This window comes from Buteo buteo, chromosome 3 (genome assembly GCF_964188355.1).
Source record: "Buteo buteo chromosome 3, bButBut1.hap1.1, whole genome shotgun sequence".
NCBI classification, from domain to species: Eukaryota; Metazoa; Chordata; class Aves; order Accipitriformes; family Accipitridae; genus Buteo; species Buteo buteo.
Genome location: NC_134173.1, coordinates 63,888,795 through 63,960,883, shown reverse-complemented (window position 1 = coordinate 63,960,883; position 72,089 = coordinate 63,888,795). Strand labels below are relative to the sequence as shown.

Below are 72,089 nucleotides of genomic sequence, written 5' to 3'. Positions count from 1 at the left end.
GAGTCTGTGCAGAGGCTCCAGCCATGCTGTTGCATCCACATTCCTGGGCTTGGATTCGTGCCCTTCTTGCCCACAGTCAGTGCGTGCGCACGATCACTTGGCTGCCCACCCTAGTGCCCATGCAGTAGGATGGCACAGTGCCTGCTCACAGAGGTGGGAAGCCAATTTCACATGGGTACAGATGAGCACTGGAAGTAGATTTAGACTGGCATCCTGCTCAATGCTGCCTACGCCAGTTCCCCAGCTGGAACTGGCCTCTTTTCAATGATAACTTTTTTTTTTTTTTTTTCATTTCTAGACTGAATTGATCTGAAAGTGAATTACTGCCTGTTAGCACTAGGAAGAGATTCGCAGACAGCACGTGTTTTCCTTTAAGGAGGATCTGTGGCGGGGAATGAGTCAGTAACTGCAAGTCTTTCCCTGTGTGCAGATGCCAGTGTGTCCTCAGTGCCGACTCCCTCAGATGTGATGACTGTACCCACTGTCATGCTATGCCATATGGACAGACGCGTGTTCAGCAAGTGTCTGTCCATGCTGTGGTGGGGAGGGCGATGGAGGCACAAACTGAATGCTGAGCTGCCTTTTTTCAAGGAGGCAAAGGGCAAGAGCTGAGATTTATTGACTAGAGCCCCTAAACATCACGGCAAACATGATGCCTTTATACCTCCAAAGATTTGCATCAATCAGCACTTAAATAGTAAGTAATGGGGACACACAGTAACAGAGCAAGGAAACAAAGGAATTGAGCCATCTTAAAAAAGAAAGGAAGGATGAGGAAATGAGAATTTATGATTTATCTGTTATTCTAATTAGATTAGAATCTGGATTAGAACCAGACTAGAAACATCTGCTGCTCTGATTTTGCTGCTCCTGGGATTCCTCAGCCCTTTCTTCCTAAGTGGAACATTTCAAGTGAGCAGAATCTGGCCTGAAGAAATCCATAAAGCTGTATTCATTACTTAGGTTTTCTGTTTGTGCTGATTTAAAGATTTGGCCGTTTTGATTTTCTTTGGATTAGCTGAGCTCAAGGGAACTCTCCAAAGGAATGTGCCATTGGTTTTCTGTTGGTGGTTTTGTATGTGATGCGATGCATTAAAACTTCCATGCAGGCAGTCATTAATTGTCAAAACCAAAAATACCCATACACTCCTGTCTGCAATTATCCATAGTGTGCTATATTTGGGACATATTATGGTTTCTATCATTAAGAAGGCCTCCTGGTAATGCCCCATCATGGATAAAACATAGCCACAAAAATGATGCATATGGACAAAATATAAAGTGAAATTACGGGTTTCTATACTGAAATGGAACTACTGATGATGCATATGCCAGACACAAGTGACACACAGAACAGAACTGTTAGTAAACAGAGGGAAAACTATAAATATGCTTAAGACGAGACATCACGCATTGTTTCAAGCAACAAACTTTGTACTAAAAGAAAGAAAAAAGATCACAAATCTAGACAGACAGCACTGCTAAAAGTTATATAGCTGCATGATTCATTCCCCAAAGAAATCAATGTCAGGATGACATTTTTCTTCAGGCAGTACTGGCAACTGCTCGTAATTTGGGTAAACTTTCTCTGCCCTATAAAAACAAACCATCAAACCAAAAGGTAACCACTGAAACAGCTACCACTCAACCAAAAAAACACAGTATTTTAAACAGAGCACAACATAAAACTGCATGAGTCAATCTACCGTAAACTTTCGGCAAATACGATGTGTCATAGAGATCAACTTCGGTGTTTCCAAAGAGCATAGGCTTATGCAGCAGGCTTTTTAGAAACAGACTTCGCTCCAAATAGTAATTCCCTGCTTTCAATAAACCCTGACTGGCTGCAACTAGTTATTTCTCCTGATACAGACAGCCAAAATAACTGACTCGTAAACAGAAGCCTATGGAGCTAGATTAATTACAGGGATTACATATGGTATTCAGAACTTTTAAAACCAGAAGGGATCATTACGATGATTCCGACTGGCCTCCTACGTAACATAAGCCTTGGAATTTCACTGAACGATTCCTGCTCATAGCTACTGGTGGTGATGGGAAGATGTATCATCTCTATTTAACTACTTCAAGTGAGTGAAAACACTAGTACCCCATTCCAGTGGCTAGTTACCCTTGTTTTGTAAGCTGCTGCATCTTCTGCAATCTTTCTTTACTAAAAATAAAGTATATTTAATATGTGTGCCTGTTTAAATAAACAATTGCATTTGAAGTATTTACAACTTTTTATCAATTTTAGGCCCAAATGCCAACTAGTTATGCATCCTGTATACTAAAAGCCAATTTATGATATTGTGTATTGCAGTTAGAGAGCACCTTTCATCCTGAAGTGTTACACTTCTTACCAGTGAAATTTTTCAGCACACAGCAATACATGTTTCTTGGTTTGCTTTCCGTTAGATAACAGTCCTGAGGTCCACTGTTTTAGCTTGTTGCAGCATATAGTGTTCTTGACAAACTCCACAGCTATTTAAGTTGGAGGCTTTAGTCTTACCACTGTCTTTCATGTAGGGAGGTGGCTGAGATGTTGCCTGGCAGTCCTTAGTGACTTTGATTGTTCTCATTTGATGCTCCTTAATGTCTCTCTTGAGAAAAAACTGAGTTCAGATATTTGCAACAAAACCTCAACACTTTGCCTTTTAGATGAGACAGCCAGTTTGCTTGATAAAGCAGAGTCATCTCTCCATTATGCATGGGAAGATGATTTGGTTTGCAGATCAACCAGTGCAGTGGTTACAGAGAGTGCTAAGTTGATCCCATGTGAGTCAGTTTAGGTCCAGCAAAGCTAAGGAGTTTAGGCACAATACCACAGTATTGTTTATGCAGTTGTTCCGAAGAACAGTTCAAGTCCAGAAGAAGTTGTGCCTGTATTTTTCCTTTGGCTGTGGTATCTCATAACTCTGGAGAGTTGATTCTAATAGATTTCTGCAAAGCATTTGACTTTGTACCTATATGTGTGGGAAACAAATGCCACCATGAATGAGAATAAGAAAGCCAGGCAGCTCTTTTAGTCCCACCTTGTTATACCGGAGAGGCATGTGGCAAGAGTTTGAGAAGGATGCATAATGCAGTTGGGAAAGAGATAGGAGCAACAGAGAATATCCCAAGCTACCTTTCTGTGGAAAGGAGGAAATAGGGTAAAGAGAAAAATATAGGGAAGCTACAGAACTGGAGTGAGCTTCTCCAGTGGGTCTTTGAATGCAAATGAATGAAAAAGCATGACTCCAAGGAAGCAGTTTTGCAGGTGAGCATTCAGAAAGACAATGAAGAGTTAAAGATCTGTGATGGAGAAATAGAAAAACTCACATTAACTTCCCTGAGTTTTGTACCAAATACTTTGTGAATTATATAGCATGGAAAATCAGGTGTTTAAATATGAAGAGCCCAGCCCACCTCTTCACCAGGTTCACTTCAACAGAATGACATAAACTCACAATGGGAACAGGTATATGTAGAAGAACAGAAGAATGGACATATCAAAGGTCCTTCCATTCCCAGTGACTGTTTTCACTTACTTTGGAAAGCAGAAAAAATACAGGGTGAATTCACATGACAAATAATGTGATAAAGACAGTGAGACTTATGCAGAAAGGTTTCAATTGAAGACAATTCTGTGCATTTGCCCAACAATACAATTTTGTGTCCATGAGTGCTTTCATTTTGGCATGGCTCATCAATCTGTATTAAGTTTCATTCAGAAGTTTCTGAGGTTTGCAAAAAGGAGAAATCACAAAGAAGGGTTGTTACATTTAATGTTGATGAACAGCTTATCTATTATCAACATGCCAACGAGGAAGCAAGGTATAATTTATTCCACCACTGCTGGAGCAAGGCTACATATTGGATTATTCAGTGAATCATGCTGGAGAGCAATAAAATGGGCCATCATTCTCAGTATTTAGTCAAGTACACAGAATTTTACTATGACTTGATTGTTTCTTAAGACAGAAAATCTAATAAAAAAGAAAAATAGTCTAAATGTCAGATCCTAACTACGGAATACATCTGAGTGTCACAAGATCAGAAATTTGGTACTGTTTCTTCAATTGAAAGAATTTTTTTTGAGTCATAGCTGTATTTGCTTACCTAAGGGCTTTTCAGGTCTGATGGAAAATTTCTCACTACCTCACTACAACTATTACAGCTGGTGTCTGTCGGAGAATATGATGAATGTTACCAATAATTCACAGAATCACCTAAAAATCAATTGTTCATATGCCTTTATAGATCCAAATTTTAAAAATTATTATCTTCTCTGCAATTTCCCAGAGCTGGGCTGTGTCTTCCCTTAGCTTCCTGAGAAAATCTACTATTATCTTCATCAGAGACTGAAACTGCATGCTGTTGATAGTCACTTGGGAACTATTAGCATAACCTCTGTTTTTCTGTCCTTTATTTTTGTAATGCTCACTGACTGGAAAAGTGAATAAACATGTAACTGTAAATGGCCAGTTGGAAAATCCAGAACTTTCACAGAAGAGTCATGTGGACGATCACTTGTTCTCCATGTCTCAACTTTGTGGTGGTCTGGGAGGCAAAAAAGACCTTCCTCTGGCAACCTCCAAAGATGAACAAGTTAGAAAAATAGCTGTACTTGGGTATTTTGTTTCCTGACATCAAAGCTTCTTGAGAGAGAAATGTGCTATTACGTGACATTATTCTTTTTTTCTTGCTGTAATAGCTGTGGCAGACACTCAGCATTTGCTTTGCGCCTTTAAAATGCTGATTCATTCAGGGAGACCAGATAAGAAACCTGCTGAGGGTTCTGCTCATCCTGAAGTCAGTGGTAGCACTTTTATTGGGATAACCTGGACCAGCAACAGACACCCCATATGTGTGTGTACACTGGAGGGAAGGAGGAAATGTAGGAGGAAATTTTTCTCCAGCCTGATGCTCTGTGGTAGCCTGTATTTCATATCGCTTTAATCTTTGGGGTGGTAGCTGGCCTACCTGCACGCCTGGGAGCCTTGACCCATTTCAGCATAAAAGGTTCTTGTTACTTCATCCTAAGAATTTTCAACATCTTTGGTGCTTCCAACAGGGCTATGAAATATGGCTGTGTAGGAGTGTGCACATACATATGTGGCAGGTCAAAAAGGAGAGAGCTCTTAGTGTAGAAAAAAAATACATTTCTTTTGTATCACAAAACTGTTTTTCCAGAGATGTTTCCCACCTCTCCCTACCAGAGCTCAGGGAAGTTGTGGCATCTTGCCGGCACCACAAGCCAACGCTGGTGTGCCGGTAGCTCCACTGCAGCCAGCACAGCAGGAGAGATTACAGGGATGCTGGAGCTGCTCTCTGAGGAAAGGGGGCTGGGAGAAGCTCCCTCCTTTGCCCCGCTCTAGAAGCCCTCTCCACCCCCTCTTCCACCAGTTCTCTCCACTGGCAATAAGGTGGCTGGTAGCTGAGAAAGTTCATCTGGTTTCTCCAGCAGCTGGCTTCTGTGTAGCTATCACATGCAGACAGTATCAATGTCCCACTGATGATGAAGAGGTGGCTGCATGTGAACAGAGTAGGCTTTCTTTAAAAAATAAATTGGCAACACATGCTTGAAACTCATACTTTTTTTTTTAGGTGGAAAATCAAGTCCTCTGAAGTTGAGAAATGCCAGATATATGTCTGTCTGACCAACCCAAATTCAGCCTGGTGTTTGTGTGTTCTGCTACGATCTTCAGTTGCCTTCATCATGGGCTCTTTCTTTCCCAAGGCCCTGATTCATATGAATTTAGATCTGGTTACAAAATCAACACTTTGAAATTAGGAAGTACCAAGCCTGGGGTTTCCCAATTATCCTTCATTCTGCAACATTGCAGGCCTGCCCTTCTCCATTTCATGCCTAGCCTGAACACAAAGTGTCAAAATTTAGGCTATCTGGGCAAATGCAAATGTGTTATTTCTTAACTTCTGAAAGTTTTATTTTGCCAGTGTTGCAATCTCTTAATGTTCTTTCTTTGGTAAGTAATAAACAGTGTAGAAAAACTCCTGTTGAATCCAATAATCTGAAAGGATCAGTGATGTGAAAGGACTGTGGGCTACCAATACAGCACTACTGCACTTAATGGATCAGTTCATCCATTCATATGCACCTGTCACTTTTCACGTATATAAGTCAAAGGCTAGTATAAACTCCAAGGCATAGGATGGAGAAAAGCAAATAATGTGTGGGCTGTAAGCAGAAATTCAGCCTTTGTACCTAACAGTAGAGCAGAATTGTAAGAAAACTGGCAGAAATTTTAAAATCAATAGGAAGATAAAATCTCCAGCCCCAAAACAAATTATGAAGAGGTTTTAAAAAACAACTTCAGCCATAAAGAAGACTAAATATTATAGACACTTTTTTTATTTTCAGTCTTGCACCAGGCTGCTGACCTGAGGCTTGGCAAACCTACCTCTTGGTTTTGGTTTTGTCACTGACCTGCTGCATAACATAAGGAGACCCAGAAATTCAGTGTTTTGCTTAGTTACCAAGTAGGTTTTTATGGCACATTGTCCATTTCCTATGAATTTTCCTTCATGTGGATGTCTACCCCTAAGATTAATCTAATAATAACAATATATTACAACTTTTCAGCCCTAATTTATTTTTCTTTTCTGCAAAGAATCTTCTTCTGACATTTTGTGTATTGCGGTGCCAGTGGAGGTGAACAGATGCAGTTGAACAGTTAAGATAGAGCCCTTCCCCAAGACGTAGTTGAATTGTTAAGACAGAGCCCTTCCCAAATGGCTCTTGTTCATTGTAACATGCTGACTAAATATGACAAAGTTTTCTGCATTGGCAGTGCTTTGCTGCGTCTGAGCGTGTTGACCCCTTCTCAGTAAAAGCTTTTTGACGCAAGTGCCCAAAGGCATGTGAGATACTGTTGTTTGTAACTATAAGCCACTGGTTAAAAGTGACTTGAGTTTTGAGAAGATATTACTGTAAAATATTTCTTTGTCTGAAGCAGTATGGCACTTGACAACCTGACAACTAAATGTGCCTAAGAATTTTGATATATTTGAGTATTAAAGAAACAGCATAGTGCCGCCATAGGGAAAATTGTTAGGAGTTTTTTTGTTCACTAGACTATCCTCAGCTGGTTTGTTTGTTATTTCAGCAAAATGAGTGCACCCCTGTGTTATTTTGGGGATACATCCACTCCTGGAGCTGGGTGCAGAACACGCACAAAGCACTTAGGCTATTGCACTTATGCTGTGTAAAAGAGATGAGGCTTTACCCAGATTCTTGCCTGATGCTTCAAAGCAACTCTTCCAAATTGTGTCTTTAGTCCCTTCAGCGGGCATGTTTGGCACAAGATGAAAGTGGGTAGTTTCCTTACTTGGAGAAACATATACCGTGGCAAGAGAGGGAGCACTGCTTCCAGTGCATGTAATAGGTACCACATGCATAAAATCTCTGCGTGACTTTTACTAAGCCAGCATTTAAAGTGAAGTTGGTTCTGAAGTGAAATCCCCTTAGGAAGTGCAGGTGGAAAGCCTGTGACACCTTTATTCTGCCTAATTGAGGGAAATAAAACCTTTTAATCGTCAGTCCAGTATCACAGCTGGCTGATTTCACAGACTGTCAAGGGTGGATTGCTGTGTTCAGCCTTGAACAACCCTTGCTTGTCAGCTTTATTATCTATTTTGCTCTTACTTTCAGTTTTCCCTTAGCTAAAAAGAAGATGAGTGGAAAAAATTGATTAGTTATTAAGGTGTCTCTTTCTATCTTGGAGAGGTCGTATAAAAATTTCTCAAGTGATTCCACTTCCCTGAATACCTCTAGTAGACTGTCCAGTGAACTAGGAGTCCAACAGGAAACAAGAGCAGGTTTAGATAAATTTGTTTTCAGTTTGATACTCTTCAGCCTCTCAAGCTTATATGTTAAACAAAAAGTATGGGTCAATCCTGATACAGTTAAAACACAGCAGCATAGTCTGGGCACCCGGCCAGCTTCTTCATACCCTGTCCTCAACAGTTTTACCTGTGGTGCTACCTCTGTTATTTGCAGCATATTCTTTTATTTTTTTTTTTAAACACTACGCATATTTTATAAATTTATTGAAAATTATTTGCCAGTAACTACTACCACTAACTTTTGTGGTAATTCAAACCTTGCAGGCCAAACATATGAAAAAGATTGTGTCAGTAAGGTCTCTGTAAGTTTGATCAAAGCCTGCTAAAAGTGAACTTGTAGAGCAGTTTGGTCAGGAGCTGAGTTGGAGAAAACACTGTACTTTTTCCAGCAGGATTTTTTTTTAAGATATGATTGGTATTGTTTATCAGTACTTACAGCTCAATAGGAGAGGAGATGATAAAATGTTGGTATACTTGCTTGTCAAACCCCCTTTTTCTTTCATTTCCACAGGCATATGCTTTTGGCCTACAACTCATTAAATCTGTTGGGTATGACAGTTTCTTTGAATATTTGATGTGGGTTTGTGGTAACTGCAGTAGAGAATTTAATTAAGAGGCATAAACTCTACAAATATGTTCAAAATGTCTATGGATCTTTCTTCATTGGCTTCCCTTTGCTTTACTATCAATTTCTCTTGATCTCTACTTCTTGCAAGGTCTCTAGTTATGATGTTAAAATTCAGGAGATATTTTTTTACTATCCGTTCTGTATTCCATCACTCAGTTTCATTTTGAAGTAATAGTGTGCATCTGTTGTGCTTAAATTTTTGTAGTATGTCTTACACAATTTTTGTAGGTACAGTAGACAAAATCAATGTTTTATTATATCAATTGGATATATAATTAAGATCGCAACTATCCTCTTAATAAGTAAGAGTTTCAGCTCTTCCTTTAACATACTATAATCACAGTAAAATTTGTGCTAGTAAGTAGCTCTATGTATCAGAAGACAATAGTTTCAGGCTTTATTTTAAGTCTGCCTCTACCTGCATCGCAGGATCATGCAGATGTGGTTCTGTTAGATTTGTGCAGGGAAATACTTTTGACAAAAGAGATACCATTTTCTGAGCATGTTAATGAGAGAAGGAACAATTTCTACTGCTGAAATTCTGGATTAGAGTTCTAGACGCAGCAGAAGGATTGGTTATTGACAGAAACATCATTCCTTTGTCACACATTAGTCTTCTTCCAATAACTGTAATATATATTAATTTTTCCTATTGTATCTATGTAAGAAAGATATTATGAGCAGGTAGAAGGAAGATGCATAAGACTTACTGCATTATCAAACCTAACTCCTTCAGAGGGTAGGAGACAATTGTCTTTCTTAACAGCTTGAGTTTCTTATAGTTAAACTGAACAAGAGCTGAGGGTACAAAGCACACCTAAAATTCATTACACAACTGAGATGGCAGTATTTTCTGTATTAGGATCGTGATCTTCATCCTTTCTTCTGTGGGCAGATGTGGCTCTTGCATGAATGCTAGGCATATGTATGGTGTCTATTTATTTATTTATTTTGCTTATTAATTGGTTTTAACAACTATTAATTACTCTGGTCCATGTGCTTGCTTCTTAAAAATGTAAACAAAGCTCTGGAACTCAATGAAATTCCTCAGGTGCTTAAAACCAAGCATTCGGCATTCTTTTCAGAATCAGGTTCCTTAGTCCTTTTTGTTGTGTCCTGCTCTGGTATAGCAATTTTTGACACTTAAACTCACTTTCTTTCATCATAAAATTTGCGCAGAGAGTATATTTATGCCCTAAGAACATGTTTTTATTGCAATGATAAATCCCTGAAAGAGGAGTTTGTAATGGAAACACTGTCTGCTCCTTAAATGACTATGGAACAGGAAGGCTAAGCAACGCTTAACAAAAACAAGGGCATATTTTAAAATTAGACCTACCATTCCTACCTTTATAAGGACTAGAGAAAATTAATGGGGGCAAAGCCAGCAATGCTGACTGTATTGCACCAGGCACAAACGTGGTCCGAGACCTTAGATGTATTCAGCTTTCCCAAGATCTTACAACCTACCTAGTATCAGGCAGGCAGGGGAATCCTGGAAGGAAAAACAAAGTGCCACAGGAAGTGGCACTGTGATTCAGAAGATGACATTCTTCACCCTGAGTCACTCATGCCCTGCTGGGGTGCTCTCCTGCAGGTAAATCCCAGCACTGAGGCTCCGAGTCCTGACTGCTCTGTGCTGTAAAATATTGGATGACACTTGTCATAAGAATAGCAGCATCTATCCTGGCTTTTGGCTATATTACAAACTGGGTAATTACCTTAAAGTTCTGGTTGCTTTAATTGCCTATGGTTCTTTCTTCTGTACTTCCTTCCCCTTGGTCTGTGTCATGTTGCTGGCACTGTTATAATAGCTGCTGTGTTTCTAGGGGTGACTGGCTTTGCTTGATCCCCAAGGGGACCTGGCTAGGTTTCAGTGGTTTCTGAGTTGCTGCTTCTGTGTCGTGCCTTTTAGCTTGTGGCACCGCTGAAACAAAAGCTGAACTGCCTTTCCTGTTTGGAAAGTGCCCAACCTACTGGGGTTCGTATCCAAATAAGAATACTGCTAGCCTGAGGAACACTGGAAATTTGTGCTATGCCAATAAATAAAAATAATCTTTACATAGCATCACAGGCAGCAAAAAGCACGAAGTACAATAGGCAGAAGATGCCATTCCCACATAGAAGACATACTTGGCTTGAGTCAGATATATTTTATTCTAGTGCATATTTTAACACTACCAGCAAATTTTCAGCCACATGTATCTACATCAGGAGCACTTATCACATACTCATAAAGAATGAGCAATTACTCTACTCCTTTGCAGGTTATTTTTAAAATAAGGAAGTTCTTTCATACAGTTATGGAATAACAAGCATTGCAATTAATGTTAAGGACTAAAGTTTGCTAGGTAATAAAAGCACAAATAAACTTAATTCTCCAAAACTTCAGTTGAATTTTTATCTAGAATGGCAGAATAATAACTGATTTGATTTCTTTTCAGTGGAAACTACTTAATCAAATGCAAATTTTAGAATGACTCTGAGGCTCAGAAACCACACACCAAATATCTGCTTTCCATAGATTTTTATGGTGGCTTATAATGGAAAAGCTGATAGAACTTCAGCCATTGCCTTTCTATCAAATGCTGCTGTAATTCCAAATTAACATGACTCACATTATCTGCTAGCTCAGCTGCTTGCTTTGCATTCATTACAATATGAGAAATGCTGGTTCCTTGGTAATGTTATTAGTTTTGATGTCTGAGAGTGGGTGTTTTGAGTTTCTTCTTCTATTCAAAGCCTATAGCAGAAAACACTCTTGTACTGATTTTGTAGAAACCTGATCTCAGTAAGTACTAAGTATCTTTTGACTTGGTTCTGTTGATTTCAAAGTGCTAAGAGTACACAGTGACTCACAAGACATGTTGGCACCTGGTAGAATCATGTCCTAATCGATCTGTGTGGTTCTTGGTGGTTTCAGTTGGCAAAGAGCCATGCAGACTATTGCCTTTTATTGTATTAGACATGTTTTTTATTGTATTATACATTCCAACCTAAGTGGTTTTGCAAGACTTGAAGTTTGCTTTGAGCTCCAGATTCAAGTGTTTCTGAAGCATTAATGTAAAAATCCTTCAAGGTACTATACTTCCCAACTTTCATAATGAAAACATGCCAACTGTAAATTTCATAAAATTTTGGTGAAGGAGAATGAAGCAGTGTTATTAAGGTTGCAACTCAGAGCAGGTTCAAAAGTTCTGTGAGTCTTAATGGACCTTTTGATACAGGTGCTGTGAGTTAGGGGTCTCTTTCTAAGCCCCAAACAAAACACACTTCACGTAAAACCTGAAAGAAACACACAGCTGATATTGCCATAATCAGGAATTATTTCACTCAGTTCTATTTAGTAAGGGGCCAGCCTGCCTTTAGGTTTTGCCAAAACTTCCACTAAAGTCAACAGACTAAGCACTCCACAAGCATATCCTCTTACTTTATTTCCTTGGTTATTCTTGAACATTTACAGTCTTCTAATGCATGTACCTATGCGCTCGTATGTGTCCTTTTAATACCTTAATCTGAACTGGTTTTCTGCTGTCCTTTGGCAACTATAGGACAGCTGTCTAGTTGCTCATTTTGTGCAAAGATTACAAAGGATGCAGATGAAACTAGATCTTAAAGCAAAAACTGAAGAAAAGCCTTAAGAACATCTTAAGAAATGCCAAACTTTAAAATGGAACCTGAGTTCCCATTTCAGGGAGAGATGGGGCTTGCCCACATTGCAGAGCTGATTTCAGTTATCCTTTTATAGTTGACTTTAGACCCAAATCTATATTATATACCTACATTATGCATGAGGGTGCTTTTAACTTGAGATATTGATCTGCCAGAGGGGTTAATCTAAGCTTCAGCTAACACAGCTCTTCAGTTATTAACAACACACAAGCTGCCTCCTCTTCTGTGCTGCTAGTCTTTTAAAGTCTGCCCCAAACTTCTCCCTTGCACCAAAAAGGCCTGGAAGTTCCTTCTCAATTCACACAGGAGCATTTCAGACCCACAGTTCATCTATCTGAAGACCAAGGACAAGTACCGCAGCCCCAAAGGGCTTCACGCCATGCACAGGTGACTCCAGTCCAAACTAAGCAGTTCAGGTGTCACTTCACAGTGCGTCACACCTCCATTAGCATGAGGCTAAGTTGAGCTTAGATAACTAACACTGAAGTCAAGTTGTTCTCCCTTATTCTTCAAAGTGTCACTGAAAAGTCAGTGAGACTTACATCCTTCCATGCTTTTTGGCACCTATAAAAACCAGACCACAGCTCATTCTGTGCATTCATTTGTGCTGGATCAAAATTCAATGTTTTTCAATAGCAACTTCCAAGTGAGGAATGAACACAGGAAAGTATGTATGCCAGGGCCTCATCTACAGGTTGCATATTAAACAGTTTATAAATGAAAAGGTGGTTTGCTGTGCTGTAAAATAAAGTCATCTTTCTGCAGACCTACAGCCCACTAGGATGAGGGGACAGGATGGAGTGTGCCTTTTCCAGTATTCCACACCCACTGACCCAGAGCATGAAACCCACAGAGTTCTTGGAACTGCAAACAGTGTTTGAATTCAGACTAAAACTGGAAAACAGAAACTGGCCTTTTTTTTTTTTTTTTTTTTTTTGAGTCACATCAGTCAATGCTATTTACAAAATCGGTTTATGGAGACCACAGGTGGACACTCTGACTCATTACACATGAATACTAAATATATCCAAGACAATCTTGGAAAATCCCATAAAGAAACAGGGAATAGCCGTCTGATTTTTATATTTATAACGTTGGGTTTTGGATGCCAGTAATGGAAATTATATTGTTTTCACAAAAAGCAGGTGAGGGACAGTAAGGGACTGAATGATTGCCAGGCTGCATGTGGCTGGAAGGAGTAGAAGGCTCTAAGCTAGACACGGAGGAAGGTTTGTCATGCTGCCGTAGGTTGCCGTTCGCATTTGTGGCAGGCTGTGGTGAGGTTAGCAATGCATTCCACAATTGTCAGGAGTTAAGCAAATGTTATGTCCTTTAGCCAGGGTGAAAAGCACACCTGCGCAGGAAGCTGGCATAAAATTCGGTACTGCCTCAGCCCTACTTCATTGCTACATGGAGAATTTGAGTAGTACTTACGGCCTCATATCCTGCCACATATTTTAGTCTCTCTGATCTTGAAAACCAGGGAGGTCCAAGGTCTGTAATATATACAGGAAAGCAGGTAATGGATCCCTTTATGTTTGTCATCACTGAATTCTGTTTTGATGGATGTTTTGGTGCCAAGGCTTCTCTTATTCTCACCGCTGAAGGAGAGCTATTGCTGGACTCCTGCAGTCCCTAGCTTAGCCCTGAGAAATGTAACAGGGAGAAACTAAACCAAGACGTATCAGTTCTAGCCTGAAAGTTTATTTTATACATAAGCTGAGAAACAACAGCTTCTGTTAAGAGGAACTAACTGAGGAATGAGTTAGTGATTCTAATCTATACCCTTTCCTGAATGACCAGTAAGGTGAATAAACTAGAAGACAAAATGCAAATTTTTTACTTACAGATCACCCAAACCTGTATTGTGGGTTTATGATATTTCTCCTTGCCAAGATCCCAAGCCAAATTCTGTCTAGGCAGTGCAGATCAGTTCCTCGCTACTCCAGTCTTTGAAAACAGCCCCAAGACTAGAAAGAACTTCTCTGTCGCTACTGTCTTGTTGGAGGTAGCAATGTGTGAGTGGCTGTGAACATAGACACAATGAGAAACTACTGATGCAAAGTCAATTAGGTAGTCATAATTGTTCTGGTCGAAGCTGTATAGCAGAAGTGGTGTCACTTCTTTGTAAAGGCAGTTTGTATCAAGTGCTTTGTTGGTTGAGCGGATGTAATGGGGATTTGCTTGTGGACTTTCTTCCTACTAAGATCTGCTAATTTGGCTCAGCTTGCTGATCCTTTAGCAAAATAGAAGCAACTTCAGAAAAGTCACCCTTCTGGTACCCTGAATGACTAAAGATCAAGAGCTGGAGCTAGAAATACCCAGCCAGCCTATCTGCTTGGCTCACTGCACTCAGCCTCTAATGAATGAGCTCTCCATTTGTTCTGTGTGTCTCTGTAATGCTCCTTCCAGCCTGCTACTAAAGTACTTCTAATGGCAATTTCTGTTTCTTCACTGCTTTCAAAGGAGTTGATTCTTCAGCATATTGAGCTCGTTTCCATCCATTCACCTTTAATACTATCTACTTCAATAGACTTAAGCCAAAATAAAATATTGCTTGAAATGTTCAGGATGTTGTTGTTGTTGTCTGTTGAATTTAACTCATCACCAGTGCAGAAGCGCAAACAGCACAGCACAAATGGAAAAGTTTATTGCAAAACCAGAGGGATGGCAAAGCAGTATCATGTTTTTTTCTCCTAGAAGAATGAGCGTCTTTGTTTCAACCTTAGGTCCAGCAATTTCTACCAGCTCACTGTCTGCAAATCTTGGTTCTGCATTGATCATCATAGTCATATGAAATTATTTAACAGGTATTTTGTTGCCAAGGTCACATGAAATTAGTTAACAAAAACTTAAAAGTGAATTCGCCGGCTTATGTCTCATTGAAACACTCTTTTGGCTTAAAAGAACCTGCTGAGTTGTAAGAATGAGCAGGATTGGGCATTTTCCCAATAATAAGACAGCAATAACAGGGAGGAATGCTTGGCAATGTTGTATGGTAAGTGAACAATGCATCCACAAATTTTAAATGTTTACATTCTTAGACACTTCATGATGACTTCGATATGTGGCTAGTTTTAAATTATCCAGTGCAGGAAAATCACATAGGTGGTCTGCAGCTGTCACTAAGACTTTTGTCTACAAAAGTAAAGGGAAATGGAAATCTTTTTTTTTTTTGGGGGGGGGTAGAAAGGAAACTTTTGGGGGGTAAAGGATAATTTTATGAGCCTAACTATGTTACATTTAACGCTTTGCAATGGCTCTTCACTTCAATCCAGTTCCAGTCAGTGCACACTTTGGTCTCTGTTACAAAGCAGCAGCACTATGGGAAGATTTGCTCTCTTTCATGAGGTAGAAGGGTCAAAAGACAAAAAAAGTTGAATGTTTTGATACTGAACACCTGAAAGGTAAGCCCTGCTTCAGAAGCAGAGCTCCCTCACTGCTGAGTTACTGACTGTAGGTCTCCTCATTGATCTCTCTCTGGACTCATGGATCTCAAATTCAGGTTGCAGAGTGTCCCAATTTCAACGAGAAGGGATAGTGTCCTCCTTACTCAGAGTGTCCTGTGACTTGATGGTTAGGCTCTCTCCTGTGAAGCAAGAGCTGTGGACTCGGGGTCTGTCATCCTAGAAGGTCCACAAACCAACTCTCCTTCTTGAGCAAGTACCATAACCTCCGGGTTACTGTGTAGCTCGCCTCTTCCCACTATCTTTAAATGAAGGTGGCTGTGGCTGCAGGTCGTGGTGCACTCCACTCGTGAGCACACCCAATGAATCAGCAATTTATGGCTGCAGTTTCCTTTTGTATGAATCCCAAACAGCTCTAGGCAGGAGAACGGCTTCTGAATACCAAGCTCAGCCACGGTAGTGGTTCTTGTGAGTAGAAGTAATAACTGGAGGTGCCCATCCAGCCACAGGTGCATATATGGGTTAAATGCAGCTTTCCTGCATCACTTGGAGTCAAAATAATGTATTTAATTGCATTTTAGGAGTTTTTTTCATTGCAAATGAGGTTTGTTACTGAATGTGTGAATTGTTGTATTCATTCACCTTGTTTAGATATTAAACCAAAAAGCTATTTACAGGACTTCTGAGGCCCAGAGTTCTTCTAAGTGAGTAAGAAATGTTCTGTATTTCCATAAACGAGGGATGAGGCCTTTCAAGAAAGAATCAAGCCTGTTCTTGTCTTAAAGGCAATTGCTTTTTGACTGCTCTGGCTGGTCTGCATCCTCAAAGGAGACCACACTGCATCAGCTAAATGATTGAAAAAATAGATTTTTTACCAGACAGTGTAAACTTGGACTCTCCAAAGTGTTTTAAACAAAGTTGAGACACCACAAAACTTCAATTCAGTACGAATTGTTCTTTGTGCTGCTTCCACTAAGGAAAAACGCACAAAGTATTTCCTTTGCTGAACACAAAAATTCTTCTCACTTTTGCTGCAAGACATTTGGGTTTAGTTCAAAGGCTTTACTTTTTAAACCATAAGAATTTCTTACTAGACACTATGTGTGTGAGCTTGTGTATACCTTTATGATTTTAAAATAAATATATTACAATTTTAACATTTTAAAATCCCCCACAACAGCATTCTACCTTAATTCCATTCCCAAACCAGGCCAACCAGAAGTCTTTCTTGACCTGAAAAGAACCTGAATAAAGTCCTCCTTTGCCTAATTTCATTAAATCTGGGAGAAGGAAGGTTTGGATTTGTATTTGGTTTTTTCCCAAATAGTAATAAAAGAGTTATTTTGTGACTCAGCACTTTCTTACATTCCTCAAGGTCATACAGACAAAATGTTGCAGCAACAAACCTTTGAGTCCTGGTCCCATAATATAGCCATTGTATCACTGGAAGGGAAAAGGGAAAAAACTAACAGTTCTTCTAACAGAAGAAGAACCTTGGGGCATCTGAGGATCTGCCAATACCACTGACTCCATTATGATAAACAATGTAGACAAGAGAGCACTTGTAACGTACCTTCTGGTTGCCTGCTCTTCTAAGCAAAGGTTTAGCCACAAAAATTAGGAGGGAAGGGGAAAGGGTGAACATCTGTATGAGAACCTGACTCTTCACAGAAGAACATTTTAGGTAACTGTCTTTAAAATCTCAAGGGAGTTTGAGAATCGAACTAACAGAAACCAGAAACCATTTCCTTTGACTTAGGAGATTCATTTCTCCTACTGGAGAAAACTCCAGCTGCAAGGAAGTCCGTGGCTGCCTTCCTGCAGTGCCCTTATCATAAATAACAAATGCTTAAAGCAGTTGCTGCTGCAAATATCCTCATGGCACTCCTGCGGTGAATAATCTTCCCAAGCAGTGCTTCCAGTCCATAGGACCATGGCACGCTGCCGATGTCTGAATGAATGGCATGGCCGTCAAAGGCTTCCAGGCTGCACTCTGACCACTTGCGTGGCCTCAGCCAGGTGGGCTGCTCTGCACAGAAGCAGGGTATGGCAGAGCAAAGCAGTGCCTCTGCAGTCCTGCCAGTGATGTCCAGTGGGCTGGATCGCCATCATCTTCTCCAAAGCCAGAACATGCTCATCTGTGAGAGGAATACAGTTGGAGCTGGGAGCGCTTGCCTTGCTGTGTTTGTACGCTGCAGCAGCTCCTGCTGAGGCTGGAATGACAACCTCCTTTTTTTCCTCTCTCTACTTAGACCACTGGTCTCAAGCCACGAATCAAGAAAAGGACATGCTACTGAAAATCAAAGAGACTGTGTATGTAACTCATGAACACTGAATTCCAGACATTTCCCTCAGCTCAAATCCTAGCTCCAGTGGTGACAAGAAACTCGCACAGCCAAAAACAGAACCTAAGGACCAGGAAATGAGCTGATCAGATCTGCAGTGTCTGTTGTCCCCCACAGGCAGCTATAAAATATCGTTAGGCTGAAATTCCCAGGGACAGGGCCTGATTAACCTTTTTCCAGAATATACAGGTATCTCCTAAGTGGAATATAATAATGTAATGCCGTTCGTTCTCACAGAACCTAGTGAACACTAGCTTCTTGACTATACTGTACACCAGGAGTTATTTACTCAACTTTCTTGGTTACATTGGAGAAATGCCGCACCTTTTTTTTAATCTGATGCAAAGCAGTGTTTTTACATTTTTGCATGTGCTGTAGTCAGCAATGATTAACAGCTTACGTGTCTCAGCAGTTTCTTTTTTCTTCCTTACATTTTAAGTAAAATGCAATGGAAATTCAATACTCTGATCCATATTCTCCCCTCTACTCACATAATTTCTCAGAGCTGTCAGATCTTATTAGCAAGCCTCCCTTCTTCTGTCATCAGAAAATTATGTCAATATTCCACACCACCTGATGCATTCTCTTGCCACTTTATCTAAAGATCAGAGAAAACATATGTAAAGTACTAAGCAAAGTGTGAACAATTATAACTGTTGGGCCTGGAAACAATGCAGTTTGCAAAATATGTTGTCTTTATTATAACTTAAATGAATAGCCTCAAAGTGAAAAGGCTGGGTGTGTGCAATGATCTCACACACCAGTTATTAACTCTAAAATATAAATATTGAAGGAGCTTTGGAAATGTGTTATTTCCCCTACATATTGGAAAGAGGACAAGCATTAAAAAGTCTGAATCCAAGACCACACTTAGGGTTTTCCTGTAAGGAATGTATTATGGAGAACACTGGGAAAGCTGAGAACTTGTATCAAAGCTGCTATCTGCACTGATTTTAAAAAAACCCAAACAAACAAAAAGAAAAAAAGTCTTAAAATGGAGAGGAATGCTTTGTTTGTATTTGTCTCTCCGGTTCCATGGAATGCAGCTCTAAGTTGATTCACAATTAAGAGAGTCTTCAGCTGGCAAGATTGAAGGTCCATTGAGTTTCTTTACTGGAAAACCCTGTCATCAGTCAAAACTTTGCCCAGGAAAGGAGAAGGCTCTTGTGGTTCCAGTGTTAATTCCACTGTTTAATGAATTTAAATCCCCGCCAGTTACTGGTGAAGTTTAACCTTGGAATACCTTGTTCAATATTTTTCTTGTAGATAATGAATGCCTGAAGAGAAACATTTGATATGGTGCAGTCTTAATATCTTTAGTACCAAATTCACTGCGGTGTGATATACCTGTGGTGAATGTAGGAAACCAGAAAAAAGGGGTCACAATTACCCATCCACTTCTTAGTTGTGGCTATTGGCGAGAACTTGCAATGGCTACAACGATACTGCCAGCCATTCTTGGAAGAAACACTGCCACAGAGGGCAATTAATACTGCTTGTTTATTTTCTGGCAGCCTGCAATACATACTGGGCCACTGAGGGAGAGCCAGAGGCTGCTTTAATCTTCAAGAATTAGCAATAACATGCTGTGGCAGAATTTTAGAAGTTGGACTGAATCCATATTAGCTTTATTGCACTCACAAAACATTGAGACCACACAGATGCTGGTATTTTCCTGTATACTCATAAATGCCACTCAGATTCTGGCATTGAACATCTGATTTTATTTTTTTTATTTTATTTTATTTTATTTCATTTCATTTCATTTCATTTCATTTCATTTCATTATTTTATGTTTTATTGTTTCCCTCCCTGAGTTACTTCCCCTCTCAAGCCTGCCCCCTGAATTTCCTGTGACTGAAGAACACATTTCCTTCCACGTCCTGTCTCTGACTGTTTGGTAGAAACAGCCTCAAAAGATCACGAAACAGACGGATGGACTGTTCTTGGTGTTTCTCCCAGGAATGAAGGTTTGGTTGCCAGTGGCTTTAGTTTCATTGGAAGAGGCAGCTGCTATATCCTACAGCCAAGTGGGAAGATTAAATGATTTGGGGACATTGAGTTCACCCAGGAGAGAAGGGGTGGAGAAGACAGTGTTTTGGCACAGTGAGTTGCTTTTGTGTTGGGAGAGCAAGTGCCTGGACTAGGCTGTGCTGGGAGGTACAGACTAACCCAGAAATGACTAAAACAAATGGTCCTTGAAACATGATTTGGAGCAGAGCCTACAGCACGTCTGCAGTGCACATGAGATAAATCCTAGAAATGGTTGGAAGGGACATCTGACTGCAACAAAAGGCTGAGTCTTACTTTAAAGTGCTCGGAAAGGATGAAAAGGCCCACTAGAAAAATCAACTGGCTGCTAAGAATGACAGACGCTACATGACTGCTGGGAAATTTAGTACCCGATACTGCCTGTGGGATGGGCAGAGGATGTGCTTTGCTTAGATAAAAGCACTGTGGTGTATTGAAGGGCCCCAACCATCCTTGAACTTGCTCCCCGATTCCCCAGAAGGGATTGGTGTAGCCAGGGGAAAGATGGTTCTTCCAGATGTGCATCTGGGTTTCTGTCAGCCTCTCAAGGCCTCCCCTGGCCAAAGGGTCTATTAGAAGATGCTGCCCTGCCATCGCAAAGCTGCTCAGAGGTTTGAAGCACATTAATTTTACAGCGATAAGAGTCTGTAGGTATATTCCCCTGCACTTCCTCACCCGGTTGGCATGAATACCTCCCCCGCTTTCTTGTAGAGAGTAGGCCCCAAATTCAGCACTGCACTTTAAGCTCCTTGAAAACCTGAGCTTTGTGACTTCCCCCGTATCTAATCAAGCATTTGAAACCTGCTCTGCACCTACGTGCGGCTGCTTAGACCTGGTAGGCAAGCACTACCAGGGAGACAGGGAAAGAAGCTCTACTGGGAGAGATTTTTCTTCTCTGTTTCCTGAAAAAGGCCTCTAGCCAGTATTAGGAGAAAGTGATTTTCTGCGTGTAAGCCTTCTTCCTGGTGTTACTGGCAAAAACAAGGGACAGGTTTAAATAGCTCCTGGGTGGATCTCCTTTTGAAACCAACATCCCCAGCTCAAGCTCTCTTGCAGACTGCGTGCCCTCCTGATGTGCCCCTAATACACAACACAACTTTGCCGCCAAGTACAAGAATTTATAGTAGACTGGTGGAGCTGTATTCAGAGGAAAAGCCACACAGGCTTAGGAGGAGAAAACAGCGATACGTCTATATGAACGATAAATAAAAAGCTCTCCCCTGGTAACTCTGCCAAGAGTTCGTTAATTTGGTTTCCTGTCTGCTGGTGTAAACATCCAATAGCAAATGTCCTCTAACCACACAGCTTCATCCATCCACCTCTGCTAACCCTCTCTCCCGGTGTGGTGGCAGTGGGTATAATAGGCCTAAAGTCTTCAGGTGTACTTGGAAAGCCTCTCCCTAAACCTGTCAGAAATGTTGCCTGGTTCTTTCCTGAGGCTTTCATACCTACTGCAGCTCTTGTGATTTCGGCGTCAGTTGATGGGGAGCACAAGTTGACGGAGTTTGTCCAGGACTGCAGCTACTCCCTAGAAAGGCCCCTGAGAAGCCAGTGGAGACCTTCTGCTGTCTCCAGATAAAATCAGCTGTAGCTGAAAAAGGTTTACCTAACCTCTCCTTATACAACCCTAATGACACTGACGCCATAGCTTCTCTACACAATCTCTTCCAGTATTTAACTGTCTTTCAAGCAGAAAGTATTTTTCCAGAGTGCAGCCTACATCTCTCTTGCTGTCTTTTAACTTGATTTCTTCCTCTTCTGTGCTCAATATGGGTATAAAGCAGCTAATTCGGCTGTTACTTTTAACTTTTTTAGAAGAATTGTCCCCTTCTCCAGACTAAATCATCCCAGTTCTTTCAGTCCTTTCTTTGCATAATGCTTCATTCCTCTCTCTTTCAGTTGTCCATTTGGCTTCTGTTTTGAGTAGATAAATAGCTACAAAAATACTCAAAATGACCCTTGAGGGATTCTGAATAAAAATCTTGTAATCTCTGTAGTCATCATCTACTTTATCCATACTAATAAGGCAGCATGAGGTATGGGTAAAAAAACAAGCCCAAGGCACAGATAATACAAAACATGTGTAAAGGAGATGGTAAGTCTCTGTAGCTCTGGAGCTGTCTTAGCTGTACAGCTATTTTAGTAAACAGATTTCCACAGAGAAAAGCAGCAGCTCTGAAATACAGTGAGAGCACCTGAGTCTAGTACAACTGGCATGCAGTCTCTCCTGTGGGCTCTCTGGCACCTCACCATGCTCAAGAGCGAGGGAAATGTGGGGCTCAGTGCACCCAAAGATATCTACAAGTAAATGCCATTTCCCATTCTTCATTTCTTTTAGCTCAGAGCTTACATTCATGTACAGTGGCAGATAGCTCTATGGCATCTACCCTTCAGCTCCCTTAGAGGTAGCTCCGTGTCCTCTAGAGCAACAGACCCAAAACTTCATTGGCCTGTGACAATACTGACTGAAAATATGTTCTGGAGCAACATCATTTATTCTCCTTATCAGCTTGGGTTTTGGTAGTAGCAGTCATGCCTGGCTACGCAAAGTGCTGGAAGTTGGAGAGTCTGTAATATTGCCCGTAAGCCACTTCTCTAAAGCTTCAGGCTACAGAGCTTGCATATCATTTGCTAGGATTGCATGGTCTTCTGAAGCTGTTCCCTGTAACATTAGGTTTAGCCACTGGCATAAATATAGATATTTGGCAAGGTATATTTCTGGTTGAGACTCTGAAGATGCATGATGTAAAGAATTAAATGTTTTCCAAGCCCGAATATATAAAATGTGCCATGCTGTATTTAGCATAGCTGCGGAGAGGAAGAAAGAACATTTACCAGCAGACTGGGTGAATCAAAATGCCAGGGTAATTTTTTGACAAACATTATTTAACTTGCATCATTGCTTATATGCACTTTCAATGTAGTATGAGAAATGCAAACTGGTCATATTTCAGTGTAACCTTCTATTAGGGAAACATTTATAATTTCAACCCAGAGTACATGGGTAACAAGATAGCCTTGTTAGCAAGCTGCATGTCTGAATGAGTCACAAGCCTCTTACACCATCATACAGATCAGAGAGGATGCAAATCTGTGAAGATTTCCCTTTGGATCTGTGGATTTTCTGCAGGTGCATCTCTTTCTGTTTTCCACCATCAGATGTCTTTGTGGAATGGAAATTTAAGGTCTGTGATCTTCCCCAAAGTGGGCCTTATCTCATAACTTTGCCAGACACATATTCCACTTGAGTCTTTTGAGAGGGATTAAAGAGGTAAGCTTGCTTAGCCAGTCTGAATCTTCTTCTTGTGTAGACAAGTATCAAGCAGATAGTTACCCTATTTTGGTCTATACAGCAATATTGAGAGTCATAAGCTTTTCTTGTCCTGTGTTTTTTCTGATGCAATTGCTTTGGGAAGGGACACAGGGATATGTTCGAGTGATCTTTTGAATATGGTTTTATGTATGAGTTGACTCTTGAAGCCCAGAAAACTGTTACAGAGAAATGGAGGAGAAAAAATATTTACAGTATATTTTTATTCTACCTTTATTCTGACATTTTAAAATTGCTTACCATAACATGCAATGCTGGCACCAGGGAAAGACAGAGATGAGCAACTGGGGAAGCCTGAACTCTCACTGTCTCTAGGACACTCGAGTAGTAAAATCCAGTCTGTACTCAGAGGGGTATATCTGGTTGACTGTGATAGAAGTGATAGAAGGTTTTCCTCCCTGCGACCAACTGGAAACCAGAATTACTGTGCTGCCATTTACCCCATTACGGTGTTATAAGCTGCCCCAAAATAAGTACTTTGAAATGTGTTGAATACTCACATTTGGCATCCAAGACATTTTTTAGCCTTAGTATGGCCAGACTGAAACATCCCAGTCCCATTTTGAGAAAATGGGTAAGTCACATCATTCACAATGTGTTAAGGGTGAAGTTCCCCTTTCAGTGCAGTAACTTCAGGAGTTTACCACCCCACATTGGAACAAAAGCTTATTTTATACTACGTTGTCATGACTACACCCATAACTATTAAGAAATACCATTGTGGAGATGAAGCCTTTTTTTTTTTTTAGAAAGTCTCCATTAAAAAAAAAATAATCCTTTGAGTAACACCTGTTGGGAAGATCGATCTGTAAAATTAAGATATACTTTGTCAGTGAGGCTATAAAATGATGACTGAAAGACAAACAGATATCTTCCAGTGAGAAGTGAAGGAGAAATACTCAAACACTTAAGAATGAAAAAGATTTAACCTTCATAAACTGCCAAAGGAAGAGGAAAATTCTCCTTCTTGACATTTTAACACCAGTGCTTTCCTGGAGGATTATGTTATAGTCAAACATAACTTATTGGCAGTAATTAGGTGAAATTCAATGACTCGTGTTATGCAGGAGACAAGGCTACATGACCTAATGGTCTATTCTGGCCTATGAATTGTTTAAATATAACTAGCTATTTTATGCTTTTTTTTCCCCAATTCAACATAGTTTAGGAATTAAGTCAAGACAGAATTTGGTTATTCCTAGTAAGGAAGTAATAGATAAATGTGGGTAACATTTACTTGAAGATTTCAATGGTCTGCACATCTTGATGTGGTTTCTTTCATGGTTTTGCACATGAAGGACTCCGCAGAATGTGGGACATCATCACTGAGCTCATGGCCTGAGGTTATACAGTATGATATCCAGTTCTTACCAAAAAATAGAAGGCTTCTTTGAATAGGCCGCAGGAATCCTTTTCCAGGGAAATCACCGCATGGGGTCTTCTCCTTTGATGTCATGTTTTTCATTGTGAAATTTCAACTGGTCATGAGGACAATAAAGGTCAAATTATCAAGTGGGCAGAGAGTGCACACGGAGGGCACAGAAGGCCAACAGCAGCTCTGATCTTGTGGTTAGTTCTGGAGCTGCCCCTGAGCCCTGCACACACTGGATATGTTGGGTATGCTGGATATGTTTCATACTGCTCAACAGCTACCAAGGATGTGTTGGAAGCCCTGATTTGCTTGCAGTCACTTTTAACCTATTTCTGTTCCTTTATGTATGCACAGGAGATTACTCATTTGGACGGGAAAAAGATTCCAGTAATTAGGGTGCACACTGCTGAACTGACTTGCTCTTAAACTAGAAAAGTTCTTCCTGTACCTCCTTCTCAGTGGCACCCACGACTTCTCCAGCAGAGAAAGCATGGTGTGAAACAGTTCACCTGGAGAACGAATGAGTCCTCATCCTGGGAACATGCGAGGTTCCACAGTTTCAGGCAGGGGGAACAAAATGAGTACCCAGCTGCATCTCAGCCAGCTTCATCTTACAAAGCTAGTTGGAAGACAGTGATCCTAAACTTGTCTCTTGCATCACCCTTTCTCCTTGTGCTTCACTGCCTCCATGTCTGCCATTAATGGGCTGTGTTTTCAGTGCTTTTATATCATCTATTGTGGCAGGAGTGATGCCTGTTACAAGTTTGCCTTTCAGTGCAATACATAAGAGAGAACAGACCAGCTTGTAGCAGCCTAAAAATATTATTTTTGTATTTTTAATATATTATGAGAACACATTCATCCATAAAACCATGAGAGGGCAGCATTCTCTCTATCATTCATATTCTCTTTCTGCGGGAAAATTAAAAGACACCTTCTTTAACATTCATTTTATAAACCACAGCGAAGTGTTATATATAATTCAGAGCTTGGTTCAATATTCTTTTTAATCAATATGAATGTTTCCCTTGATTTAAATAGGTGTTGGACTGAGGCCTCAGTTGTTCAAAATGACATCAGGAAGAACTGTCTGCATAATTTAAATCAGAAGATACTGAAAATAAACAGCCAGGAAATAATTTTGGTGGTGGTTAACCATTGGAACAAAATACCAAGAATACTGGTGCATTCTCCACTTCTTGATATCTTTGAATATAGACTAGATGTCTCTTTGGAAAAAGTGGGCAAAAAGCTCCTGGGTTCAATACTGAGGTAGCGGAATGGTGTTCTGTGAACTGCATGGCATAAAAGAGAAGTTGATGCTGTATGCAGGCAGACAAGATAAGCCACACTTGGTTTTATGTTGTTAGTAATTAATCAGTGGAACAATACCTTAAGGTTTCAGGGAGTGATTTTACAATCAAAATGGGATATATTTCCACATGATCGTCTCTAAGTCAGTTCAGAGCATTTGCATCCTCTGTATTATACAAGCAGTCAGGTTTAGCTAAGCCAAACGATCTCTCTGGCTCTGGAGTCCATTAATCTGGCCAGTACGATTAATCTAGCCAATACCATAGTTTCAGTGCAAAATTTTACATCTGTCACGTGATCCTTTGAGCAACATGCAATACATTACTGTAGCAATAAATGATTGGGGGTTTTAGAAGAATTAGCTGTGTATTTTTTTCAAAATTAGAACAGCTTAAGATGGAGAGAGAGGTTTTGAAAAGGGGAAGCAGAATTGTTTACCTCCAAATAATTGCTTCAGAAATAACTTAGGTCACAAGAAACTACAGATTTTCAGCCAGATGAATATTTAGACATCTCACAATGTTGGTCCAATGTAGAGTTGGCAAGTGCTAATTAGCATTCTCGCTTGCAGTTTCAGCAGAGAGAAGGAGTATTTAATGAACATGGAAACCAAGCTATTCTTTCTATACTGCTTGACACGGTGACCCAACTCCGACCTCCGCGGGTTTGTGATGAAATTGTATTTTCTTATTTGTTTACTTCATCTCCTGCTGGTGAGGGAAATTCCTGTATGTCTCTTATTCACTGTATTTCAGTCATTTCAACACCCCTAAAATGATGCACAAAGTTTTCACTGTGAATACCCTTAGGAGGTACCACAAACTGTGGTTTCACAGAAAAGTCATTGGGACAAATGCGATGGTGGGCAAATGTACACAATTCAGAAAGAGTGATGTGCCCCAAGCAACCATCTCATGTGTGAGAAAGCAAAGGACCTCCACAAGGGTTGGCAGTAAAAGAAACAAAAATATTATTTGAGCTATATCTGAGCATATGGATGTTATTTGATCTATATCTGCTTGCATTTTCTTTGTTTGAAATCCACTACTTAAAAAGGTTTCCCATTGTTTCGGGGGGAAAGAAGTTGTGTCTATCTGTGATTTTTAATTAGGACCATCATAAAGAAAAACGTTAATTTTCTAGTTATGTTTTGAAGACTACTAAAGGGTGTTAGCATTTGTTAACTTGAAATATTTTCACATTGTTTCCATAACAAAGAAAAATGTGAGGTATTATTTAATTTCCCGTAACTTGTGGTGTAAAAATGAATTCAATAACAAGTGAGCTTTGCCAAGACGGCTGTATATTTTTTTTGAGAAATACTGTAACTGGTTCAGACTAGCTCACATTTTACATGGGGTTTGAATTAGCAATTTTTCAATGGATCTTAAAAGCTTTTTTCTCTGCTGTTTAACTCAATACTGAAGCTTCAGTTCAGGAAGGTACTTCATAGTGAGAGTAACCCTATCCAAAGCAGTGGACTATGACACACTTAAGGGTTGGACATGTGCTTACATATCTCAGGAACGAAAGCTTGGCATACAATGAAACTAGCTGGTGTGTGTGGGACCCACACGTGGTTTGAGTCTCACCTAAGTTTTGATTTGATGTCTAAGAAGGTGCCTGCTGCTCTTAATTGGTGTGTGGGATGCACTGCCTCATGCTTAAAGATATTATTTATTTGGGTAACATTCAAAAGGCCCCAGCCCGATTGTGAGTAGTGTAAAACAGGGAAGTATAAAATGCAAATAGTCAAGACAGGCCCCAAAAGAAATGTCACAACATGCAAAGAAAATGAGTAAGGTCATAGCAGCAAGCAACATCATAGCTTTATGCCTCTTCCTTTTTGGATGGAAGATGGGGTAAGGTTGGGGAGGGAGGGGTGAGATGAGGGAAAGGCAGCAAGGCTGCTTGAAGATGAGGAGATGGAGATAAAGGGTGGAAAAACCACAGCTCTTCACTGTGGGGCAGTGGAAATCCACTCAAGAGTGCTCAGAGGTCCTCGATCTGCGTTCTGCTCCAAATGGACAGATTCACTCTCCCCTTCTCGTTGAATCCAGCCCCTGCTGCTCTGTGGCAGGGAGAGGGGAGATGGAGAGATAACCATCACTGTCTGGCTTTTGCTGTTGCCAGAGTGGCTGATGAATCTCCTTCGCCACCCTTCTCGTCTGCATGTCTGGCTTTAGTTTGCTTTTCTCTTTTCCGTGCAGTGCTGTTGTGGAAGGCCGTGGATTTTGACTCATTTTAACAGACAGCTGATGTATTCAACAGGGAGCTTATTTTGCTAAACAAGCTACAAAGCAAAACACCAAGAAGCATATTGCAGCGAAATAAAATACAGACTCTAATTGATGCAGTAGTTTTGAATAAATCTTTCCATTGTCACAGTCAGCGCACTAAATGCCAAGGCCTGTCAGCACCGCTTCTTAGTTACCTACCCAAGGTAATTATATAGCTCTTCTCACTGCTGAATCCAACTGCATCCCAGTTTGAGGTATTAATCTGTTAGCAATCCCAGTTTATGGCTTTTTACCCAAACAGAATAAAAAAACAAGGCAAAAATAAATGACAGGCTCCATCTTGAAAGATAGTCAGATCCCATCTCTGCTTGCAGAGCCAAAATAACTTGGAGATCACTGTAGAAGTCTTGCTGGGAGTGCGTGGGCGAGGCGGTGCCACAGCAGAGAACTGAAGTCAGCTCTTTCGAGAGCCTTACACTGGGCCACCCGTCCTTTTGTGGAGAAATGGCCTTGGGGAAGTAATGTGCAATTTCTCCTTCCTCCTTTTATGTCCATACTCCCAGGCAGTCCCAGTCCGTGTGGGCATGAGGCTGAACATTCGATTTAGTAAACATTTGCAAACAGCCTATGCCACCCACATGCGAGGTTTATAAATAGCAAATTTGCTGCATTTAGCTATGGAACTGTAATGCTTTTCATCCCTTTACAACTTCAAACTCCACATGTGAGCAGGAACAGCAGCCGTTTTGTCCTTGGAGTTGTTCGAGTCTATGTGGAAGAGAGGCATCCAAAGCACACTTACACTCAAGTTTTACATCTGTCCCTCTGTGTGGCTACCTAAGTGTATTTCCACTCTGAACATGTAAAATCATTCTATAGGCGGAATGGGAGGAAAAATGAACCCCCAATTTATGAGAAATATGAGGTGGAGGGAGCAGAAAAGGGGATGTCACTGATTGCAGTCTTCTGCTATTGCAGGCCAGATATCACATGGTCCCTTTCACAAAATTAATGGTTTAGTGAAAAAAAAAAAAGTTCTGATACCAGTCTGGCCCCGAACTGTGTCCTGTGCACCTCACTGACTTCAGCTGGCATCTCTGGGTTGTGTGTCAGATTGTAATTAGGCCTTTGAAATTAGAAGAAAAAGAAAGGCCTTTTGTAGCACTTTGTGCAGAATAGGTTTAAATAATTTAAGTATTTAGGCTTCAAGAACTGATATTATATTTGGGGGAAAAAAGTCCATTTTTTATTTTCTCAATTTTCTTCTGTTTTTCACAGGTGGCCCCTTTCTGTTCTCCTCTTGCATTAAAGGGCCAAAATTTGTCCTGGTGAATTTATCTGTAAAAATCTATTTAGTTCAAGATTCTGCTATTGTGAAGAAATCCCATTGTATTTAACAAGAGGTATTCAGGCAGGTCCTATAAAAAGTATTATTCTCCTGCAAAATCTGCCCTAAAAACCTTTTAGAATTTATTTGTGATAGTCTGTAGGGTGGTGGGTTTTTTTTTTCCCAAACTACTATATGGCAAGGATATAATTTTGTATTAAATTCTAACAGCTCAAAAAGTGTATGAAAAGATAATAATTTTCTATTAAATGCTAAAGGACTTTCCTCCATGAGGACATAAGCAAGCCCTACAGGAACTGGTAGTTATGCTGCAGAAGGATTTTTCAGGCTTAGAGAGCTTGGGGGAGGTTGTTTGAGTACATTAGTATTCACTCCACATTCTTGCCTGCTGTTCCACATGCACTGTTTTGTGCCTCCATAAATTGCTCTGGATGCAGATCAAAATTATTTAAAAGAATTCACAGGGAAAAAAACCAGAGCAGCAGTTTCTATGTATTTCCAAATTTCCTTCATTTTCATTGACATTTACTGTTAGCCTTTTTATAGCAATATGAAAAAAGATGGCAGAAGCAAAGAAGGGAAAGGCTTTCTCTGATAAGAAAGGTTTTTACATTTTTGAGAGAAGTTCTCACAACAAATCAGGGCGCTGTTAGCTTTCCTTGTGCAGTCAGCATCAACAATTTAAAGCTGCAGCACTGAATTCTTTAACTGAAAGGGCACGTTAAAATTATTATTATTCTTTCTTGTTTGCAATATTTGCTTTTACATAGGAAAAAATATGTTCATCTCTTCTGTGTTAATCCTTTTAATAGGGTGAACATTCACCTCCTCTATTTTTATTTTTTGCTTCTCAAGACTCTTGAGTCCTAAGCCAGTCCAAGAGCAGACCTAGCCAAAGAGCCATGCTTCTATCCCCTCGAGTTGAAATCATAGCTGCAGGAACACTTACTGCAAAATTTCATGAAAGATCAAGTGGGCAGGATCATCTGCAATACACGGCTTTATCAAGCAAGTTCTGCTTTGCTCCTGCTAAAAAAATCCACTTCTTACTAATAGCATGGAAGGAGGAGCCTTTAATTCCTTGTTTACTGAGATAAGCCTGGTTCACAGCCCACCACCACTGACTCTAGGCTCCTTCCTTAATATTTGCCCTAGTAATGACATTCTTGAATCCTGATTCAGAAGGAACATGGTAATACGCAAACTTGTCTCACAGTACAAAGCTGTATTGCCTACTCTGATGGCAGGCCAGAAGAATTCTTGTATTTCTAGAAATAGGAAAGTGAGAGGGAAAATATGAAAAAGAGCAGAGGCTAGAATGCTGAGGGAAAGCATCAAAAGCAAAATGCCCCAAACACTGGGAGCAGACAAGCTTAGAAGAAAGCTGAGAGGGAACCTTAGAACTTTTTACAGGGGTGAATAACAGTGGATTCAGTGAAGAGGTGCATCTTCCACACACACATGCACACAGCAAAGTCAAACGTCCAATGTTTAAAATTCACATTCCATGAAATACAGCAAACCCACAGTTCTGAGGCACAGTATGGTAGATGCAAAATCTTTAAATCAACAGCATTCCCTTGTGGACAATAGTCACTTGTCTCTGGGCAATCTCTTTAAAAGCCCTGGTACCTGCTGGGTGAAGCACTGGAATTTGTGCTGTTGCTCTCAGCATGCCACCCTGCTGTGCATATGGTGATGGAGAATAAATATGCATGAAGTCGACAGTTAGTTTGGCTGCCACCAAAGCTTAATTTAGCTCACTTCTCAGCACTGAATAAGAGAAATTAATAACAATAATTAATAGTTCTTTTAACATAGTGAGTAAAGAGCAGCATGTGATAAAAATGCTAAATCTGGAGAAACTTCAGAGCTGGGAGACAAGGACTGTGCAATGCACTCCACATTGCTGAGGAGGTAAAATATACTTTGCAGGGCACTGATGGACTAAACAAAAGAAAATTTTTGGTCAGAGGGAACAAAGGAATGTACTGGGGCATCCAGGGAGGATGTAGTGCAGTCCATGCCGGCTGGAATGCATCTCCTGAGGAGGCTGAAATTCCTTCCACCTTCTCCCCCCTCCTTGTTTTTGGTTTTCAACCTTCTCTGCCAAGAAAAGGACAAAAGCTTTATTATGCCTGAAGTTTGGCCACGAGCAAAAGTACCTAAAAGGTGCTTCACAGCATTTAGTACATGAGCATGTGCTATTTCTGCAGGGACGTGGCAAGCTTTCCGAGTGACTTTTGCCATCATCCACAAATTGCATATTCCTTCTGTGTTACTTCACAAAGGTCCCTCCTTTTTTTTCTTGGCTTGCACTACTTCACTTCCTTTGAAGCCAGAAGCTGCAGAGCTGACATTGTACAAGGAATTCCAAATAAATTCTGATAGCCATTTTGGGGAGGAAACATCAGGTGTTCATTACTGATTTTGTTTCTTTATTGTGATTGTTTCTGTGTATAGTCATAAGTGGGGATTTCTGTGGGTGGCGCCACACAAGGTCCAAGGAAGGCAGCATACTTTCTTAAGAAACTTTAAAGTGTTTTTTAAAGTACAACAAATAGACATTAGAGAAGAACATTCAACTTTTATAATATGTAAACACACATATATTACATACACTTTAAAAAAATCTTCCTTTATACTAGCCTGACCTGCCCCTCAGACACTCATCTTCCACAGACAGTGGGTTGCTCCCAGAGAGGGTGGGTGGACTAGAAGGTAAAGAGTCTTCAAACTTCATTCAAGAAGGGTGACGTATGAATGAAGGACAGTACTGATGAAGACAGAGATGGTTGTGGGAAAATGGGCAAGCTGAGGCTGGCCTCGGTGGCATGGTGAAGGAGCCACATGAAAAGAAACATGAAGATAATTAGGAAGGGAAAGGACCATGTCTCTCTCAAAGGTGTGACAAGATGCTGTAACTCAATTCAGTGGGAAAAGGAGAGGCTGTTGGAGAATTTCAAAGGAGCATGGTACCAATATGCCAGAGGGCAAGGTCAGAAACTTTTTTTAAATAAGGAGAAAAGCAGTGCTATATGTGTCTGAAATTACTGGGTTTGTAATGTTACCTACATACCTCATAGGACTGACATACAGATTACTTGATATTTGCAGCTGGAAGATACTGCTTTTATACCAAATACTCTGATTTTGGTTGATTTCCTTTGAAAGACTGCACTCTCTCACAGTGATTTTTCTGTCCAACCTCAGTAAAGTCTCCACTTGAGGTTCCAGTCTCTTATCTCACCTGTGTTTCAGATTCTTCAGCATTCAAACTCCCTGCTGTACTGTAGAGGTTTACTGTCACAAGAAGCAGCCGAGGTCCTGTGCCCAGGAGCAGCCAGCTTCTTCTCACAGATGATAACTGCCTTTAACTACTGTCCCGGTTGCAAGGAGAGAGCCTAGCAATCCACAGGTGGTAAATCCATTTGGATGTAAATTATACAGGCTGTCCATCAAGCTGCACAAGCCAATAGCGGGTTCACAGTTGAATGAACCCAGTATGTGAGAGATTTAAATTCAGAGCATGTAGCAAAAAAAATTCAGATGTCCATGCAAAATTCATTGAAGGCTGAGCACGGCATCATTGCTGGCCTGACATCCTTGCATATGTGGAAAACCAGAAGGAGGGAAAATTGGTGCTATGTTAATACCACCCAAATATACACAATGAAGTCAGACTGAAAGCAATGAAATTACAGCTGCTCCTCATGAGCTAACAGGACCATTTTCCTTAACCAGTGACCTTCAATTACAGAGTAGCAAGCAAATTAGTTGAGACAAAAAAGAAAAACCTGTTAGCCAGAAAATCTTACTGGCTAAAGCTTGTCTTGTTTCAGTTCCAGTTTCCGTAGCTTTCGGTAAAGTATGTGCTGTCTCTTTTGGAGTACTGGTGTTAACTGGAAATGTTGGTTCTGGGAACAATGAGTTCCTTCTTATCAAATGGTTGGGGTTTATGACTGAGTTTTTCAGAAGACCTTAAGGCTTTCTGAGTGCTTGAAGGCTCTGAATCATTGAAAGAAGCCTCCTGATACCCCTAAGAGCAAGCTAGGAAGATATTCAAGGCCAAAAGAGGCTAGGGCAGGAATGACTAGATGAAACCGTCATTTCTCAGTTCACAGCACTCCAGCATTCCTTATGCTCATGGTTGTTTGCCTGTAGGTCGGAGTGACTGTGAAGCAGGCTGGGACTGAAATTTACAGTGCAGCAGTTTGGTGGCCCCCATACGGCGGTACAGGGCTTGCTCTCAATTACAGCAATCTGAAAGTTAGGAGTCTAATCCTACCTTGTTCTGGTTGCTGACACAACCTGAAAAATTCACAAATCCAGCTGAGTGATGTGGTATGAATCCACTTTGAAATGGGACTAGAGGAGGTAATGTTATCTGCAAGCTAAGGGTGTCCACACAGGGAACCAGCACTTTTCAGATTCAAAAGCTGACTTAACTCCCTAGGTAGGCAAGCCTGAACAGCAAAGAATATAAGGCCTTCTTCACTTCGAAGTTGGAGATGTTTGTATTTAATTGTTTATGGCTGGTAACTCTATACACATTCTGTGACTCTAATTTTTCAGTTCCTCCATTGCAACCTTCAAATCAAGTTCTGTTTTGATAGGACAAGCTCCATCTTTCCTTCTCTGGATACACAGTTTGACAAGTGAGGTTTACCTTTTGGTATATTAGCACCTTGTATCTGCCTCAGATTTACAAAATGAGCCAAGGTCTCAATCAAAAAAATGAGGCGAAACCGTTTTCAAGATAAAACAAGCCACACAGTTAAAACAAAGATATCTACTTAGGTATAAGTTTTCTTTTAACAACATTATTAGCTAAATACCTTTTCTCTTCCTTCAGTTTATGTTGGCATGAAATCTTTTCCCTAAGGTTTCTGAGTTATATGAGAGAAAAGGGATGGAGAAATATCTGCGGGGGGTTTTCACCTACTTCGGCAAAGTCTGAAACGTGCTTTCCTGCTACTTGCACCACTACACTGTCTGCAGATTATCAGGTTTCTTTAAGCCTCCATTTTCAAAGTTTTCCCAGGATAGTTCGCATCATCTGCTCTTACAATTTAAACAGAGAGATTAATTTCTAAGGGACTACTGTAACAGCACAGTAGAATGCCAGATTGTTTCCTTCTTGCAGCTACTAATATGTTTGCTTTCAGAGGCAATCAATCTTTTTGAGATCCCTCTTCCCCTTAGTTTGACAGAACTCTGTTAATGACGAAGCTCTGAGTGTTCTCTAAATGCAATGTGTGGTGAACTTCGAGTCCCAAGCCTGAAGCCACAGTCTTCCCACTGTTTGTTGCTTGGGCTCAATAAACATCACACTGATATATTGAGATGACTCAGCTATGCAGCGTTCACCTGCCAGCACCAACTCACTGGTCTGGACTTGTGAGTTTTTCCAGATAGCAGACAGGCTGAAAGAGCAAAGCCATTTATAGACCTGGTGATTATAATGATGCATGGGAACAAAAATAGATTTATAACAATCATAACATCCAGGACAGCAATACAAATAGTGAGGATAAAAACCAGGGAAAGATAAATACCTGTCTGGAAATATGACTACTACTGAATCAATAAGCTGATGTCCTACCAAAAGCACGTCATTACAGATTGAAGGCAATGTGGTATCAGTAACTTTCAGTCTGCCCAATGAAAGTGGTCCTTTTTCTCCAGTTTTATGTACTGTTACAAGTTGCAATGAACCATTTTTGTTAACTAGAGGGCTGTTTCTGTATCACTTTTAACTAATGATTTTTAAAACAAGCTACTCATATTCTTGTAACATGGAACGGACTACTTAATGTCTATATTCATCACTTTAGGTTTGTTAGGAAAAGAACAATTCCTGATTCTTTTTAGTTTCTTTTCCTATTACATTTCATAAACTATGTTATGGATGATGAATAATTAAAGGGACTTAACTTTTAAAAAATAATTTCAGGCTGTTATAGCATGTAGTCACAAACGTGGTTCTTTTAAACACTGCTGAGAACAGCTTGGTTGTAGTATGGACAAGTGTTTATTACAGGGTTTACTGCCTTGTCCTATGATTCCATGCTCTGCAAAGCACATCTTAACTAATTCCCAAAGGCAAAGTGGCAATGCTGTAAAGCACTTGCGAAAACATTCAAACTGCAGTTTAAACCTTGTTAAAGTGCAGTTCTTCTCTGAAAAGTGACACTAAAAATGGCAGTGTGGGATCCTGTATTTATTGTCTATTTGTGATTTCCAGATCAAACATGCTAAGTACAACTATATAGTTCCCTCCTAACATCCACAGCCAGCTCCACAGACTCCAACGAGATTACATAGTTGAAACTTTCATGTTCAGGTATCGTTAAGATGATGGTCTCCTTAGCATCTGTCCAAACCTGCTGTCCTCACTGAAACAGATACACCTTGGCCCTCTTCCATTTAGCTGAATGAGCTCGAGGAGGATCTGTTTTCTTCTCATTAACCTGTGTCAGTTTTTTCACTGCTTATGGGAGTGAAACATCTTTTCAGGCAGGTCAGTAAATCTTACTCTGAACACAAATATACACAAAACAGATGTGTGGAAGAAGATGCCGCTTCTTAACCATAGCCACATTTTCAGCTAAAGAATTTTAATGGCTTTTAAATTAGTTTTCTGGTCTATTTCACAGCATAAAATATTTCAATCTCTAGAAAATTCTGATAGGAACAATGCTCTCTATACACATTAACCTGTTTGAATACAGGCTTATGAGCTACATTTTTATTTCTCTAGAGAGCCAGCTGTTGTGTATTTATGGCTAGCACCAGCAATGAGAAGACACAGCCCAATCCAAAGCCCACTGAAATTCAGTTCCACTGTTCAATTAACCATGGGGAGCTTGCTATGGGTTTGGTGCTTTTCTTTCTGCTGTATCTGAGCAGGAAGCAATCGGCCTCACCCAGCTCCCAGGGACCTCTGAGTAGACACTGGAGCTTGCGGTTCCCAATCAGTATGAGACACAATGCCATGTCCTCTGAGGGGATAAAGCTAGTTTGGCTTAAATAATTTCTGCTGATGGAGTTGCTATAGCATTCTGGTTGACAAAGTTGGTCCCTGTATGGAGAATACTGGACTCATGCATAGTTACCCTGACATGGTCAAAGACGGCCATTTCAAAAACAGTCCTTCCTCCTACCCCACAACAAAAATGTAGAAATGTAGAGGCAGATCCTGTTTATAGGCACTACTGTCCCTTTATGTGGGCAGTATGTTGACAAATACATCTAAGAATAGATGCTAAAGTACTAAAAGGCTCTGAAAAGATTACAAGAGCAGTTACAGCATCCATTCAAGATGCAATAGTAATCAAGTGGTGATTGCAACCCAACAGATGCTAGCAATACTCCCTCAGGTGGTAGGGTTTCTGTGCCAGTTTTCACATCAACTCTTACAAAGAACTCATCACTAATTCAAGTGTCTTTAATTTTTATCATCTTGACGAGTGCAGTCAGCATCTGTTCCAATCTTGAGTTATGCTTGATGGATGTTCAAATGGTTACAGATGTGTAGGGAGGAATGTGCGAGGCTGTCCTTCTTGAAGACGATGGTTTCCTGACATAGCGTAGCTGAATTTTTGTGAAACAATATGCAGGCTTTTTCCACCTCACTCTTTTGCCAATCGTGCACAGCCTTGTGACTCAAAGGGGCAAAACTGACACCCCAGAGCCAACGTGGGCCCCAGATTTCAAATGCTCGAGAGCTGGAATACCCAGAGCTGAGGTTTTGGTCTGGCCTGTGAAAAGGGAGAGAAAACCATCTGTGAAAACTGGAGGCACATTTGGGTTTGGCTTCTACCCCAGGATCCCACAGCCTCCCATAATCACTTTCTGAACATCTGCAGGTTGGGAGAAGAAATCCTTTCTCCGCACCTTTGCTTGGAAAGCCATGCTCAGCTCCACACCAGGTTCCCCGGGGCTTCCAGGGAACCCTGCAGGGAACCCTCTGAGCAATCCAGGGAGGTAAGACCAGCAGGGTGTGATCCTTATGGCTTTAGAAAAATGCCCTTTTCTAACTAAAAGTGGGGGAAGGAAGAACAGGCCTCTGAGTGGGGCTTCTCCTGTGGGCAAGGGCTTGCCGAAAACACTGAATGTCACTGGAAAATCACAACTGCGGGTGCAAAAGCCCCGCATCGTTCCCACAGGTCTCTCCTCCCCACGAAGGCCCTTGGGGCTGGTGCTAGCCAGTGGGCAGTCAGGCAGCCAGACACCCCTCATGTCACCCAGGCCTGCCCTGGCAGGCGGCCGGGCCGGGCAGCTGGACACCCCTCATGTGGCCCAGGCAGTCGGCCAGGCGTTCTGGACACCCCTCATGTCACCCAGGCCTGCGCTGGCAGGCGGCCGGGCAGCCGGACACCCCTCACGTCACCCAGGCCTGCCTTGGCAGGGGGCAGGGGCAGCGGGGCCATTCCTCGCGTTCCTGCCTCAGCAGGGAAGGGAAACCAGCAGGGGACGGAAACCAGGGGTGATCCTCCTTCCCCTCAGCCTCCCCCTCCCTGGCCTTTGCTTTCTAGTCAGCCCCTCTCCTGGAAACTGCTGGGGAGCGGAGCCCCAAGGAGCCCTCTTCCTCCCCGGGAAATGGCAGCCCCGGGCAGGCTGGAGGGCCCTGCCAGTGGGCGGCTGTGCTGCCGCCGGGCCCTGGGGCTCAGCCCCCAGCCGTGGTTTTTAACCGTGTCTCCCGTCAGCCTGGGACGGCCAGGGGGCTGCTGTTGTCCCCGGGACGCGGGTCTCCCCTCCAAGCCGGCTGCTCAGGGTGGAGGAAGGGGGGACAGCCAGCCAGCCAGCCAGAGCCCAATTAAACCCTCCCCTGGCCAGCCCCTGACACTCCCTCCTGCATTTTCCAGTCTGTGGTTACAGCACTCAAAGGGTTCCATTAAGTCATCAAGTTTTACAGGTTCCTTAAAAAAAAAAAAAAAAAAAAAAAAAGAGGGGGGGGGGAGAGAGAGCGCGCGAAAGAGAAAAGTTTGGTCATGGTAGGGGATGAGTGATCAAAGCTGAGCCAAAGCTTCCTGTTACACCGGGACTATATATATATCGTGTCTTTAATGTTGGGGGATGTAAGCAGGCTGCTAGGAGACTGGAGCGGGAGCTGACTCTCTGCCTGATTTCCCAGCTCGCTGAGGTTTCTTCCACCGACCACAATGAACAAGTTCCTGTGCTGCACGCTTGTGGTAAGTCCCTTCAGAGAGGTAGATAGGCTTTAAGATGCATTACAGCTCCAGAGATCAGGCTGTAAAGACATACGGCTTTTCTTCTGTTTTTTTTTTGTTTGTTTGGGTTTTTCCGGTTTTGGAGGGGGTTTTTGCCTTCTCTCCGTTTTCTTGGTAACCCCTTTTCATTTCATCACGCCGAGCTTTCCTGGTGAGGTTTGGAGTGCGAGGGACATGTCCAGCTCCAGGGAGGCAGCAGGGATTTTCATCCCGTTCTTAAGGTAGTGACATGATTTGCTTTTCTTTTGCCTTTTTTCCTATCTTCCTCTCTCCTTTTGTAAGGCTTCATCATACCGGGCTGACACAAAACACTGTATCTAGGGATGAATTTAGAAACTGTAGCCTGAGATGTTTGGTTATGATTTACAAAAGCTCCATCCCTGCCTGTCTCTGTAATCTCTGCTGCAGTGGCACTGGTCGGTATCTCAGATACTGGGCTGGCTTTCTTACCCGGGAAAAACACTGTGAACTCCAGGAAACAAAAAAGCACAAGTGCGTGGTGCTTGTTTTGGCTTAGAAAATTCAGCTTCGTGTGCAAGAAAGTGATGTATTAGTAGCTATGTCAGTAGCTATTACAGAAAAAGTTGTGTTATTAAATCTGGTATAAGCCCCTGCTTTAATAAGTTTTTGTTTACTTGGTGATTTAGCAAGATGCTTCCAGATGTAAATTTAGAGATGTTAGCAGTGCAGTAAATCCTTCAAAATGTCATTTAATCCATTTAGCCGTATGGAATTGTATATGATGTCAGATTAATTAAAACCTGCGTACAGACAGATACTGTTTAACATCTATTTGGAGGCTGTTCATCTTTTGGATAAGAAAACATTCAATGAAAACCATTAAAAATAATATTCAGAGCAGGCTGTTATGCATGCCTGCACAGTAACTTGCTCCTGGGTTGTTTTGTTGAGTACAGTCGCATTAACGTTGTGGCAGAGCATTAGAACTAAGATCCATTTATTTTGAAAGCTCTTTATAAATGCAATGAGATTTCCAGGATCCGATGAGTAATGCATGTTTATTACTCTCTGTACAACTTTCTGAAAGAGCTTTTTGAGAAACAAACCCAATGTAATTAATGGTGCAAGGGAAGCAAAAATTGTCAGGCTCGTGGTCAGCAAATTGAAACACAGGACAACTTTTTCATCTCATGTATGATGTTGTGTCTTCTTTGTCTGCATGAAAGCACGGGAATTTAATCTGGGAATTTCAGCAGTAGCCTGTTATCATCTTGGCTTCTTATCTGTGGCTGTCATAAAACATTCACATCAGTATTTTGATTAAATGTAATGTGCCTGTTCATGTTCTCTTATAAAGTAACAGCGTTCGGTGAAGTTCAGCATAATCCTCTGGCGGATGAATCTTGGAGCTGAAATACACCAGTGGCAGAAGTACATACCAGAGCTTCATCATTCAACTCTCTTTATTATTTAAAAGCAATTTATTTGAAGTTATTGTGACGTTTAAGTACTATCAGTGAAGTTTAAGTAATGTCAGATGTGCTGGAGCTCAGAAAAAACATTTTAATACCTGTTTTATGAGAACACTTGTAGGAGGCACAACAGCAGTTCAAAGTTATGTATGCTTGGCTCACATACCTTAAACCTAGTTTGGAGATACCATAGCTAAAAAAGGCTCTTCGGACATGATGTACTTTCAGCCTTGGCCTCTTTGCTAAGGTTTCAGAAAGGGGACCTGCTGTGGTGGTGCATGCATGTATGTGTTGTTTGCTGGAACACTAAAACTGCTTACAAACAGACAAGCGTTATGAAATCGGACTGAATTGAAAGAAATTCCCCAGAGCTGGATCTCGTTACTTGTCACGTAACTATCTTGACCCTTAAACTTGACCTTTCTCTATTTTGGATCTCTGGGCGCATGTGACATGCTTTTTCTGGCCTGCCTGTTGGGTTTGCTGTGTGTAGGCAGCAGTGGCTTTGCAGCCCGCGAGGGTAGGAGTTATCTTTCTGTCTGACTTTCTTTCTGTCTGTCTGCATGTGTGTTGGTTAAAAATAAAACACCAAGGTTACCAGAAGAATTTTTAAAAGATATTGTCACAATTTAAATAGCACCCACTAGTCAAATCTCACAGAAACTTTAATTTTGTTCCTTCTGTATTTAACTTTTATGCTACTAGATTTACTACTCCAATGGTGTTCCTGGAGAAAAACACCTGTTTGCACATAATACTGGACATACTGTTTCTCTAGCTAGATGGTCAGTTGGTAGTAATTCTGTTCAGTGCAAAGGCAGACTGTAGCCATGGTGGTAACATCCCAGGTTTGGGTTAGCTCTAAATCTTGCTGTCACTCTGGTGAGTAATGTTCCAAAATACGAGTTATGGATAAGATACATCTTTTGGTGAGAAGCTGGTTAGTCTTTTCTGCTTTCTCCCCCCACAAGCTTCAAGGCAAATGTAACTCATATAAACAAAGACTTTCAATTTAGCACTTCTTTGATAAGATGTAAACCTGCTCTTCAGCTGAATGTAATTTTCCTACCACTGAAAATGAAACAATAGTTTAGATCCCTAAATTGCTTTGTGAATGACAACTAATGGTGCCTCACAAAGTCTCTACGAGATTTGAATTGTTGACATATTGCTTTACTGACAGAGAAATGAAAACAGTGGTTGTTAGCCTCAGTTTCGAATACAGGTGGCTCTGGAGAGTCACTAGTTATATTTCTTATGTAAAAGAGCAGCCTCCACTTTATAAAGCATCTGCCATGCAAACGTAGGTCCCGTTATGTCCAAAGTGAGTGGATTGCATTGCAGCAGTTGGCAGAATGGTGGCACAGCTTTATAAGTTAAACTCAAACCAGCAAAAACGACTCCATTTTAGCTTTCGTTGTGTACCTGACGCTCAGCTGCGGTCTGCTGAAAAGTGCTTTGTCTGGGCTGTGCTGTAAGTGAGCCTGCAGCCACTCACAGTGTAAGCAGTGCTGCGTAGCTGTTGGCGCAAAGAGGTTAAATTCAGTGATTACATGGGGACCCCCAGTGCAGCAAGGTGAGGAGGGTGAGAGTTGAGTATCTCCTAGATTGATGGGAGTCCTTTCTCCCTAGATGACAAATATTTTACAATGGTTATTTGCAATAGACGGGCATGGATCTGATCCAGCATGACACTGTCACGTACTGGATCTAGAGATACTGTTTTGATTTGATGCTAGTGATTAGGAGGACCTTGTTAATATCGTTCAGTGCTATATTTCACCACTGGGATTTCTCTGGGGTCTGTGCATGATTTCAGTGAGGCATTCTGCCTAAGGGCTGAGGGTTAAGTGAAGGCCTCCTGCCTTAGTTTTGTCCAAATACTTTCTGTAGAAAGCAAAGTAGGAGAGTTGTGAGGTTTTATTTTGAACCCAATGCAAACACTAGGAGCAATCTGACAGATGCTTTGAATGATTATTTATCACGCAGGAAAATATGCTTCGGAATAGTTGTGGAATGCAAAACAGAAACAGATTTATCTTTCTCAGCAAATTAAACATTCTCCTTTGGTCTACAACCCAAAACCACAAAGCCAAGCTATATAATAATATTTTCATATGCTGAAAAGCCACTTTCTTTTCTCTCACAAAGCAGTGATTTAAGGGGATGATGCTTGAAGGATTTTTGCTTTATGTGCTTTGTCTTCCAGTTCATTTTAATTCAACAAGAAAAAGCAAGCGGCTCTTTGCCTTACATTTAAAGATGAAAGAAAAGGGCATGTACTTTTTTCATGCCCAAGATCTGAAATGAAATTTTACAATCACATTATTTCTCTTTCAAAAGCATCTTCTAAGGGCTCAAATAAATGGACTGCATAGGCCTTTTATGTTAGCATTGTGTATGCTGACATAAAGATGGTATGGAAAAATATAGCTTCAGGCCTAACAAGTTGAGTGACACAATCAAAGAATTGCTTTTTAACCTTGGGTAACTCATTGAATAAGTTCTCAGTATTTACTTGCATGACACAGACTTACACTAGACTTATATTTCAGTATTTACAGTTCATCCCAATTCCTCACACAGAGGCAGCCATCCTGAGAGGTACCCAGGTGAGATGGATGAGGACTGAGTTTTTCAGTCCTTTCAGAACTGTGCCCATGACACTAGAACTGAATTTCACCCAACAGGTTGATAGAGCTAGTTAATGATACTAGATTTTGGTTTGCTTTTGTTCTGTTGTAATAATTTTGTTACTGATAGCATTTCATACTCATAGAACAAAAAACCCCAACCTTTGGGATTGGTTTTTTTTAAATGGAACCTTGCATTTCACTACCACTAGGAAAATGTTTTGCAGTTGAGTGCACTCTGAATCAGACTAACAGTTAATTTGTTGAGATGAACAAGATACTGTGTATTGTTGGCTTCCATTGGTGTTGGAATGTAAAGGATTTGCTTAGGGTTTAAAATTCAAAGAAACTGCCTAGATGTTTTCAGTCTGTTCTCCAGCTCTTCCAGGAAACCAAATGGCGTATTTGCTTTCAGAAATGCATTGAGAGCTATATTTAAACTACTTGGGTATCTTGCACCTGCTTCTCAATAAACTTCCTCTGATGACAGAATCCCCTTTTCATTTGCTAGCATTATCCTTTAAGAGAGAAAGTTCTTCTCTCTCTCTGTGTTCACTGTCTATCTGTACTGAATCTATAGGTACTGTTTTGACTTGCCAAGGTATTGAACAAGTCAAGATGCTCTTCAAGATGAAGCTCTCCATTTCCTTCTAAACTTTCTCTGTACCTCTCCCAGCCTGAATTAACCTTTCCTAAACAAGGATGAACAGAATTTTACGCAATCTTCTGAATGCCAGATCATGACTTTGGCCAAGTGTAGTAGCACTGATAGACACCAGCATTGGTTTTTTAAGGGCTAAAGGGTGAACATGCTCATTACCCCTACTTCTGATTCCAGTAAACTGAAGCCAGACTTCTAGCTTCTTCCTCCTTTCGAACTGGAACATGCCTTCTTTTCCAGCAAGAGCAAAACAGGCCAGTGCCAGCACGATTATGGGAGAAATCCTGCTTTCTATGAAGCTTTTGGGAAGACTAATGTTCAGAACTAGTAAGTTCTGATCACAGCATTTTCATGTGCTCAGATAGTGCTATTTCTTACAGCAGAGATTCAGGTGTTTAGTACATAGCCCATATTTAAGTACAGGCATTCAGGTCAATCAGAGGTTTTATGTGGCTGAGAATCTGCTACCAAGTTAGTCATAGCATAGTTTAGGAGGAGAAATGTCAGGAATGACATAAAATGCATTTAATTACTATTTTAATTTGATTTCGGAACATGCTTTTGAAGGGCCTTTCCTGATCATCCTTATTTACTGTATTTTATGTTTGCACATCAGAGCAGACTTGGAGTGCACAAAGTGGATTTACAAAAGTAAACTGGATTGATGAAAGTAAATCCAGAGACAGACTCCAGAGATGCACCAGATGCACTTTAAGCACTAATGCATGCTCAGTCCATGAGAGCCGACTGAAGTTAGTCCAAAATAGCCCCTCTGAATCACGCATAACATGGATGTCAGATGCGCGGCAGCATTGTTTTGCTCTACAACTCTGCTGTAACAGGTGATCCAACTTGCTAATGTAAGCACGAATTCAGTGTGTCTTAGGCCAGGAGAAAGGACAATTTATTGACGTTGCCCTTTAGCTTATTCTGTGAGCTGGGGGACAAGAAGAGTCTTTTCATTCTGTTTGTGCCAAGTTGCTGCAGTAAAATTAGTAAAAATTATACTTAATGACCTTCGACCATTCTTCCTGTATTTTTGCAAAACTTCTGACAAACAGTTTGCTTTACTTTGGCACTTAATGTAGGTTCAAAGATGACTTCTGATTTTCAGGTTGCATATTAATATTCAGAATACTTATGTGTGCTAGGTGTTTTCAGTATGCATAAAAGATAATCTTGCAGATGTATTCTCTTAAGTATTATTAAGGGCCCTACAGTAGTCTTATGAAGAAGTGTGGTATTGGGGATTGGAGTCTAGAAATGTACTTAACAACATAATAATGGCTGTACTGTGTCTAAGAAAAAAATAATCCAGAAAAAAATGCCCTAAAAAGCCCCATATGCTGTCTATGGCAGGGGTTGATAACTGCTGCATAGAGGAGATGGAAGAAAAAGGCAGAAAAAGAGTGATATTTTTCCAAAACACTCCTCCAGACTCAAGAAATTTGTGGTTTGGGATTTCCTGATCAAAAGATGATGTTTATGTTTGATAGCCCTTTATTATTTTCTTCCATTACTATGTCAAGTAACATTCTGAACTCAACCATTTACAATGTCCTGTGGCAATGAGTTGCACAGCTCACTGCACTAGTAGGATCATAGCAGTCAAACAGTAATAGTAATAGTAATCTAGCTGTATGTTGAAAATTATGTATAAAATGTTCTGGTAAAATACTGAGATATTGATTGCATATATAGCTTTAGTTTAACTGAAGAATCTTTTGTCATAATTGTTTACTAAATAAGAGTTGGATCCTGCATACATATGGCTCAGCCACTGATCGATGGATTACTGCGGCTACGTAATGTGTGCTTCTGGGAAAGAAGGGAAGACAGGTGTGATGCTCTTTTCTTTTAAAAACACAAAGAAAAAATAAAATGCAAAGACCAATTGTCCTTTTAGTGATGCTGATTTATTAATCCTATTATTATACTTATTGGTTATGCTCATTTAGATTAATAGTGTTCTGGTTGCCATTAATAGTTATGGTACTTCCAAGGGCAAAACTTCACATGGTCTCACACACATATTGTTCAGGTATTTTTTTTCTCAATTTTTTAAATCAGTTCCTCTCAAATTGTGTTGAATTGTTTTCAATTTTTATCGTCTTGCTTCACATAGCTGTAGGTTCTTCAGGAAGCAAGTGCCTCCATTTATCGCTACAAAACCCCATGCTCTCATACCCTGATTATTGAATTTGAATTATTTTTAATCCTGAATCATCCCCTGCAGGAAAACTTCTCACTTGCTTTATATATGATTTCCAATGTAAATGGTTGAGTAAGGAAAATAGAGAAAAATCTTGTTGTTGCTCCTGCATGTTGCAGAGGGGAGTTGAGCAGTCATGAAATGGTCCACCTAACCGTTCAGCACGTGAAAATGTGTCACCAAGGGCAGAGGTATGACCCAGAGGAGCAGGTTCTGCTGCAGTGACATCTTGGGATTTCCTGTGAGCTGTGCATTGTAGAACAGGAAAACTGGCGTTTCTGCACAAGGACTTGCTGCCCAGATGTCTGGTTGCTGTCCCTAATCATTTTCACAGTGTCAGATTTTCATCTATGTTGGGTATTGTCTTGGGTTCCCACAGACATCTGCATGAAATGTGGGTTGATGCTTGTCTTTGTAGTGTCTGTGCTGCATGTTGCAGTCTCTTATGTTCTGCGAAGGGAACGCATGTGTCCATGCAAGTCTTGGACTCTGGGATGCTGTATTATCTACTACTGAATAAAAAACTTAGAAGAAAACCTGACTGTTCACATCAACAATTAATGGGATTACCAGGACTTCCTTATTGCTAGAGTAATAGCTGTAGATTTACCAAGGGTTGGTGCATTTTTCATCAATGGAAAGCCATTCACTATTAAAAAATGTGCTGCACCCTCTTGTTAAATAGTTCTCATGGAACAGATCCAGTCATTTAAGAAAAATGGAGCGGTACATCAAACTTCAATGACTAATAAGGAATTTCTCACAATGGAAGAGATTATCCCTTGAGACCACAAGAAAAAGTGGGGTCTCCACCTGTGGAAATCACAGATCGGACAAGTTACAGGACTTAGTCAAGGGTAACTAGAAGAGGCTGTAGGGAATATCCGTACGATCTGCATTTCATTCTTTAGCCTGTCTAAGAATAGCTGTATAAAAGTGGATTCATAAGCAGGCAACAGGAGAATGCACTTAAGAATATTTTCTTAAGCAGTAAGAGTTCCTAATTTAGGCACCTAATATTACTTAGTGCAAACGCTGTGACTTGTGTTAATGCAGATGAACAATTCAATTGTCCTTTCCAACCTTAATAAGACTATCACTTAAGAAGTGCCATGCTGTGGCAGAAATGAGGCCCTTAAATGAAGCCTCTTTAGGAAGTATAGAGTCTAAATGAATAAAAAGAGTTAATTCCACTTACACTTTGGGGACATCTGTATTGGAAAAGAGGAAAAATACCTTCTTGAAATTGAATTGGCAACTCTGTATTAGCTGACTGGGATTAAAATAGCAACAAAGACAAGTCAGTTGGATCTGTAATTTGAATGGATGCATAGGAAAAAAATCATTCAGAGTGAGTTTACTTCATCGTTATAAAATGTACAAGTTTTAGAAGAGAAGTGACACGTCGGTCATGCAGTGCTGGGACAGAGCTGGGTTTTCAGTGGGGAGAGTGAGCTGCCAGCAGATGCTGTGGGGCTTGGGGTGGCACGTAGGGAGTAAACCCAAGAGTTAGTTCTTTTTAATAGGCTGGTGGAATCACAGAACCAGATTTTCAGTTACAAGACCAAAATGATGCGATATGGAGGTTGTCTGTGCAGAAGGGCAGGGTCATATCTGGTTGCTTGAACCCAAGTTGCACCAGCAAAGCAGACTGTTGCAGGAAGCAGAAGGAGCGTAGCAGTCATGACGTGTGCCAGTACTGAGCTAGGTCCTCAGGACAGCTGTAAGCCTGTGGTTTTAGATAGGAATTGAAAGCATTAGACTGGCCTCTTCCAGCTTGTGCAATTAAGTCCTTAATGTACCCTTCATAAACTGCAGCATTCTTTACCTCTGTCTGAAGCTGCATTTTCATACTTGACATAGCTGCCACGTTTTATCCCCAGAGCTGCTGCATTTCAGTGCAAGATTAAGTGGAAGGCATTAAAAAGTAACCTATATTGTTCTAGCTATTCTTTGCTGGTAAAAAGAAATACTATAAGGAGTCACCTTTAAAGGTATCTGTGGTAATGGTGCAGTACATTGGTCAGATTTGTACGCTCAGATACCATTTCTTTTGCATCTGAAGTACTTGATACTTAAGAGCACAGGAGTGCATAATCCCCACCTTGCTGTGCATCTCATGAAACTAATAGGCCAGGTTCTCTGGTGCCAGGCGGTAAAAGGTCATTGCCCAGTGATGTTACAAGGGTGTAAATGGGAGAAGAACAGGATCTACATCTCTGGAAGAACAAGGAAATGCTTTCATTGGGAAGATTTGCTGGATAAGATCCTAAAATTTTCCCATTTGAAGATAGACATGGGAGAGTCCGGAAGCTGGCTAATATTTTATAAATTCCTAACGCAAACATTTTTTTGAAGATAGCGACATGATTAGACTCATAAACTCATTAAAATGTAGGTTTCATTGTGACCACGGTGCTCCCCAGAACTAAAGTGAGTGATGTTTTATTTTCCTGTTGCTAGCTCTTGGATGTTTCTATTAAGTGGACCATCCAGGACGACTCTCCCCCCAAGTATCCCCACTACGACCCAGGGACATCTCGTCAACTGCTGTGTGACCAGTGCCCTCCTGGGAGCTACGTAAAGCAGCACTGTACAGCCACCAGCCCGACGCAGTGTGCCCCGTGTCCGGATCAGTACTACGCCGAAGAGTGGAACAGTAACGATGAATGCCAGTACTGCAGCGCCGTTTGCAAAGAGCTGCAGTACATCAAGCAGGAGTGCACCAGCACACAGAAACGCATTTGTGAGTGCGTCGAAGGCAGATACCTGGAGCTCGAGTTTTGTTTAAAGCACAAGGAGTGTCCTCCCGGATTCGGCGTTGCACAGCCAGGTATGTACTGCTTGTCAACACACACAGACTTAATTAAAGCTCTGCCACACTTCGACGACTCGTGGCAGTTACAAGATTAGGAAAGAGGCTCATCCAGATGAAATTACAGGACAGTAAATTGTAAAGCCAATTGAACCTGTTCCTAGTCTGCATCATTTGGACTGTAGCCAAAGGAACATTTCTCAGTGGAATACCCTGCTCCTACTGTAATATATAACTTAATGGCAGTAGCAAATGTAGCAAATTGCAGTCTAATGAGAAACATGATGGATTGCCTCTTTTAAAGGAACATTATCTGGAATGTAGTATTTGTGCGTGTGATAAATAATAATGTTTTTCATTTTGAAATCTGCTGTTGCAAGCAACTGTATATCTTGACAAACACCAGGAGCACTACGTGTTTGACACCGAGTGTATAATTATAACAATATTAATATAGCTCTAGCATCACAGCAATATGTGGTAATAATTAATTATCAGCATCCTAAGTGGAACTCTTAGGGAAACCGTTACTACTCTCAAACAAACAACTGTTTCTTTGTCAAGCAGGCTGGCATTGTGCTGTATGTCTGGTGGGGTTACAGAGCGAAGCGATGCTTTTCAGTGGAGTGTATTCTTCATTTAAGACAACATAAATTGTTAAACCAATAATAAGTTCTTCTCTCAAAACAAAACACATCATTTATCATTTGGCAAATGTCATGGCCCAGTTTAGCTCTGGTATTTAATACAGCCTGAAAGAATTGTAAACTGTCATTGTACCAGAGATTGATAACGGCCTGGAGAGGAGGAAGGAAATAGGAAAATCAAAGCATCTCAGGCTGAAACCCGTAGACAACGAATCTCCAGACTACAGAATTACTTCCCTAGGAATTACGTATATACAGTGAGAAACACAAGGGCTGGCCTGTACATTTTAAAGCTATGCTGAATGACAGGTTGGGAGTCCTTTCTTGGATTATGAACATCTCGTTGGAGAATAACTTTGACGTAAGGAGTAATGTTGCTGCTGTAGCTGCTCACTAGTCCCTGAGTAATTGGTTAACTAAGCATTACCCTGACACCCTTGCCACTGTTAAGCATTTCCACTGGCAGGTACCGCATTTCCATATTATAAACCTTCATTAACCTAAATCGTTATACCCAGGGGCTTGGGTTAATGAGGTTCCACCATACCTCAGCAGCAAGTCAAAAGGGGCCAGAAACAAAGTTTTCAGAAAGCCTGTTTGGGAGATGAACAAAGAAGTATAAATTGTCTGAGCAACCAGCCTGCTGCATCCCTGCAAGCACAGTGAAACCATGGCAGGCAAATTTGAATCCCTCAGTTCAAAATGAAACAAACTTTGGAAGAAGATAAATTGTTGAATCGTGTAATATATTGGAAAGTTGGTTTCCGAAAGACCATCAGAGTAAACCAGCTAAACCCAAGCAGACCTCAAACAAGGAATGAAAACATTGTAAAAATAATTGCATCCCCCTGTGTCAATAGTCCGTTTTTGAGGTGAGGCGTCGACTAAGAATTTAATAAGCATGGACCACACTGTAGTCCTGCTTTCTGCCATATGATAGCCTTGAACTTTGTAACAATGTAAATTCAGGTGAAGCTTAGAAAAATATGCTTCCACTGCCACACAGGGAGATGTTATGGTCCAGTGTCTTATTCAAAGCTTAAAGCATTAGATATCTGTTTCCCCACTGCCAGTCGCTCATGATTACGTTGGGCAGATCACTTTACTTTGGTAGTCCCCTTTTGTGAGTGCAGATTAAGATTTTGTTCCTTTCTGCCATGGTCGGTCCTGTACATGGCAGAGTTTCTAGCAGCAGTGTGCTGGGGAAGCAGTGCTGCTACGAGGCAGCACTATCTCCCCGGCAGCGGCTGTGGTTTCCCTAAGGAGAATGGGGGATTCCAGGCGAATTGAAGGGAGCGGCAGAAGGGTGGCTGGGCTGCGGCAGTTTGTGCCCTGAACAAGAGCGGCCAGATAAGCAGCGAAGAAGCTGGCAAAGCTGGGAGGTGGCTTTCTGCTCAACCCTGAGAACGCTGATGTATTACCCGGTTTATTTCCCTCTTGTGCTGCAAAGGTTGTATGGGAAGCTCTGAGCAGAACGACGCACCGTTTGCAGGAACTCTCCTTTCTTCCCCATCCTCACTGCCAGAGCACAATGGCAGCATGTCTGTAGCAGGGAGAGTTGCTAAAATTTCAGATGTCTCAGAAAAGCTAATTGCTGCCCGCTCAGGTGCAGGCGTTGGCTGGAGTTTCGTACAGCCCAGAGCCGCTGGCAGTGCACATTGTGCAAGAAAACGCAAGGAGAGACACTGTTGCTGCAGGTTGGGTGCTGGCTGCAGGAAGCGGAGGATTTTGGGAGGTTTGGCAATATACTGGGTCTCTGATTTTTCAGATGCACAACAACTAAAAACTTGGCCTTTTTTTTCACTTGTCTGATGAAGGAAGTGCTAGGTCAGGTGTATGCGAGTATTATTCCTTATTTCACCGGTGGTTGAAAACTTCAGATTTGTACTCTCTTTTCTCTAAGGAAATGCCCCAAATAAATAAAATTTACTAAAAAGCTAGTATTAAAATAAGCATCCACATGTAAATACTTCCAAAATACACTAGATGGAGGCATTTTCTTATTCAAATATAGTTTCCAATTATTTCCATAAAAATTTAAGCATGTGCTTAAGTTCATATTCAGTAATGCAATATTAGATATTAGACTTTAGGCACTTGCTTAAATGTTGGCTGAATAAAGATGAATTAGGAGGGAATATACAGCAGTTATTGGTGCTGTCATTTTTCTGCCACTGGTGGTTAGACTGTTTGCATTGTTTCAGATTTCATACAATAATTTTCTTCCTCTTCGTCAATGTGATAGAACCATATATTGTCATTCTGTTGTATCATATATTTGATTCTGAAGTAAAACTATGCCTTACAAAAGTAAAACAGCAAGCAAAACATATGTGTGTATATTAAATATTTTTACTAGATTGGATGGTTTGCTTTCTTTGCTTTTAATAATATTTTATTCAAGCCCAGAAAAAAAGTTCAGAAATGTTACTGACATTCTATTTTCCTGTATAATTTAATATTTGAGGAGGGAAAGTACTTTTCAGGGGGTCTTTAGTTTGTATTTAGTTGGGTTATATTTTTAGCTAGAACTAAAGTAACCTGTTCAAGCAAGGTTCTGGGCAGATATTACAGAGTACAATTTAGAGCAGTTTCCTGTGCCATTTAATTATTTTACAGAATATTTGTACAGTTGAAGGATGAAGGTCAGACATTATGTAATGTCTGAATAGACTTAAGTAATTACTGATTTAAAGATATTACTTTACTAAATTACTGATTTAATCAGTAATTACTGATTTTAAAGTTGGTAGCAAGTGTGTGTAAGAGTACTATTTACTCTATTACTCCAGCAGGAACATCATTCTCTTAAAGAAACTTTTTTGGTTTTAAAAATTAATATTTTTTTTTCTACATGTGATTCCTTCATAGATCAGAAATATGAAAAGCAGAAGCATGACAATTTGGAGAGGAGTATTTTCTTTTATTTTTGTATTCTTGTATTTTTTTTTCCACAGTTGAGGGTATAGTAATTGGATGCATTGTTTTTCTGTTTCCACAGGTACCCCTGAGAGTGACACTGTATGTAAGCGATGTCCAGAAGGATTTTTCTCAAATGAAACATCATCCAAAGCAGCCTGTCTAAAACACACAAACTGTAGTGCACTGGGTTTCAAAATAGCATTGAAGGGAAATGCAGTTCGTGACAACGTCTGTCAGGAAAATACAGATACGACACCTCAAAAATGTGGAATAGGTCTGTATCCTATTAAGGAAGAGTGCTCTGAAAACATACCTTTAATTATAGTTAAAATTAATGTATCAGCATTTATGATAAAAATATCTAGCTTGTTAGCTATTTGCCTGCTACAGTGATGGCCATAGTAGAGTTTTAATTATTGTAGGTCAGACCAAATGGAACTCAAGCACAGAGAGCAGCAGCACTACAAAGACCGCTTCTTAGTTTGTTTTTTAAACATTTCTTCTTATCATCTTTGCTGCTTGCTCTTTTTTTCTGAAACAGTCAGGGTGACAGATCAGAACAATTGACATACTCTTTTTCTCATTTCAGATGTAACCCTGTGTGAGGAGGCTTTGTTCAGGTTTGCTGTTCCTACTCAGCTCACACCTAACTGGCTGCATATACTAGCAGACAGCTTGCCTGGGACAAAGGTTAGCACAGAAAATATCGAAAAGATTAAACAAAGGCACAGTTCTCAAGAGCAGACCTTCCAGCTTTTGAAATTATGGAAGCAGCAAAACAAAGAACAGGATATGGTCAAGAAGATTATTCAAGGTACCTTATTTTGATAGCATGTATATTAAAAGCAACCTTCTAAATGGCACTTTAAAAATTGCTTGGGTTCAAATACCTCATGGTGATCTGTTATACTCTGAGGAGGACCTGCAGGGCCTGACTGAGATTTATTGATACCATAAGCACAGTGAAGTCTAGGGTAAACAGGAGGACAATCCAGCTTCTCCTCATCAGCCAAGGACTGAATTCTTTCCAGACTTGTAGCCCCCTTTGGAGCCTGTGTGGTGTCACAGCCAAGATCCCCTTTTGAGCCTGTGCAACGTATAAAGAATTTTGATCAAGTGGGGAAAATGTTTCCCACTGTTACATCTGAGCGGTGGCTGTTGAGGTTAGAGGGAGCTGGATGCCTGCAACTGAGAGTGCAATTTGTTTTCTGTAAAGTGGAGATTGACAGCTCAGACTAGGGCATCTATTCACGGAATGGGGACGCATGGGAGTGAGGAATACACCAACAGGCTTTCCCTTCTTTTTCCCTTCTGGTACCTATTTGTCATGCCAATTTACCGCTTTGTTCATGCTGAATCTGCCAAGACAGGTGTCAAAGGTGAAACAGTGCTGCAATGCTAACACCAAGGTTTTTGTGAGAGTCAGGCCAACTCTTTTCATGTAAGCCACCATCAACAACCGCCACGTTTGAACAACGTTTTGCCCGCTCAGAATAGATTTGAGAATTGCTGCAGAAATGTGTTTTTTTTTTTCCTCTCTCCTTTTTAGCATGTATGCTTACGTCAGACTGCAAAGTGTCTAGAATATTTCAAAAACCAAAATGACTATTTTAGCAAAGCTTGCCTAGACATTTCTGAAGAAGAGCAAAATTTTCAATCAGTGGAACCAAATATTAGGAGTCCTATCACATACACAAAACATTTTACAAGTTAGATGAAACAAGCATATAGCAATAAATACTTGCTGTGAAGTTTGTAATTTGGGGCTGTTCGTATTTGCAAAGTTAATTAAATTCTTAAGTGCTTTTCATAATTGGAGCCTAAAAAAAAGCATTGCTGACCGAGTTTTTTGGAAAAAAGTAAAAAAAAAATAAATTGCAAAGGAATATTCACCTTGAAATTTTGGAAGTTTTTTTGAAGGCCATGGTAAAGTTGTAATGCATTGTACTTACCTCTCTTTTCTTTTTGCTTTATATAGATATCGATCTTTGCGAAAATAGTGTCTTAAAGCATATTGGCCACCACCCAAATCTCACCTTTGAACATCTCAACACGCTGATGGGAAGCTTACCAGGCAAGAAAGTGGGAAAGGAGGATATCGAGCGCACAATGAAACTATGTCAACCTACAGAACAAGTTCTGAAGCTTCTCAATCTGTGGAGAATAAAGAATGGCGACCAAGACACTATTAAAGGTTTAATGTATGGACTGAAGCACTTGAAAACATACCACTTTCCAAAGCGAACCATCCAAAGTCTGAAGAAGGTGATCAAGTTTCTTCACAGATTTACAATGTATAGATTATACCAGAAACTCTTTTTAGAAATGATAGGGAACCAAGTTAAATCAGTGAAAGTAAGGTGTGTCTAACTCAAAATATTTTTCATTCTCCACTGACTATTTTTCCCTAATTACTGCCAGCAGTAATTAAACTGGAACGTTGTTTCCCTACATTATGTCTTACTATTTATAGAAATGCCTGACTGGAATAGCTCTAAGTCTTTTGCAGTGTTTTTGGAGGTTTTTTTTTAATAAAATCACTTTTGTAAAAGCTATTAACCTGTTGATAACACTAAGAGCCTGATTCTGCATTTTTGCACATTCAGAGTTGAAAAGCCCCACTATAGTCACTAGATGAGAAAAGAATGCCGGACCAGGCTCTACTACAGTATTTGCTATTTATATTCTTCAAAGAATAAACATTTTTGTTGTACATATTTATTAAGTTAAATGGAAATTGTATGAGACTGAATTTTAGGAAGAGAAATGAGAAGCACACTGTATATTTTCTAGTTAAACAAAAATGATCCCATATATTTTTCTGGCAAAATTTTGTAGCATGCTCTAAGAGTTATTAATTTCTTTACATTTTGTATTTAAAAAGGTATTATTGCTTAGTTTTATTTGTATAAGTTGTGGTATCTTTTGGTAGGGATGTTTTAATTTATCCAATGATTTTAACTCAAATACAGTGAAAATATAGTGTATGTGACCTGAATATTTAAATATTCTGTGAGGAAGTGAATGTACCATATTTAAGAAGCTGGATTTTTATATAGAATTTCATAATCTTATTTTATAAAACAATTAAATTTTTCAGTTTGCTTTTTGACTGGTGTTTTACTCTTGACTCTGAAGTAGGAACTAATAACAAAGACAGACCATGTGGATTTCGCGCCTTATCTTGGGCTTGGCTCTCTGCTACTCCCTGTCTGGTCTAGTAGTTAATATGTGAGCCAAGTAAATATTGACCGGCACTGGATTTTCATGGTCACTGTACAGGTGTAAAAAGGTAAAAAGTGTTAAAGGTTCTAGTTCAGAGGGCCCACACGGTTGCGATACAACTGATTACAACTACATAGATGCATTTGGCCGAGCATCCCTCTTGGCCCAGTTTCATTCTTGGAGAGCTCACAACCTTTGCCCTAACCACAACTTGTAATTTCATGGCGGAGAGATGATGCACGGCCCTGACAGGCTTGGAAAGCCTCACATACTGCCACTATGTTTAAAGGAAGGGAGCATGGAGAGGTCACATAAAAAAAAAAAAGATTTACCATTGCCCTCAGCTACAGAATGAGGCACCTGCAAAGAGATGGGCCCCCAAAAGAGGGAACAGGGAGTGTATGAGTGTTGTTATCAAAAGCTCACATAATTTTAAGGACCAGTGATCATTCACAGTGCAAGCCAAAGGCTTCAGTGGCTGGAGAGAGAGACTGTACTCTTGTTTTTTTTCTTTGAATCATGCAAACAGAGCTTGAGTATTCAACATATTCTTTTCCCTTGTGTAAAGGAAGGAAAAACCATCAGCATTTAGCCTTGTATGACAAATATTCCTTTATTACAGATGAGAGGATCTTAAGCAAAGAATGAGAAAGAGATTCCTGGTAGATAGGATAGGTGCTCATCAGAAGTGCTTTCCTTACAGAGACTACAAGTGGGGCATACTGCTTCAAAATACTTGGGTTCCACTTTTCACTGAATTCTTACATCACTTCTTGTATCTAAAGGAATAAACTCCTTTTTATATTTCACATGCTATGTATTAGCATCTCATTTATCAGTGTAGCTGAGAAATGGTGCTGAACACACAAAAAATTCCTAGTTTTGTGTTGATTCATTTGAAATAATGTACATACTTTTACAACAGAAACTGTTTTTACATATAATTAAAAGATGATAACAACAGAGTCTCAAATTTGCAAAATACAGACCAGATGTTTCCATGACTCTTCCAGGTGTGGAGGTTTGGGGTGTTGTAGGTATTAAAATGAGAATAATCATCTTAATGGCAGTGAAACGAAGAGGATCCCATGAACCTCTTATAAACATTTCCATCCTAATCCTGTCTATGTTAGCTCTGTTTAATACAGCAATTTAGCAATTGGTAGTATAGTTACAGTATCAAGTAGTAATACAATTAAAAAATATATCAGTGGAATCACTTTAACAGAACTATTGACTAGAGAAAAGCACAGTTGCTTCTTAGTACATGGTACTTTTTAATTTATACATTTATACTTCCATATTCCAACCAATTACATGTAACTCTCATGGTAAATAACACTAAATGTGGTCCTTCATGAATGACGATACTGAAGAAGGTGCTCAGAGCCACAGAGTATAGTTTATTCTATAGCTACTATATGAACATGCTGTACTTCACTACAGTATAGCCTTGACTGGATTTCCTGGGAAGCTTTAGCATTAAACTCCTACCTGTGCCTTTTAAAATAGGACTTTTTTTCCCTAAACAAAGTTACATCTGTTTAATGAATTACACCTGTTAAAGCTGATTCAGCTAACCAGGTGCCCACACTAAGGTAGACAATTCTCAGCCAGTTTATGCCTCATTTATCAATTCAGCTTCACTCAGCTGGAAGGAATGAAACACTTCACATCCTAAGCAGGCGACACTTAAACCATATTCTCTTCCCCAAAGAGCTTCCAGCCCAAAATAGCCAAGAAAAACAAAAGCGAGACCCAGGATAATGAGGGAGAGGGTGAGGCAAACAGAAAGTGGGAGGGCTGCTTGGAAAAAATGTGGGTTTGGGGGTGGTTGTTTTTCAGGGAATGTTGCAGGAGGAAAGAGGAGGTGTGCGGCGGGCAGCAGGTGGGAGAGGGGTCCCTGTGTCCGTGGCGCGGAGGAAATGCTGGGGACAACCAGCTGGAGCTGGGCCTTGGGGCTGACGTGAAAAGGGATGCTGTGCTCAGGGTAGCCCGACCTGCCAGGGTACCAGTGCCTGCCCTCCTCCCAGCCTGGCTCTGGACCAGGCTCAGGGGAAGGCAAACATTTTGCCAGCCCCCGGCTAGCGGTGAGGCTGCCCCTGCCTTGGGGTGGAAAGGAGGAGCGGGATGGGGAGGAGAGAGGAGTGTGCTGCCTCCGCTGACCCCAGGCAGGGTTTGTCCTGCTGTGTGGGCTGCTCCTTCACTGAGAAAAAGGAAAAGCACGTTCAGGAATATTTGAGGGAGATGGTGAGATGGGCTTTAAGGAAGGTTCTTCAGCTGTTGTCTGTCCAGCCGTGCTCTCAAAGAGTGGAAACAACCCTCAGTTATCAAAAAATACCATGGGTTTAAAGCAGAACCTTATGATTTCAAAATCCTCTACAACCTCATTTTTTAGATCTTTTTTTATATGCAGTTGTCCTCCAGCGAAGCAGTCTCTTGAGTCTCAGAAAATACACCATGTTTTGGAGTAGGAGGGAAATTAAAGAAGAAACTAGATATTAAGCTCTTTAATCATCTTTTTTTACGCTGTGCACATCACCAAGCACAATAGATTCCTGGTCCCTGACTGTGACTCATGGATGCTCTCATAGTAAAATTACCAATCAATAGTATAGTCTGCTATAGACTGAACATTTTAAAAATAAAACCAGGTATTAAATAGCTTTTACAAAGTTGAGAGAGCTGGATAATGAAGGTTCAAAGAATTGGTTTGGAATGTGCATGTGTCTGTAACCAAAAACCACATACATACATGCACGCACACTTGCACACTCACACACACCATACACCATGAATACAACTTGTACTGGGGGCTTTGACAGGCTGTGGTGATGAATTAAATTCAACCAAACCCTTCATCACCCACAGACACCCATTGTGCTCGTCCTGGTACGGGTCAACATTGCCACCTCTAAGGCAGAAGTATCTGGTTTGCTTGTGAATCACCTTCAAAGTGCCCAAAATTTCAGCCTTAAAGTAATTCAAAACTGTGGCTCAGAAATAAACAAATATTTGTAGAAAAAAGAACCAGCAATTTCTGCAGACAACAGAAACTATGCAGTTCTGGACAGATGTCAAATGCAGGAAATACCCACCCTCCAAAATATTTCTTTGTTGAAATAATGTGGAGAAGCAAAAAAAATTAGACAAAAATAACTGAAAAAAAAAAAAAGTTTTACATTTTTCTTCCTTCACCTTAATTAGATGGTAGAACCAATATTGGCAATAAGCTCAGTAGTGAGGAGGGATAAAAATATCTACAAAGCTAAGGCTACAGTCGTTGTGTGACTATTCCCAGCGGAGTTGAAGAACAAATCTATAGGAATGAGCTATAAGAATGGACTCAGAATTGCAATGAATCGCGTAATTCTATTTTTATATTAGAGTTTTGAACTGAACAAAACTTGAGACAAAGTAAAGCAGGTGAATGCAATGTGAACGTAGTTTATTCCACTCATCATCATCCTCATCCCTTTTATTTATGGCAAGTTTGCGTAGGATTCTTCTGTTTGTCTTTTCACATTTAAAAAAAGTTCTTTCATACTACCAGGTTATTTTTTTAAAATCATCCTGACCTTTAGTACCTAGGAGGTTATTTAAAAGGAACCACATGATGAAAGATTGTGGCTTTGGCAATATTTCTTATATGAAGAGGACAGGGTGTGGTTCAATAACGGTGAAGACAGAACTTTCTGGAGAATATTTTTCTCCTTTTTTGTCTTTATCTAAGAAGGAAAGTCTTCATCCACTTTTAAATAAATAAATAAACTTTCTGGCAACTAGGACATTTATCATTCTGGACGTGCAGAACTTCATCAGCACACAAAACAAGATTTCTCTCGATAGTATCAATGGTTTGGTATTTGTGTTGTGCTTCAGCTCTGCCTATGGCACTTAAGATGAGTGAAATGATACAACCTAAAGGATGGTTAGTCCCATGTAATACAATGGAAACTCAGCGTCAGTAAGAGCTAGATCAGATCTTTGTGTTCTTTGAAGGGGAGAGACAGAGACGTCATAGACCGAGGTGCCTAAATACCAACATGCTTGCAGGAACTTCTCTCTCCTGGCTGGAGTTAGGGAAGACTTAACATAGACCCACGTTTTCGGGAAGGGTGTCCACACTCGGGAGATGTGTCAATGCTTGAAGAAGGGTGTGTTTTTTGGATTGCAACAAAATAAGCTGAGAGTGGCTGGCAGGCCGGTGAAGCCGGCGGGAAATTGGGCTATTCCCGTCTCCGCGAGGTAGAGAAGAGCAGCTTGGTTTTGTGCCGCGTGGGTTGGGAGCCAGCACAGGGATACAAGGAATGGGTAGTTACTGCTGTTGAGACGTGTTTTTGAAAATCTAATTAGACTGACATGCTGAAACCTCAAGAAGCCAGAGGAACGATGCAGGAAAATTACACTTTGTGCCTCAAAATCAGACTTTCTCTCTTGAAACAATCACAAACCCCAAGTACTCAGAAAAGAAGATTTCTTTGGCAGCTAATGACAAAGACCCCATAGAAATATTTGGGTGAGTTTGTGTTGACAGAGGATGCTCACAGCTGCAGAGTAGTGACCCAGCGATGCTCCCAGGCTCTCTCTGTACCCTGCAAGGACTTGGACACTTTAAACTCAGCACAAGGATGCTCAGCCCCACAAGGAAATTGCTGCAAAGGAATTTCCCCCAAGGAAGGTGCTGAAACTGGGTCCCTCTCTCCCCACCCCATCACTGGCTTAGACATCCCTGTGAAACATGGTCTGGTAGCCTGGCTCTCCCTCGTGGTGCGATCCACCCAAGTGACCCTTTCGGGTGCAGACAATTGCTTCACTTTCCTGCCACGCCTGGAGCTGCTGGTGCCCAACGGCACAGGCAGGCAGGGAGGAGGCAGCAGGGGTGGACTCCTTCCTCCCCAGCCTCAGGGGCTCCTACCCACTGGCTGCCGGGAAGGGGCCCTGACTCAGCCTGGACACACCAGCCTCCAGCCTGGAATGGGGCCATGCGAGCGGCTCAGCGCGTATTAAACAGTCGTAGAAAAATGGGCAGGCAGGGACTGCATTTGCATTAAAAAGGCATAGAACGAAGTGCCTGCTCAGACAGAAAGTGATGGCCAGGACCCACAATGTTCTCCCTCTTCGTCCCCAGCCTCTGAGGAAAGAAGCCCCATCTGCAGGCTATGAGATGTCCCTCCCCACATAACTCACCACTTGAGCATTTACTACCTGTACAATGGCTCAGCCTCCAAAAAGAGGGCTGGAGGGCTGTGGCCACTGACCCCGTGGTGAGGATGTGGCTTTCTACGCCTGCCGCCCAAGGATGAACTTGAGCCATGGGGCTCGTGGGTGCGGAGCGAGCCTCTGCGGGGACGGTGGGTGCATGGGGTGACGTGTACGCACTCAAAACACTTTGCATCTCCAGAACAGAGCTGCTCATCCTCTGGGTGGGCCTGGTTCCCCCACGGTTTGTGTCTGCACAAATCTGAAGTGACTCCACAGAAGTCAATGGAAAGAGAAAAACTTGTGAAGCAGAAATCTCATCGCAGAGAGCCTGGGCAGCCAGTGGTTCTTCAGAGGCAGGAAAGATATCTTTCACTCAAGGAGGGGTGGATTCATTTATCAGCCAGATTCTGTAGCCAATTTTGTAACACTAATATGACAGTAAACCTGCAACTACCCCACATATTCAGTTTTTATTAATAATTCCCTGACATACAGCACATCCTTTTCAAGGGGGGCTGTGAAGTTTTACTCAGCACATAGAGGAGTTCTTATAACCTAACTTAGGGGTTTACAGCAGGGGGGCAAATGCTGTATTTTACCCAACTGCACAAATCTGGAAGGATTTTAAGGCCTACAGGTTTGCCCTTTTTCTTTCTAAGATGAAGAAAAAAAATATCTTTTATTTTAAGCATAACAACCTCAGAATAACTCCAGAAAGTTCTTTGAAGAAGCGAATATTTCCTTGCAGTCGTGTAGCACATCAAACACCTATCAGCACAATCTGCAGGGAGTTTTCTGACAGACTAAGCATGCAGTATTGGGAGAGTCTATAATGAGGCCCGAGGTTTAATTGTCCTTCTGCCCGAGGAAGTATCAAAACCCCTCTGTACAGCACTGTGCATTCAAACTCCGAGTCAGCTACCGTTAATTTAGGGTTCTTTTCAGTTAAACTAATTGTAGAGTGTTTCTATGTGCAGAAAGAGAGGCATTTCAGAAAGCACATTGGATGAGACACACACAAGTCTGACTGTTCACGTTCCATCATCCTTGTTCCCTCAAAACCGTTCTGATCACACAATAGCCCTGTTACTGCTGTTTCTGCTTTCTTGCTGTTCACAGTTTATTGATGCAATTCCTTCCTCCACCCTGGCAGAGTAAATGGCTCTGCCGTTACACTGCATTTTACCCCTCTCCCGTCCAGCCAGGCTGTCATCCTCCTGTTGCCATGCAGAAAACCTGCAAGGCACAAACTGAGACTGCAAGGAGTAGCATTAGCCCCAGAGCCACCCGACCTTAAATAATTGACCCTACAAAAAATATTTTGTCAGTGCAAAGGCTCCATCAGCAGCTGTATTTACAAGCTGCTTTGGAAGTGCAGAAATTGCACCGATTCCCACACAAATCTCCCTGCTCCCTCTGGTACCCCAGTAAGAGGGTGGTTACTGTGACATCCTGCAATGTAATCCTGAAGGGTATAGGACAAAAGCAAACACCCACAGAATACCGAATAAAAGGACTCTGACAACTAAACAGCCTGGGTTATATGAAGGGTAATGACTAGCAAAACCCTTAAGCTAGGAAAATACAGTCCTGTGAAGAATCATCATTGCTCCCACGGTGCAGGTATTATAAGACACATGCTCCAATTTTGCCCGAGCAACAATAAATCTGACACACGCAAAAAAAGCATCAGTCCTGTTGCCTGGTTAGCCCTGCTTAAGGCTAAAATACCTACAAGCCCATTCAGCACGGGAAGTACTTAATCAGCAGTTTCCTGGGTTTGCTCACATGCCCCAGAGATGCCATTCCCACAGAAGGTTAAACCGTAGAAATAAATGTATACTTCTGCAGTTGGCTAATTAAACAGTAAACTAAAATAATTACAATAATAATAAGAAGAATAAAAATTTCTACAATTCTTTAATAGCCACCTGTGTTCATCTTTTATAGGAGAACACTGGATTTCAAATTCAGCCCTGGAGATATTATTCAGTCTTGCTCTATTGTAAGTTAATGTTCAATTCCGAGATGCCTGGAGGGAACCTCTTGCCAACACTGGAGGGAGGCTTGGAGTAATTTCCCCACCTCCTGAGCAGTTTACTACCTTCTTGGTAAGGTATACTTTGGGGAGATAATGGGTCCTTGGCCGTCATCTACACAATGCTCAGCAGTGGTTTTTTTTTTTTTATGTTCCAAATGTAAGGTGTTTTCCAAAAAGATTCCCATTAAGGCATAACAAGCTGGCAGTGTTTCCCTGAAAAATCCCAAGTACTGAATCTTGTGGGAAAGGACGCTGACTCACTGATACTGATGGCTCAATACTGAGCTGTGATACAACGAAGTAGGACAGTTGCATTATTCAGGCAGGAAGAAGAAAGCTATAGAAATGGGAAAGCAAGAGGGAGGAAAACACAATTTTATGTTTCCTAATGACTGAAGGCATACCGTAAGAAGGGTGAGTTTAGACTCATTTGTCATAGATATGTTTAGCTGATCTGCATGAATTTGTTTTATTCAGGTTCTCCATGTTGTGCCTACAGAGAACAAATTCAATATTAAATTTTAAATTGTGGGACATCTAGCTCTGTTCTTATCCCAAGCCGTGAAGAAAGTCTTCCTGTCCTTTATCTCTGCCAGACTTTGAAAACCATGTAATTCTCCTTTCTCTGAGTAAAACCTGAAATGGATGAGAAAACACTTATTTAAAATTGACACTTCAGAACTGCCCTTTTTTGGGATGGCATCTAATTTACGGTGTGGTGTCACTTTTGACTTCAGTCGGACAGCTTACGCCCAAAAGTATAAGGCAATCTTCAGCCCCCTGTCAGACATGAAAAGATGTATCTTACTTTTTTATTTCTTCTTAATTATGATTTAAAGTTTATGCCTGGTATTCTTCGCATGTCCAAGGCTTACTTGTTTCTGTTGGATTGGTAAATGCTTTAAAGGAAAGAGCTACTGAAAAATTAAATTGCCACAGGCAAGTAAAATAGAGCCAGTCTGCACCACTGCCAGCATAGATAGCCATTGCCAGCATAGATAGTCATTGCTGCAAAAGGAAATACTTTCAGTATGACAGCTACAGTCTTCAGACAAAGAATTATAAGGAAAAACACTATTTTGGTGTTTGTTCAAAGTAAGAAAATCTTCTTGCTTCTGGAAAGATGGGCTGAGGAGAAATGGATACAACTTAGTTTTAGTTCAGCTCTACTGTGCAGGATTACCCGAGCAATAACCACAGGCACTGGGAGCCAACCCAGCCACCCGACATCCTGTCTCGCAGCCATTTTAATCCCCCGAATGCAATGCTGAGCACCAACCAGAGAAATTCTTGTGGAAGCTCAGATTTCAGATCCACTGGCTTTTCACTTCTCCCTCCCAGGCAAACATTTGCTGGTTGTGCTAGAGGGGAATTTTGAGCCCGCAGAGACAGACACCTGATTGCCCAAAGACTTTCTGGGTTATGCTAATATGTCTGGTTTCAGTCTGGTCTCTACTCATATTCTGCGAACCCCGTTTCAGTTCCTCTTTTCTTGTGAATTTCTCTGTGAAGAGAAATGGAATCTTTCAGTAGATGTCTGATTCTGGTCTTGCTTGGGCTGGTGTTGCACAGCTGTATATCTTGATTTAGAGTTTTATTCTATTTACTGAAAGCATGAAAGAATGACTGGGCTCCGCAGCCTACCCCAGATGAAACTCTGTCTTCATACTGCTACAGCTCCACCAGTGGAAAGGGGCCATGGAGAGTACGAAAGGTAGCAAATGAGCTATCTAGTTCCTGGAGATGTATTTCCAGCTAAAGAAGAAAATAGGGGTTACCACTAGGAGCAGCAATCTGGGAACTCTTATTACCAAGGCTTACTTGCTACTGGAAACAGCAGGAAGCTCAAGGGAAATGGTTAGTGCCTGCTTGCTGATGGCAAGAGCAGAGAAAAAAATAAAAATCTCAGATTAAGTCCATGGGTCACTTCACCTTCGTTACCCTGAGTCAACAGTTTGGTTTCCTCTGAAATGGTTGATTAAAATAATATCAATAAACTACAAGAGGAGAAGCAAAGTATTTCATGTCATCTCTGTCAACTACGGTTAACACTTCACATCTTGCTGCTCAGTCCAATGCCTTTGTGCTCAGAAAGATTTGGCACCGTGGTTTGTTTGAATATGGCAAGAAAGCAAGCTTTGGCTTGGTTATTCACTAACTACCTCTGTCTCACACGTTCCCTGTTCCTCTCCCACGGCCACAAAGCCACCTCCCTTACAGAGCCCGCTGCAGCCATGGATGGGCAAAGCCCAACGGGGTTTAAGCATTTCACCCGATGTGAAATTTCCCCTTCCTCTGTCAGGAAGGGCTGAGGGAATCCCAGCTGAGAAAGTCAAAGGGTTTAGATCATTCACATGGGAAAATTTGAAAGCACTCTCGAATTCAAAGCCAAGGGTTAAACTAAGCTTTTCCTTCTGAAGAGACTAATTTATTTGAAGTCAAGCAGGCCATTCTGTCTCCCCCCTCCCAACCCAAACACAAGCAAATGTAATGTGTTCAACTTAAAGCATTTTAAATTAAAACAAAAGAGAAAAAAATAAATTCTTTTCATAATCCCGTTCCTGTTTTTATTTTCTAAGCATAAAAGACCTGAGCTGCACTGAGCTGAGCTAACATGAATGTCAAACCCCACTTGATTGCAGTAAGTGGAATGGTTCCAGTTCATACAAAATCTGTATATGCCTATAAAATCAGGGGAAAAAAATGTATTTAAACCTTCAGAAATAATTAAATCATATGTTTATGGTTATACAACAAATGGTAAGACCTGATTTCTTAGAAGGCTGGGGGACAGAAAATAAAGTGTTATCTTACACTGTGTATATATATATATATTGTGGATATATTTTCTGAGATTAAACAGATGCAGAAAACATTTCCTTTAGCAGGCACTATCACAAACAATTTCTGGGGCAGGGACAGAACTACTTGATTCCTCTATGTAAAAAGGAGAAAAAGTAATGGCCTAAACCTGCCTGCTGTGAAGAAGGACTAGAGAAAAATGAGACCGAAAGCATCTCTAGGTTCCTGACTGCAGCAGACCTCTTCTATCTGTTGCCTCCATCTTCTGCCTGAGAGGATGGTAGGGAACAAAATGAATCTCATTTTCCCCTTGGCTTAGATCACTTTTTTAAAAAAGGCCCCAATTTGTTACATTATGGTACATTCAATTAGTATAGGTGCTCTGTCCCACTTTCTGTCCTGGCACGTCCCTGTCTTTCTCTGCCTTGCAGGCTGTTCTTTGTGGGATAGCTGTGTACAGCCCCTTAATAAAGTCAGATTAGTAAATCAAACTCACTAATCATCATATCCAAAACAAATAGGGTCCAAAGTTGCAAAGTAAGAAGGATTTTGCCTGCACTCCTGCATCTCTTCAGAAGAGAAGCCAAACTTTTAAGAATGTTGGCAGAAGGTATTAAAAGGAGTTTTTCTTACCAAGCAAGAGCAACAACGGGGTGTTGAAGTGATTACCTTCAAAACAGCTCAAAGACAGGCATGCTTATTTGGCTTTTTTTTCACCTGGGTTATCCATTACTTTTTTTTCAGACAGAAATTACTTGATTCGTATTCAACAAACAGTGAAAGCGGTTTTTATTTGACATTGTGTAAGATTGTCTGTTACTCAGAAGTGTAGCTCTCTTTTATGGCACAAATGAATAATTGTGACTTCTGTGGAAATTCTGGAAAGAGCATGCAAGGAGGAAATCGGTTATTTAGCTCTTTCTGGAAGAAAGGCCCTTCATTTCTTAATAATTGCTGATGTTCCTGCTTTAGCAGCCTATGTGCATTCATATGGCCCTGAATCAAAAAGGGCCTTTACACTTGGGGAGCGTAACTTGTCCTTCCTGTGGCACTGGAATAGATGGTGAGGAATGATGTAATGAGGAAAGGCTTCAGAAGAGCTGACACATTAGAGAGTTGAGCCCAGACCTGTATCCTGGATTTGAGCCACCTTTTGATTCCGGTACAACCATGAACAGGGTCCAGGCTTTCAGCTCTACCCCAGTGCCTATGACTGAGTTCATCAAGCTTTCTCCCTTTTCTCTCCCACCCATCCACTCCTCACTGTGGGGAAAGAAGAAAATCCATATTTCTAGTCTGAAGCCTCATTGGAGTCACATACAGGGAGAAGCAGTGCGAGATGCGTCTTCTGCAGGCAGTTCATCCAACTGCCCATGTTGAGCAGCAGCTCCATGGCTAAATAATCTCCCATTATAAAATGGCTGAGAAGCAAAAGAGGTCTGAGGGAAGTGGGGGAGAGTAGGACTGCAAAAAGAGAGATTCAGAAAGAGGAGTGGGCAATGGTGAAGGAGTAAGTAGGATAAAATAGAAAGCAGTATAATTAAAGTAGCAGTTTGGTGTAGTATGCTGTGTCCTAGCTCTCACAAGGCACATCTCACGCATGTTAGACACCCTGCATTTCTATGTCTGGGTTTATGATGGTCATAAAAGAGCTGTTCCTAAGGGGGCTGTTGGTGACCTGCATGCTTAGAGGTGAAGACCATGACTGCACCCTGAGAAGGAAACCTGGAAGAAAGCAGATGTGACACATACTGATAAACTGAACCAGAATCCAAGAAGAACGAAGGAAGCAGCAGGTTTCAGCTTCTTTTACCAAAAATACACAATCTGAATATGCACAAGCTCAAAGCTTTCACAATAGGAAAATACCAGACAGACTGTCCCAATGGGCAATGGGCACAAACTGAAACACAGGAGGTTCCCTCTGAACATCAGGAAACACTTTTTTTACTGTGAGGGTGACTGAACACTGGAACAGGTTACCCAAGGAAGTTGTGGAGTCTCCATCCTTGGAGATATTTATGGCTCTAGGTGGCCCTGCTTGAGCAGAGGGGTTGGACCAGATGACCTCCAGAGGTCCCTTCCAACCTCAACCATCCTGTGATTGTGTGAATGCCACAAAGTATGTTCATGCTATGAAACCTGGTAGACCTTGGCCAGAAGGAGCAGAGGCTGTAAATGGTGTGGGGCTATGTCACCTGGGACCATCTCCAGAGAGGTTGTGGCACATGTTTCAGAGCCCTCATCCTGCTGTGGAAGCAATAGTACAACAAGGCGTTGAAGGCATCTGGACTCCCTTTTCCTCTGCCTCTCTGGGACTGGTTTTCCCTTCCTCAGGAAAGCCATTTGCATTTGCTTTTAAAGTCTGTACTTGAGGAAAAATTCATCTGTTTATTATAACAAAGCGGACTTGAAAATAGATGGTGTGCATGTATGCTTAGGTCAGAAGTGCACTTGCCTCAGCTGATAATTATTCTGCATTTTTAGCATCAGGGTGGGCAAATCTTTCTATTTTCTCCATTGGACTAAAAAAAAAAAAAAAATTCCTTCCTGTTACACACCCAGAACTCACAATGATTGTTATTCTGACGGCACTGTCTACTTCGTTAACACATGCGCGAAAGTTGCTTTAAAGCAGACGGATAAATACAGCCTGGCTTTATTTTAAGCTTTTCACTTTTTTACTAATGCAAAATTTCAGCTTGGTTGGAGTGATTGCTAAACTTTGCAGTTCGTAATTCTTCAGTTCAAATGCTGCAATTCTAATGCAGATCTAATGCGTTCAGATCAACATTCAGAAATACACACTTAGGTATATTCAGAATTACACTATTGTTTGTCTTGATTTTGCTGTTAAATAATCCTCAAATTTTCAGTTTTTGTGAGTATAATTTACAAGAAAATCCCTCATTTACTTATATAAAAAAAGCTTAAATAAATATCTTTAAACTACTTTCATGTTTTCTTCATTTTATTAAGATAAAGCAGTGATAAAAATGAATTAAGAATTAAATAATTCCTCACAAAAGCCCTTTTTCCAGACAGTAGAAGCTTCCAGAGATTTAAGATGAAGGGATTCTACCTTATTAGGCAGCTAAGTCTTGCCAATCTGTTTACACGGAGAACAAATGAAATACAAGAATTAAGATGGTTTAAGGATTCAAGTGAAACAGCTCTGTAAGATGTTACAGAGAGCTTTTGTTGAAATTTCTATTTATTAAGATGTGACAAATCCTGCTGTCTGGCAAAGTGACCCCAAATCCCAAGCTCTCCAGTCTGATGGTGGGGATTTCTCCCACTTAACCAGCTGTGGCAAGTGTGACCTTGACCAGACTGAAGCCCTCCGCAGTGGCCGTGGGACAGCACCGAATGACCATGCAGCTTGTGCCAGCTCTTTGGTCAGCACACACAGACCACGTGGATGTGAGGAGTCTGGAGCTCTGTACTGTCCTGCCTGCAGGTTTAGATATTGGAAGAGAATTAGATCACTTCCCCCTTCCCCTCTGTATATTAGTCTTTCCTCCATTTCTCACCAGCTCTCTTTATGAATTGTATTTAATAACACCCCGGGATGGTTTTTAAAAACATGCTGTTTTAATGTTTCTTTAACAAAACACAAATTCCCATCAGGCATAATTTTATGGTCTTATTACTCATACAAATGTTGAATTCCCCTCATTATTCCTATTGACCTTGGCTTAACTTAAATCCTGTGGTTGTGCATTAGTGCTTCTGCATAATATAAAATCATTTCCCTTTGGTAAGATTTACACTACACTGCTTTAAATATGATTGAATATCTCCTTGTTCTTGCAAGAAAGCAAATAAGGTGTCCTTTACCTTACTGTCCGTCCTTATTCATTCCCAAATTAAACAGTCCTCTGATTATTTGCTCTTATGCTGTAGTGCTTTGCATAGTCCATGAAGATCATTTGCAGATTAGAGCAGTGGAGTCAGTCAAGAGAAGAGGAAAATGGACTGGAGAGAGCTGGAGTATGGAGGAGAAAGTCTACAACTGTTCATTGAAACTCTTTCTCCCCGTATGTTCTTTTGACATAAAATTTGTTTTCAGGGTCAGTGCATGCATGTCCCACAACCTGAGCAGCAGGTAGCCTCTGGTGAGGGGGCAGAGAAGCAGAGCAAAGAAAAATGGATCAGAATTTGGAAAACTGGGAAATAAAAAGGGAGAGGAGAAAGATCTGCTGCCTGCCTGGTGCAGAAAGATCTAAGGATCTGGTTACCAAACAGTTGCAAAGGGACCCCTGACAAATAAAGGTGGGAACAGACCAACACTGTGTGTGGTTTTGTTCATCAGACATGAGCATGAAGTTCAGACAGAAGCATGACTTGTCACCTTGTCTTGCTGGTTGACGACAATGCTCTTGGCTCTGCATGTTATGAATGCCGTGTCTGCATTTTGCTTTCTTCTTTTTTTTTTGGGGGGGGGGGGGGGCACATGGGTTGTTTTGTTTTGTTTTTTTTCTCATTTTCTTGGGGTGCTGGGCACTAGTGCACTGTCTACTCAAGGAAACTGCACTTAAATGGCATTTCTGCAAGTACAGGACCGGCATGGAATTTTCCATTTTGTTAGAAAGTGTGTATTTGTCAAAACCAGCCCATTTCAGTGGAAGTACACATGCCAGCTTCCTCAGGAAGAATTTCGCAGCGTCTACCTGGAATTTCCAGTGAAAACAGTCTGTTCAGTCTCTACGACAGCCTGTTTGTCAAGGCACATACCTGGGGTGTGAGAGATCCAGAGTCAAGTTCTTGGCTCCAAGAAAGATAGAACTGGTGGTATAAAGCAAAACAGTTCCAAAAGGAGACTGAGAGAGCCCTAACTGAAGAAAGACAATAATGTGGCATGAAGGTGCTTAAAATGGGGAAGAACAGGCTTCAAGTCCATGGTCTGAATATAAAATACAGACTTCACTGAATTCTGCCACATCTCATGTATATTCCCTATGCTCCAAGGTGTTGAATTATGGTGGTCCATTTCAGTAAAGAACATTAAAAAAACTTCAATAGCCTCTACGATTCTGGATAACTGACCTCCGTGGGCATGACTAGCATGCAAAATAATGTCTCAGCTGTGCCAAGTGATGGTATTAACACATCTCTACACTACCAGTATAACCTTCCCCAATATTCCTTGATGGTGTCCGCCATACACTACCACTTTGGGATTTAATGTCTTTTCTAGACATTAGACTCATAGGATAGACCTCAAGTAGGCAACAAAACTGACTACAGTTGAAATTACTACTGCCTGAGAAGGTAAGACTTCAGAAGCAGCATACGCTGAGAACCAGGAGCTAGATGTATTTGTGATGACAAAGTTTTTAGGTCAGCCTTGATGTTACTAACATTGCCTTTTTAGTTAGGATGCCCTTAAACAGTGTGTTTCACAAAGAACCGATTTAAATATAATTGAACTTAATGGCAAAGCTGCCAATTAGTAGTGCTGTTCATTTAGTTTCCATTGAGATGCCCTCAAGAAATGTAGCACAGCTTAATTTTTTGTGCCCCCTCAGTCTGAGCTGGTTGTGTCTGAATGTTTCTCAGCTCCTTCCAAAAGATAATTCTGTCACCTCTTCCAACAACCAAACCATCCAGAGGCCATGATGCTACCTTTCAAGCTTGTACTGTTGTCAAAGAGCCACATGCCTGCACAGAGACAAGACCAGCTTGTTGCAGAGCCATTTATTACAACAGCAAAACAGACGTCTATTAAATTTTCTTCACATGTAAATGATAATCCATCTACTCACCATCACAAAATTTTCCTTTAACATGAAGGGCTACACAATCTGTTGACTCCACCATATTGTCCACTACATTACCTCCTTAAAATATCCATACCTGAACACTTGGAGAAGTCAGTGGGTCCTGCAACCAACCACTAAGCCAAAGGTAGACATCAAGCTTTGTTTCCTGAGGAGATTCAAAACAATGTCTTGGAGTCTTGCAATTTCCTGCTTTCACTCATTTGTCTCATCCTCCCTTTGAAACTTCTGTTTATCTCATCCACTTTGTCTGACTCTTGGAAAGAACAGAATTACTACAGCAAGAAGGAAACCAGTAAACCCATTTTCTGAGCTGCTGACAGCTTTGTTACTTCTGCGGACCTGGAAAAATCAAGCTATCCACATATTTCTTCTTTGTCCTCTTGATAATCAAAAATGGTGGACACAGTCTCTACAGACTATGCCAATTACTACTGCATGAAGGTCTAATGACAAAGTCATGGTATGAACCATCCTCCAAAACAAATCTCCTTTCTGCCAGGAAGAAAGTATTTATTTCTTCCATCTGATTCTTTCTTTTTTGATCTCATATTAAGCCCAAATCTTCTCTTTGAAAAGATATAGAAGGTGCATCTTTCTGGAAACACACTGGAATCAAGAGATGCTCCGGGCACCAGATGACAATTTCTCCCATTCTGTGGCTTCCATCAGTGATGAGACAGGTCTGAACATCAATTTAAACTGTATTTCAGAACTATAATGGAGAGCAATGCTGGTTTTCTTAGTGGCACGTCATACTCACCTATGCCTGAGTATCATATTGCAAGAAGACTGACTGATACTCCTGGAAGCTGCATCCCCAAAACATAACTAAATAGCCTCTTTCACTGTAAGTCCTGAAATACAAATGGGCTTAGTTATGTTTGCACTGTAAGTCACCAGTAGTGCTACTGAAATCATTGGCATAAGACCCT

General features: G+C 40.9%; 1 protein-coding gene across 1 annotated transcript; it reads left to right on the top strand.

Moving 5' to 3' along the window:
• The first annotated feature begins 38,505 nt into the window (after window positions 1–38,505).
• TNFRSF11B (TNF receptor superfamily member 11b) lies at window positions 38,506–55,202 on the top strand. Its single transcript, XM_075023852.1, has 5 exons — window positions 38,506–38,736; window positions 48,178–48,547; window positions 52,178–52,372; window positions 52,688–52,912; window positions 54,077–55,202. Exons 1-5 carry the CDS (start codon window positions 38,707–38,709, stop codon window positions 54,466–54,468), a joined length of 1,212 nt encoding a protein of 403 aa, XP_074879953.1. The 5' UTR covers window positions 38,506–38,706; the 3' UTR covers window positions 54,469–55,202.
• Window positions 55,203–72,089: the final 16,887 nt, after the last annotated feature.

What these genes read in the sequence shown, in the direction of transcription:
- TNFRSF11B (XM_075023852.1), top strand. Translation starts at nt 38,707, where the DNA reads ATGAACAAGTTCCTGTGCTGCACGCTTGTG. An exon ending in TCCTGTGCTGCACGCTTGTG is followed by an intron (nt 38,737 to 48,177) that starts GTAAGTCCCTTC and finishes TCCTGTTGCTAG; the next exon opens with CTCTTGGATGTTTCTATTAA. An exon ending in ATTCGGCGTTGCACAGCCAG is followed by an intron (nt 48,548 to 52,177) that starts GTATGTACTGCT and finishes CTGTTTCCACAG; the next exon opens with GTACCCCTGAGAGTGACACT.